This window comes from Peromyscus californicus, unplaced genomic scaffold, assembly GCF_007827085.1.
Source record: "Peromyscus californicus insignis strain IS unplaced genomic scaffold, ASM782708v3 Scaffold_8__1_contigs__length_139910024, whole genome shotgun sequence".
Classification (NCBI taxonomy): Eukaryota; Metazoa; Chordata; class Mammalia; order Rodentia; family Cricetidae; genus Peromyscus; species Peromyscus californicus.
Genome location: NW_026294606.1, coordinates 41,621,706 through 41,692,953, shown reverse-complemented (window position 1 = coordinate 41,692,953; position 71,248 = coordinate 41,621,706). Strand labels below are relative to the sequence as shown.

Genomic DNA, 71,248 nt, shown 5'->3' with positions numbered 1-71,248 from the left:
TAGTACAGTCAGCATCCAAGGCCAACCATCACATGCAGGGTGGCACCAAAAGACAATATACATTATACATTATATAATGGTGTGTGCCATTCTGTAGCTAAGAAGCTCTTGTTGTCATGCTGCACATAAGTAGTTTTCCTAACTTTGGAATTACACCTTTAATGAGGTACAGAGCCTCAGTCCTCAATATGGGAAAGCATCTATCTCATGAAAGCCTCCTGGTGGGCAGGAAGCCAAATGGGAAGTGGTCTGTTGCTCCGAATATCAACTTCTGTTCAGGGTAGGTTACTACAGGGCTTAAGCCATCTTGTGTGAAATGCCAGTCTGTGTGGCACATCAGGTAATGCTGGTTGCCAGGTAGCTATGATACATGTAGTCAGTTCCCCGTTAGGTGGACAAGAAAATGAAACCATAAATGAATCGGTTAGAGGGAAGAAAATTTACTTCTCACGCTCTCGTCCATCTTTGATTCCTTTTAACCTGTCCCAACACAGTCAGGTCACAGGATGGTTTTAAAGACACAATTTGTTTGGAAATAGAGAACTTTCATTTCTGAAAACAGGATAGAAACACTTTAGTCTTAAGCATTAAGTGCCTGGGTATTTTATATCAAAAGAAAAATAGAAGCAGTCAATTTTGTGAGTTAAACAGGAACTCTTCTAGAATCTGAGTCTACTTTGGGTGCTTGTAGAACAGTCGTTTATCTCAGCCTCAAACTGCTCCCCTTCTGCTCTGACCTAGAGAGACTACAAGCAACCTTGCTCAGCTCCATTACCAACAGAAAGAATTACAGAGAGAAGAGTGCAGAGCCAGCCAGCTGTGCTAATACACGCCTGTGATCCCAGCACCTGGGACGTGGAGGCAAGAGGAGCCGGAGTTTAAGACCATCCTTAGCTCAAAGAGAAGTTGAGGTCAGTCTGGGATATGAAATACATACCAAACATGTGGCAGTGTGATGCAAAATTCGAATGCTCTAATACTCACCTGCAGCACCAGGAGGGTTAATTTCATGTGTCCTCTGGGCCACAGATTTTGGTCAGACATCATTCTGAGTGTGCTTGTGAAGGTGGTTTTGGAGATTAACATTTGAATGGGTAATTCAGTAAATACACTGCCTGATCCCCACCCGGGGTCTCATCCAATCAGTTAAGGGCCTGAGAGAACAAAAAAGCTGACTCTCCCTAGAAAAGTGATACCATTCTTGCCAATGTCTTGAGCCTGACACTGGCTGTCTTAGACCTTGGATGCTAACTGGACATTGTTGTTCTTGAGTCTGGAGCCATGTGGCTTTTGAACTGAAACCTACACCTTTGGTCTCCCTCCAGATTACAGAAAGCAGGTCCATAATCACACAACCCAATTCCTTAAAGATATGCCCCCTCCAACACACACATACATTGTATTGATTTTCTGCAGGAAAAATACATGTTCAGAGAGTTTAGAAACCATGCCATGTATTTTTACATTTAAGAACTCACACTATAAAAATGTGGTTTATTATTATTTATCATTTATTATTTTTAAATATTATCAAATTTAATAAATTAATTAAAATAAAACTAACCATTATTATGTTTAAATATTATTTATTTATTATTGAAACACAAACCACTTACATTAGGATTTGTCAATCATGTGTCTGTAGGTTTCTGAAAACCTTGATGTACCAAACTGTGGAAACTCATAAACACAGATCTAGATAAGTCTCTGAGGGAGTTAGATAATAACTCGATTCCTAGTTTTAAAAAAATGCATTTGGTGAGAGAGAATATATCACATAAGCAAAATCATCATGAAATCAAACTAGAAACGTTTGCTATATCCAAACTTCAGAATCTCAACATTGCTGCTCTAACTATGGAAACCTGCTGATGACAGAAATCAATTGAAAAATATAACTAGATATAGTAATGAGAGTATTTTTATCCTAAGAAGTGATAGACTTGTGGTTCTCAACCTGTGGGTCACAGCCCCCTTGGGGAATTACATGTCAGATATCTTGCATCTCAGATATTTACATTACAATTCGTAACAGTAGCAAAATTACAGTTAAGTATCAATGAAATAATTTTATGGTTGGGGGTTCACAACATGAGGAACTGTATTAAAGGGTCACAGCATTAGGAAGGCTGAGAACCACTGCGATAGACTAACAAAAGTTTGCAAGAAAGCAGGTGTCCTAAGACCTTTATAGAAGCAACTCCATTTGAAATATATGTAATAAACACTTTCACAGTACTGACTTCAATTGACAAGCCTGAAATTTCTACCATGATTAAAAACAAACAACCAAATGAACCAACCAACCAACCAACTGCTGATCTGCAGTGTCCAGGGGGAGTTACTGAGAGTGAGCATAAAGGGTAAGTACTCACCTGGGTAATTAAGTGGCATTGGTTACAAGTGATTTGGAATCAACATGTAAGAAAGCAAAACTTGCACTCACACTGGAGTTCTGGACTCCAAAGCAAAAAATTCTTTTTTTTTTTTTTTTTTTGGTTTTTCGAGACAGGGTTTCTCTGTGTAGCTTTGTGCCTTTCCTGGGACTCACTTGGTAGTCCAGGCTGGCCTCGAACTCACAGAGATCTGCCTGGCTCTGCCTCCCGAGTGCTGGGATTAAAGGTGTGTGCCACCACCACCCGGCGCAATTCTTATTTTAAAGATTTGTTTAAAGATTTGGTGTGAATTTACTGGCCTGATGAAGTATGGACTTAGCAGGGGTAGGTTTCGTGCAGTTTACTCTCAATATGTTGGAGGTGAATGATCTTTGAGAAAAGTAGAACATCAAACACCATGTTCCTGAAACTCTTTTAAAAAGATGTTTAGATTTATTTATGAGTGTTTTGCTCATATGTATGTCTGTGTACCGTGTGCTTAGTAGTGCCCTCAATGATCAGAAGAGGGTGTTGGATTCCCTGGAAATGGGTTATGGATAGCTTCAAGACACCGTGTGGGTACTGAGTATTGAACTTGGATCCTCCACAAAAACAAGTGCTCTATTGTAATATGTTCTTATTTTTTTGTTTTGTTTGTTTTTTGTCTTTATTTTTATTTATTTATTTTTGAGACAGGGTTTCTCTGTGTAGCCCTGTCTTTCCTGGAACTTGCTCTGTAGATCAGAACTCAGAAATCTACCTGCCTCTGCCTCCCAAGTGCTGGGATTAAGCCTGGCTACTGAAATATTCTTAAGTAAAAGACAGAGCCAAGCTAGAGAATGTTCACATAGTTAATTCCCCGGCAGTACTGTAGGACAGGCAGATGTCTGATTCTAGTTCTTCCTTGGGAAGCTAGTCATACAAGAACACAGCAGATGACCAATGTCACTGCTCATGTAGTGTGGTTTGTGGAATCCCTCTCCCTGTAGGAAGCAGTGTGGAACAGAGCACTGAGGAGACCAAATGCTGTTTATCCAGCAGTGACGCTCCTGCGAACTCTCGCTCCACACATACTGGATCTTGTGAGTAGCCCTGCTGCACCACATGCACTTTTGAACTTTCCCCAGCCCTGAGGGGCTTTGCTTGCCTCTGTCTCTTGGTAACATAACCCACTGCCTTAGCACAGTCGAGCCTGTGGGTATGACATAAGGAGAGGAGGCCGGAGCTCTGGGTTAGGTCCCAGATAACCACCAAAGTGAGAATCAAGAGGCTAAGCCTTAGACATTGATCACTTTATTCTGAAACTGCTTTTCACACTACATGAGTAGGAAAGGAGTTTTGTTTGTTTGGTTTTTTCTCCCACTAGTAACAAAATGAACAGAAAAAAAATATTAGTGGAATTCCATGGGTGGCACATTCACAATGACTTAATGCTAAGGAAGCTGTTTAAGGCACTCTCACAGAATTCCAAATTAGGTAAAGAATTAAAGGATTCTAGCACAATAACCTCACCTTAACCCCTCCCCTGCCAAGTCAGGGTACTTGGCAAAAATCAAAAACAAAAACAAAGCAGTACTACATTGACTCAATCTAAAACATTTTTTTTAAAAGATATACAAATGGCCTTGGTGAAAATTTCCAGATAATAATGGGTTTTCAGAGCTATGTAGGAAATCTCACCAGTATATTTAATAAATGTTTATTAATTAGCACCTGTATACAAGGCACAAAGCAGGACGTAAGATTTCCAAGTCTGACCACTTATGAAGGGCTCATTAGCCTAACAAAGGGTCAGAGTAACGCCCCCAAAGCATAAGCATCCCTCAGGAGACCTGAGATGCAGGCCAAGGGAAGGCAATTTGCCAGTCAGGAAGCCCATTTGATTCCATGGGTGAGAACTCTTGCAGACAACTCTTTCTCATAACCGCCTATGAAATAAGATTTTTTGTTTTTCTCTAGTTACCTCCTAGCATGTAGAAGATAATGAGTCTCAGCCAGATCCCTAACATCTGAGGATGGGCATTATTAATAGAGCCCTAGCCTGTGACTTCTGCAGTCAATAGGGGCTCATGGGGCTTCAGTTCAATGAGAGTTGAACACCAACTTCGGAATGTACAGCAGGGGTGACTGTGACGGAAGTTTTCTTCCCTGTGTGTCTTCTCTGATGCTGAATGAGGTAGGAAGGTCGGGTGAAGCCTTTTCCACATGTTTTGCACTCAAAGGGTTTCTCACCAGTGTGCACTTTCTGGTGTTCAATAAGGCTTGTAATCCTACTGAAACTTCTCTCACAATCATTGCATTGATAAGACACAGGAGTTTCAATATTTTCCCAATGGCTTTCCACCCTACTCTGACTTTCCCAGTAAGGTTCTGGAACAAAAAAGTCTTTATCCCCAGTATGGGTCCTCTGATGTCTCAGGAGATGGGAGCTACGCCTAAAGGCTTTGGGACACATATTGCACTGGTATGGCTTCTCTCCAGTGTGGATTCTGTGATGTTCAAGGAGGCTGCAGCTCTGGGTGAAGGTTTTCCCACAGTCATCACACTCGTAGGGCTTCTCCCCAGTGTGGGTTCTCTGGTGCTTGATGAGGTCTGAGCTGTGACTGAAGGCCTTGCCACATTCTTCACACTCATATGGCTTCTCGCCAGTGTGAACTCGCTGATGAATGATGAGAGCTGAGCTTCCAATGAAGGCTTTGCCACACTCCTCACATTCATAGGGCTTCAATCCAGTGTGGATTCTTTTGTGTTTACTTAGGCCTGAACTCTGAGCAAAACTCTTTCCACATTCACGGCAATAGAACCGCCTGTTTCCGGTGGCACTTTTCTGTGTTGTCTGTGACTTGCCTTCCTGCTCACTGGCTTCTGCACCTGCAGGAATCTGAACAGTCTCTTCACCCAAGTAGCACAGTGTCTGCTCAGGCTTTTGTTCTGTGTAGTCCTCAGCTGGAGGTAAGTCCCTAATCTTAGTCTGCATCTCCTGATCTGAAACACAAATGCCAGCAACTGTTAATTAAGTGCTCCTGCATAGGAGCATGGTGATGAATGGAGACATGAACTACCAAGGTCTATATAGACACCAAGGTCAAGCATTTAAATGCAGAACTTAGGATGGGACAAAAAGGAGGGTAGCAGAAAAGCTAGGGAAACATGAAGACAGGAACGGGGCTGTTGGAAGAAGGGTATAACCAAGAGTGGAGGGAACAGAGGAAAAATAATGAGAACTAACGACTTCGGTGGATACACAGTGGAGGTGGATGGGAACCTCTAAGTTGTAATAATAGAAAGGCAACACAGACATAAACCTAAATACTGCATTTTCTCTATTGGAGAGAAGTGGAGCTGACCAAGCCTTTGGAGGCCAAAAAGTCATTAGTGAGTCATAGATCTTGGATACTGAGCTACAAGATTTGAAGCTACACTGCTGGATTTTGGCTTTGCTTAAGTGATTGTTTTTATGCCCCCCGTCCTTCCCTTTTGGAGTAAAGAATCATTTAACATGTTCTTAATTTTACAGGAACCAACAGTTAAAGAGACTGGATATTTTTTAAAGACTCTGAATTTTAAAGTGTTGAGATTTTTAAAAAGACAGAGATTTTTAAAAATTATACTGTTTTATATATTAACGTAAGATCTTGGGGATAAACAAGAAAGGGAAGGTTATGATTTAATAGTGATGTATTTGTATGTCAAGTTGACATGGGTCAACTAATTTGTGCTGGTTACTTTTTGTCAACTTGACACAAACTAGAGTCACATCTGAAAGGTTATCTCAATTGAGGAACCACCTCCATCAGACTGGTCTGTGGGCAAGGCTGTAGGACATTTTCTTGTTTAATCACTGATGTGGGAAGGCCCAGCACACTGGAGGGTACCATTCCCTGGGCGGGTAGTTCTTATTTAAAAGACAGCAAGGGAGTACGCCAGTTTGTGGCACTTCTCAGTGGTCCCTGCTTCTGTCCCTGCCCTGAGCTTCCTGCTCTCGTTTCTCTCAACTGTGTCACGGGAATAAACCCTTGATTCCTTCAAAGAGCCATAGTGTTTGGGTCATAGTGTATTTATGATAGCATATTGTATTTATTATCGAGAGAAAACAAACTAGAATAGATGCAAGAAGGTCTGAGCACAGGAAGTAACAGAAAACAAGGCAAGTGAAAAGATTTCTGCAGTGTCCACATTTGTCTGTGATAAAGACAAAGGGAGTTATGGTGAACTGTGCCCTGGCAGTGGCAGGCACACCAGAATAGAGCATCAGCTCTCTGAGACAAAACTGGAGCCACTAACATGCCACCAATGTGTTGTGTGACCTTTGACAAGTCAGATAACCTTCTGTGTCCTTGCCTCTAGGGCTAGGACCTATTATAGCTGGTCTCTAATGTTGCTTCTAATTCTCACACTGTGACCCCATGACCCATTTCTTGTGGAGAGACTCCTCAGCTTTTTCACTAGTCATGGATGGGAATAGGAAGGGGAAGGGAAGATTTTCTTTCCAGTTCATTGAAGCTATGGTCTCATACATGCTAGGCAAGTGTTCTGCCTCTGAGATACACAGCCCCAGTACTCAATCTTTATACAGCATCTCCTCTGAGCCAGAACAACACTAGGATGGGATCTACTTTATCCCACTCATCTTGACTACAACACTCAGGGGGTGTGCTACTTGGTTTTTGTTAACTTGACACAAACCTGGACATATCTGGAAAGAAGGGATCTTAATTGAGATGATCCCTCTAGAAGACTGGTCTGTAAGTGAGTCTGTGGGGCATTTTCTTGATGAATTAGAAATGTGGGAAGGCCTAGCTCAGGGCAGTGCCTCTCCTGAGCAGGTTGTCCTGGAGTATACAAGAAAACAGGCTGAATAAGCCATGAAAAGCAAGCCAGTAAGCAGCACCCTGCTGTGGCTTCTGTTTCTACCTCCAGGTTTCGGCTTTGAGTTAATGTCCTGACTCTGATGCTGGACTCTGATGTGGAACTGTAAGCTGAAATAAACCCTTTCTTCCCCAAGCTGCTTTTAGTCACTGTGTTTTGTCACAGAAATAGAAATCCTAACTGACAGAAGACAAAGAATCAAGATTACAAGCATTAAGGAGCTAGTCAATAATAGGCTTTCAAAGTGTGTCTATAATTTCAAACATAATGGGCTCAACAGCTTCTAACAGCCTAACAGGGGAAGTAGGTTCTATTATAGAAAAGACAGCAAGAAGCCTGAGAAGAAATTAGTACCCATCAGTCTTACCTAGGGAAACCAGGCTGCCGGAGTTCTCCTGCATTTCGTCTTTGTAGAGGTTCATCTGACATGGATCCTGCTCTGTCCATCTGGGGGAAAGGGCTGGGGCTACATCTTCCATTTTCAGCAACCCCTAAAAGAATAAAAGTCCACCAAAGAAATGGAACAGGGAATGTCTGGGTTGCAAGCTCACAGGCTCACTCATTCCACCCCCAAATGGCAAAACCTCAAACATGCTACGGGAAGTTTAACAGTAAACAGATCTTGGGATGATAAGGAAATTCACATCCCCACCAGGAACTGGGTGGAGAATGGAGGATAGGGACAGGGATGGAGTGGGAAGAAAGAACACTAGGAGTAAAGGATGTTGAGGAGGGGAACAGCTCTAGCTCACCTGCAACTCTGAAGTGAGCCTGGGAGCTGTCACTCCATCTTCTCCACAGTGGCCCCCCTGGGTGACTACAACAAAGACCTCTAGGTGAGACTCACACTAGCAGCCAGCCTCCTCACATTGTAGAACCCAGGTTTAAAAACTTGACTAATAAATTTATGCAAATACAAGTTTATAAAATATTTTCCTTTCCAAAATACCTGATTGCCACCGGATCCAAAGCTGTTCTCTGAAGGTACACAAAAGCTCTCGGAACCCTGACTATGGCTCATTGAGAAAGCAACTTGATTAACATGTGTGAGGTCCTGGATTTCATCACATGCACCATCACAAAAAGAAAAAAGACATAAAGCTTAGTAATACTGACCTCTGACTTCTGAGGACAGGGATCCCAAAGACTCCTGCTTAAGTAGAGGCTCCATGGGCTCCATCTGGCTACTTTCTGAGCCCTGAGCTGATGTCAACAGTACCGCCTTGGAACAAAGGAGTTCCTGCCCATCGTCATCATCTGGAACCTAGAAGTCATTCATTTATTTGTATTTTCCATCTATTTATTAGACATTTTCAAAGTACTTTCAGCTTGACAGTGTCTCCAAATTCTCAAATTGGTTCTCATTTAATACAAACAACTTCATGAGGGTACAGCTTATCCAGAATCATTCAGCTAACTGACAAAACTAAGACGGCAGATGAGGCAATGTTTCCACAGTCCATTCAACGCTTTCTGTCATACGCATGTGGACTTATGACCCATTTAGGAAAATGGTGATAGAAATGCATTACATGCTAACGTCTTATCAGAACACTGAGGGTGCTGTTTCTAGTTTAGTCTACACAGTGTGGGAAACCACACAGTACGGTGTGGCATGTACTGTCCTATGCAGGTTTGCGTCTAGATCATCAAGTTAGTTTCCAAGTTCCGTTCTCTTCCACTGCTCAGCATTCCCACAGCTTTTACACAGAATGAAGGTCAGAGACTGTGGTGACTTTTCACTGTTACAAAACTTGGGCAATAATTCCAAGTCCAGAAATTTGGCTTTGGTCACTGGTTAGAAAGCCATGTGTCCCCTGAATATGAAAACACTAAGGGAAGCAGAGAGGAAACTGTCTCCTAAAATAGGCCAGAAGGTAGAGGTTAAAGTCAGCCCATTTTCTACCAGGAGTCCATGAATTTGGATAGGAAAAACCTTCCTAGATGCTAAGAAAACTGTGGACTTTCCCTCCACTGTCAACGAGAACAACAAAGCAAGGTGGCAGAAGCTCCGCAGCACTGAAGATGCGGTCACGTTGACAAGCCAAGAAAACTCCTACAAAGTCGTCTGTGCCTAGCATCGCTTGCTCCACCCTGTCCTTGGGTCTTACTCAGCACAGGAGCTAAGAAGTGCATAGCTAACCTGTCACCACTCTGCTCAACACATTCTACCCGAGCTTCACTGGGACTGCGTTCTTCCCAATCCTTTCCTTTGTGCTCTTAACTATTCTGAGGGGTCCAGGTCACTTCGCTGGTTGCCTCAGGTTCCCAGTTCAGACCGAGACTTCTCGGGCTCTAAGCAATGCCTCCCTCGGATCTTGCTTGAGGTTTCTGGAAGGCACAGAGCATAGGGCTCAGACCCTAAACCTGTTCCTTCTACCTGTGGAGGTGTCTCGTCCAGCTGCCTCTCCAAGTACTCCAGCAGCGCCACCACCTCCTCCCCGCTGTCGGGGTGCTGCTCGCGCACCCAGGCCTGCAGCTCCCCTGGCAGGATGGTCAGGAACTGCTCCAGCACCAGCAGCTCCAGGATCTGCTCCTTGCTGTGCATATCTGGCCGCAGCCACTGTCTGCAGAGCTCCCGGAGCCGGCTCAGCGCCTGCCGGGGCCCAGCGGCCTCGGGGTAGCGGAAAGCGCGGAAGCGCTGGCGGGAGCGGTCGGGCCCAGGGCTGCCCAGCCAACTGGCCTCCTCTGCCAAGGGGGAGGCCTCTTCCTGTTCCACCTTTATGACCAGTAACTCCATCTGGTCCTCTGCAGAGTGCGAGTCCAGGGTTGTGCTTTCCCTTGATTCTCTAGCCATCCCGGGCCAAGTCGTTCTTCCGTTTCACTGTAGCTCTGAGTTGTATTTCTGCAAAAGACTACTGAGAGGTGGGATGACTATGAGCCACTTGTAGCTGCAAATGCTCCCCTCCTCCTATGCCCAGGACCCCGGGGAAGCTGCCATGGAACAACTGAGGAGATCCTTTTGTTCAAACGCCTCTGTAGCTTTTCATTCTGTACCATTTCGGGGGACTTAGAATCAACTACGAATATCCGTGAGGGTGTTCTGGAGAGGCTAAACTTAAGTCAGAAGATCCACCGTGACCGTGGGTGGCCTCATTCCACGGGCTCCGGTCCCACACAGAAAGGAGAGCGCCCGTGGAACAGCAGCATTCATCTCTGCTGCCCGACTACAGTCAGAACGCGAGTCGCTGCCGCCATGTTGAACTGCGCGGTCAAACTGCCAACCAAGAGAAGCCCTTGCTAGGCTTGCTCCTGTTGAGGGCTTTGTCATGGCAGCGACAAAGTACCCGACATGACTAGACCCGAGAAGAGAGGCCGCTGCTGTGACACACTTGACCGTGTGTTTCTTATCTATGGACTGGTTTATGGAGAGGAAGGCCAGAGTTTGGAGCTGTAGGCTAATGCCCTAGATGGATGGAAGTAAAGTTTAGTAGGCCATTCTGGTAAGATTTGGTAATTCCAGAATGCCAGAAACATGTAAGCAGTGGAAGCCTAGCTGATGGGGTTTCAGAGTGGAATACAGACCTTTTCAGGAACGGGAATAGAATCTGTTTACATTTACATCCTGGCAAAGAATCTGGCTGCATTCAGTCCATGTCATGAGAACTTAAGACTGCATTAAAAATATATCAGACTAATTTATTTGGCAGAAAAAATTTACAAACAGGAGAGGATTTAGGCCATGGCATGACTAGTATTCACTGCTCTTATTCAAATCAATAAGCAGAGAAACCAAACATATTTGAAAAATGTGGTTTCTTCCGGAAAGGAGTGTGTTCTAGTGTAATGAAATAATGGTGTAGACAGGCAGAGCTTCTGTAATTGTCACACACATCATAATTGAAAGATAAATCCTGTTTTCTACATCTGGAAAATAGGGAAAGCTCTCTGAGAGCAAGACCCCATCCATCCACTCCATTCCAAATCCTAACTTGTGAAATTCATTTAAAAGGGAGAACCTAAACTGAGAACATCACAAGAGTTTACTGAGTCAAAATGGCTGCCTTATGGATATATGCTGTCCCCCTCCCCCACTAGCCTTAGAGGCACAGGGAGACCACTACAACAATGGTATAAAGGAATCAAGCTACATTTCAAGCAAGCAATACTTGAAAGAATCATCTACGTAGTACTGGTTTTGCAAGCATGAAAGGTATAAAAGGGGGTCACGGAGGCTTGCACAATTCCAGAAAGACCCTCCGACGAGGCTGTGAGGTGGTCAGACTTCCCGTAAGAAGACCATTGCATGAAGCTGGGGATTTAGAGCCTAAATGGCAATAGAGATTCCAAAATACAGGAGATGCCAGGATCATGGGCCATCTGCTGAGAAAAGCCAAGGCACAGAGTAGAGCTGGAACAGAGAGGTCACATGTGCTGTAGACATTAGAGTGGAGAGCTAGAGCTGCCCATAGCTGTTAAGCCCATGATCCCATCAGGAGCCCCAGACGTGTAGGACTTGGTGTTTTCCTCCTGAGTTTCAGTCTTGCTTTAGTCCAATCTCTCCCTGCCATGCTCCCATTCCTCATGTTTGGAATAGGAATGTTTACTGTGTACCAGTGTACATTAGAAGCATACTACTTGTATTATTTTACAGGAGCTCGCAGTTAAGAGATTGCCTGAGTTGCAGAGAAGACTCTGCACTTACATAGTGTTGGGACTGCTAAATACTATATGAACATTTGGAGACAGACAAAAACACATTTTACATTATGAGATGAATGTGACTATAGGGGCCAGGGTTAATACGTTATGATCTAAGTGATGTCTTAATGATCACAAGTTAATCTTGATAACGTGACAGGGTTTAGAATCACTTAGACTCTGTGAGGGCATTTTTAGAGAGCTTTAACTAAGGTAAGAAAACTCACTGTGTATATAGGTAGTACCATTCCATGGGCTAAGTAAGGTCCTAGACCTAATAAAAAGTACAAAGTAGAGCTTCCTGATTACAGACATAATGTGACCAGCCACCCCAGCCTTCTGCCTCTGACTTCCCCTCTATGGTAGACAGTATCTTCAAATAACCCTTCTTTAAGTTATATTGTTAGGTACTTTGCCAGAGTAATTAGGAAATCTGAACCCTACAATAAGCTTTCCAAAGGACATTCTGTAAATGGATCTGAACACCTCATACCTCTGAAGAGAGAAATTGAGAGCGGACCTGTAATTCTCACAGTGGGGAGCTAGAGACTCCAGGATCCCTAGATTTGATGGCTAACTCTTGCCTAATTGGTGAGCTCTAGGTTCAGTGAGAGACCTGTCTCAGAAACATAGATAAATAAAAATAAAGGTGGAGAGCAATAGAGGAAGACATTCAATACTGATCTCTGGCTTCCATGTGTACACATGTGTACCAGTATATAAAACGCACACACATTTGAACATAAACATACAACACACACACACATACTGTAAACTTCAAAACTAAAAAACATGCTGACTCATCTCCGTGTTCTAAACTTACAGGAAACTTAGAAACCAGAGGAGGTAGTCGACTGGTTAAGAAGGTAAGGACAAAGGCTGCCTCCACAGCACACAGGCAGGCATGCTTGTTTCCCATGGTTGGACAACAGACAGCAGATGGATGAGCGGATGTGCTGGAGATATCTGACCCATGCAGAATGAGTAAAAAAAAGGTACCCCTCCTTTTCCTTCACTGTGGAATCTCAAAAGCTGTGTTAAATGAGCATTCAGTGGCTGTCCAATGTGCCTCACAAGGGAGCTGAAGTGGGCATAACCTATGCCAAAGAAGGTTGCCTGAGTATCCCACCTGAGTTAGAACATGGGCAGTGAAATAAGACACTTATGGAAGCCCTTCTTCCACCACTATCAGCTGCATGACTTGGAAATGCCACATATTAACCAGTCTCAGTTTTTCACAGCTTCTCAGAACTGAGACCTGGGCTTCCTAAAAGGGATGGAAGACCTGATTCCTTGGAATCAGAAGGATTGAGATTTTAAGCTAGAACTGCCTGCAAAGTTCTCTGAGTACACCGAGATGTCAGTGCACTCCTCTTTACCCATTGGAAGAAGGAGATCAGAATGAATAAGGCTGGGAGAGTTACTAAGGGAAAAGATATTTCCAAGTCTGTGCCCATTTGAATTTCTCATTCCAACTTCCTACAGTTCAAGGGACAGCACAGATGACAGATGGAAGTTAAGTAACCTTGACTTAATTGTGCTTTTTTCTTTTGGTTTTATAAGGCAGAGTCTCACCCCAGTCCAGGATGGCCTTGAGTTTACCACATAGCCCAAGCTGTCTTGAACTCATGGCAATCTTTCTGACTCCACTTCCCAAGAGCTGAGATTACTGGTGTGAACCATCACACCTGGATGAATATTACATAAACTGTTAGAAAATACTTCCTCCTTATTAGCTGTCACAAGAGATCTGGGATACTCCTAATTTTTTTCTCAAGTAAGCAGACCTAAATTTAATCACAACTCTAGATCCAAGAACTCAAGTACAGGTAAAAAAAAAAAAAAAAAAAAAAAAAAGTAAAGCTATGCTACATAAGAGAATCACTGGGAAGCTTTTAAAGCCTCCTGACAGTTGGGAAGCCAAGGTCAACTGGACAAGCTGCTGGGGTGGGCCACAGGCCTCCGTATTTGACAACCTACTGGTGTGATCCAAAGTGCAGCCAAGTGCGAGAACTAAGAAGCTAAAGATAAAGGGTTGTTTTTAAGTATCAGTAGAATAAAGCAATTGATGCGAGAATAATGAAAATGCACATTCTCCCATAAATAAATGGAGTTTTAAACAGGAAGCAAAGGGAAGGCAAGACTATTGTAGATCACAAGAGACAGCAATTCAATACACACCATGCAGTTTAAACAACATCCCCAGACTGTAAAAAGACATCTGTGGGTCAATCAGGAAAACATGAACACAGGATTAAAGAGCTGCCGTCAATTCTGTTTATTGTGACAGTGCGGCTAAATTAAAGTTCCTATCTCAGCACTGACATGCTTGCAGATAAATGTTAGGATGTCTTGGCCTCCAGTTTGCTGTAAAATGAATGAAAGAAAGAAAAGAAGGGAGGAAGAGGAGGGGAAGGGAGGTAGGGAAGGACAGATGGGGAGAGAGGAAAGTGAAGGAGAGGGAGAGGCAGGAAAACCACACGTGAAAATGACTCAAAATGACTGCTGCTGATGGGCTGACTACTGCAGTTGAGTTGAAGTTTTTCTCTGACCTGCATTTAAACCTTTCCCAATATAATCTTAAATATTACACAAAATCCTGTCTTTTCTTTCCTAAATACAGTCCAAAGCATTTCAGTGGGGTCAAGGGAGGTAAGGGTAAACCCGAGATTAAAGGGGGTGGGTGTAGGGAGGAAAATGAACATTGGTATATTCTTAAAAGTCATTTTCAACCACTCATGTTTCATCACTTGTCCTACCTGGAGTCTCAGCCCAACTGGGCAGCATACAAGGGTAAAGAATCAGGACTGCGTTTGTCAAATAAGCAAACCAAAGACATGGTCTTTAGTCTTTTGTTAAGTTACAAATAGAAAAAAGAATGCTACAGGGATCCCTGTAGGTCCTGAGAATGTTAAAAACTCCAAATTCTCCAAGAAAAAGGAGGCAGATGAAAGGATTATCAAAGATTGCAAGAGATGTCAATTCAAGGACAATGGTAAACTATATATGGTCAATATTAGCCTTGAAAACCTGTAAAAAGAACAAAGGATGTTAGTGTGACTCAGTGTCAGATCTACATATCTCTAAATCTACCACCAATCTACCTATCTACCTATCAATCATATCTATCATCCATCCATGCGATCCTTATGCAGGTGAGGATTCTTGCTGAGGGTCAGAAAGCTGGCAGGTCGAAGCACCAAGCAAAACAGCAATGTCAGCTCACACCAGGGTCCTTATGCTTCTTCACTGTTAAGATACCTCTTGCTGCTCCTCCTGTTTCTCAAGCTCCTCCTCCCCCTAAAAAAAGGTATCCCCAAGATTTTAAAACTCTGTGAGTCCGAGCACCACAACACACTACACAAACCACTTTTAATTTTTCCTTTAGGACAGGCTCTTCTCCAGAACGTTTTATTTTCCCTCCTAAAATACAGAAATTATCCATTACAAAGAGAACTGGTAAACAGCACTAAAATTCAAAAGACAACAGCCAGTACCAGGGCTAGCCACTGAAGAGAAAGTGCTGTCCTAGTTAGAAACAGCAACAGTAATAATAAAAGCATCTTTACACTGTGCAGATTACCCCGTGCCTGGTACTATTTTAAGCACCTTGCACAAATGAAGCCATTTACTCCTCACGACAATCCAGTAAGTTAGGCGATATCGTTATCCCCTAAAATAGCAAAACACAGAAAGGTTAAGGGATTGGGAGAAAGTCACAAAGTAGCAGAGGCCAGAATCCACTAGGCAACCCGACTCCAAAGTTCTGGCTCTTTTCCAGTACCCCAGAATAAAGACCTTGGAACTGACCTTGTCTCCAGGAAAAGCAAAACTGTGCCGTCTCCCATTTTCAAAGCTTAAGTATGTGACCCAAGAATCCCATCTCCAAAGGCCCTGAGACTGACCAGACACCCGGAACCGGCCCGAGGCGAGGCGCCGGAGGCCCTGTCGGGCGCTCGGCCCAGGTGGCCACCGAGTTTGTTTTCCCGGCGCCGCTAGGCCGCGGAGGAAGGTGTTCTGTCCCACCCTCACCACCCACAAGCAGCCGGGCCCGCGGTAGGACCGTAGCGAGACGAGACCCAAACCCACCCGCGATCGCAGCACCGCGCAGCACCCCGCAGTCACAAAAGTGTCCGAAAGTCCGACCCTGGGGGGCGGGGCACGGGGCACTTCCGGCCTCTCTAGGCAACAGCGACACTCTATGGTTCGCCTTCCCCTCTTCTCCCTCCTGTTCGTGGTTGCTTCCGGAAAAAAAAAATTGAAAAAAAAAAAAAAAATATATATTTTTTAACTGAAGTAGAATTACATCACTTTCTCTCCTCCCTTTCCTCCCTCCAGTTCTTTCCAAGTAACCCTCCCATCCCCTCCCACTCTCAAGTTGATAGCCTTTTATTATTGTTACATTCATAAATGTGTATAGGTATGTGCATGCACACATTATAAATAATACATTATATTATTATATAGTAATTATTTAATATTATACACACACATTATATATATATAAACTCAACCTGCTAAGTCGGTTTTTTTGTTGTGTGTGTATATATGATTTCAAGGCTGACCATTCTGTATTGGACAATCAATAAGGGGGCTCATCTCTGGGATAGACTAATTCTCCACTTCCCAGCAGTCAATAATTGCCTGTGGTTCTTTGGTTAGGGGTGGCACCCTGTGAAATTTTACCCCCCTTGAAAGTTAACATGTCTATTGTTCCCGTCTTGTGTATGCAGCCATTCCTAGGAGGAACTGTTTCACAGCTGACTTCGGGTACTCTGGCTCTTAACAGTCTCTTTTTGGCTTCTCTTCCTCCATGTCCTCTGAGCCATAGATGCAGGAGCTGCGATGTAGATGTATCTGTTGATCTCTGCATTGTGTCCCGCTGCGTTTCCCTGTGATGATCTCTGTTGTAAAGAGAGGTGTCTTTGATGAGGGGCGGTAGCTACATTTATCTAAGAAAGATGGCTCTAGCACCAACAGACTTTCAAAACAGGATTTTCCCAAGGACAACTACGGGAAGATAGGAAAATAATGACTCCTTGTACAGCCTGACATCTCTGTAAATAGAAAAAAGTAAAAAGAAAATATTTGCTTGTATCATCACAAAGAAGTCCTTAAGGAAATGCATCAGAAAATTATGCAAATGTTTAGAAACTGGAGGAAAAGGGGACATAAAGATGAGGGGAATGTGGTTTTTTTTTAATTTTACAACTAGTTGCATTTTCTGATTAAAATATTAATTATAAATACATAACATTTTTAAGGACCATTCTGAATGACTTTTATATTAAATCCAAGATAATATAATCTTCAAATTGTCATAATTAGCAAATTTAGGTTTAAGATACTAAACTTAAAAAATTGATAATTACATTTTTCATAACCAACCCAAATAAGAAAACATCACCTTAAAAAGGCAACCATTAAGCCGGGCGGTGGTGGCGCACGCCTTTAATCCCAGCACTCGGGAGGCAGAGCCAGGCGGATCTCTGTGAGTTCGAGGCCAGCCTGGGCTACCAAGTGAGTTCCAGGAAAGGCGCAAAGCTACACAGAGAAACCCTGTCTCGAAAAACCAAAAAAAAAAAAAAAAAAAAAAAAAAAAAAAAAAAAAAAAAAAGGCAACCATTACAGTAGCAAGAAAATATAAATGGAAATGTAAGACTTTATTTATTAAGGATAGATAGTTAAGAGCCAGCTATGTGGGCTCATATCCCAGCACATGAGAAGCTCAGGAAGGAGAATCACTTCAAGTAACAGGTTCAAGTTCCACGCCAGCTTGCTCCACATTGTGAGTCCTGGATTAGTGTGAGATCCATCCTCATAAAACAAAACAACCCAACTCATGATCATGCAAGCAACCATAATTAAACTCAGCGGGTCACACACACACAAAGACATCAAGGTAGAGAGGTCTTGGGAAGAAGGATTTCAGTGGGAGATGATTTCAGTGAGGAAGGGGGAGGGTGATAAGAGGTGAAGATGATCAAAACTCACTATATGTGCATGAAATTGTCCTATAATAATAGAATTTTAAACCATAAAAGTATATACCTAATGAAAGATACCCCTACCAAATAATGAAAGATAATATACCATATCTGTGTATTTGAGAATTCAACATCACTAGGGTGTTATTCTTTCCTAAGTTAATACAGAAATTCTATGCAGAGTGCTTGCTTCAGCACCATATCCTAAAATTAGACAGATACACAGATTATTATGGCCACTGTACAAGGATGACATGCAAATTCATGAAGTATTCCATATTCTTTAAAAAAAAATCAATCCAGAGTCAATCGAAATCCCAATCCTGTGTATTCAATTGGTCTACTTTAAATTCTTATGGAATGAGAGTCATGAATATGCAATTAAATTCTTGAGCAAATGGAAGTAATGCAAAACTTGCTTTGCCTGAAATAAAGACTGGTTTAAAATGCAAAGGAGTTCCAACACTGTAATACAGACACCACTAGAGACAAGGAGAGCTGTGGAGCAGCACTGAGCATGGGGGAACAAACACGTATGTGCAGATGTTCAACACACGGCAAAAGTGGCATTCTAACTCACTGGAGAAGAAGGAGCCACTTGGCAAATAGATGACATTTCGGTAGCTAAGGGAAGGAAAAAAAATATAATTGGGTTTTACTTAACATGTCACACAAAGATCAATTCCACAGTAAAGTAAGAAAAAAAAACTTTCATTTTTTTAAAAAACATATAGAATTGCTTCTTTATGAACTCTAAGCAGGGTTTCTCTTAAACTAAATGTAGTGGTGTGAAGGAGATGACCTCCACAAGTGCCTGCATTTGAATACCTGGTGGATGTTGGGGGAGGATTAGGAGGTTTGACCTTCCAGGGGAGAGTATGTCACTGGGGCTGGGCTTTGAGGGTCAAAAGATTCCTGTCCTTTTGAGTTAGCTCTCTCTCTGCTTCCTGTGAATGGAGATGTGGATGCAGATGTAAGTATTCACCTGAGGCTCTGGCACCTGTTGCCATGTTCCCCATGATGGTGATGGACTGTTATCTTTCTAGAGCTGTAAGCTCCAAATAAACTTTTTCTTCTGTAAGTTGCCTTGGTCATGGTGTCTATCATAGCAATAGAGAAGTAATTGAGACACTGGACAAAATACAAATTAAAGAAAAAAAAAGTCTTACCTCATTAGAAATTAGAACTATGTATATAGAAATAGAAATGCCAGAGGCTAGTAGGAAAAACAGTTGAAAGACTGGGAGAATCTATTTGGGACACACAGTATTAAGAAAAGAGCATTACATTGAATATATAATGAATATATGCACATAAATATAAAAATCATAGCCAAATGGGGAAAATGGATAAGATAAGAAAAATGGGTATGTTCAGGCTATTCACAGAGTAGAAAATTTTGAATGGTTATATTGCTGCATCTAGAACCTGAATAGGCAAACCAGGCCTGGTACTTCCTACTTAGAGATGAATGTACATGATACAGTGATTGCTTTGCTTTGGAAAAGATGGTCTGGTATGTCCCAGATGACATACCTCAGGTCTTAACTTAGGTGGGTGGCACCCGTGTCTTCATTGGAAATATCTCTGCCCTATAGCAAATATATTTTTATCAGGGCTTTCAGTATATCACATTTTGCTCGCATTTTCTGAGGGATTTATCATCAATAGTAAGAACAAACACAACACATTTAAATTGTCCTGTAGGCTGTCTCTGACTCTGTTAGCTGCTTTTATGACCCTTTCCTCCAAGTGGGTTGCCTCATCCAGCCTTAATAGGAGAGGAGGTGCCTAGTCTTACTACAACTTGATATGCCATGGCTGGCTGATGTGCATGGGAGGCTTGCCATTTTCTGAAGAGGAAGGAGGAGGAGTGGGGGGGGGGTGCTGGGAGAGGAATGGGGGGAGAGGAGGGAGGGAGGGATGGGAATAGGGAGGGTGGAAGGGTGGGAGGGTGGGAGGGGAAAATGTGATAGGGCCTGGAAAAAATTAATTATTAATAAAAACATTGTCCTGTTACTCCAGGTCCTTCTCACTATAATATGAGGCATAGAAGAGGAGCTGTCTTAGTCACTGTTCTATTGCTGTACAGAGAGAGACACCGTGTCCACAGCAACTGTTATAAAAGAAAAAAAATTCATTGGGGCTTGCTTACAGGTTCAGAGGCAGGAAGCATGGCAACATGCAGGTGGACATGGTGCTGGAGAAGTAACTGAGAGTTCCACATCCAGATCAGCAGGAAGCAGGAAGAGGAAGACACTGGGACTGGCTTGGGCCTTTGAAACCTTACAGCCCACGCCCAGTGACATACTTCCTCCAACAAAGCCCTTCCTACTCCAGCAAGTAGTGCTTGATGAAGTCCCTGATGAAGAAGCATTCAAATCTATGAGCCTATGTTAGCCATTCTTATTCAAACCACCACAGGAACTCTGGGAAACAGAAACTAAATTTTGCCCATCTTTTGCAAATATGAGTTTCTTATTCACCTTTCCAAAAGAGATAGGAGAATGCAATGGCAAATTCAACAACTGCATATTATATATGTGAGGTCCTACTAGTCTGTTTTTTTAGAAAACATACCCCATCTGGCATTACAGCTTTGACTGGGGCAACTGCTTTGTTTGGTTTGCAGTTCTTAACTATCATCCCCTAGGATCTGTCTGGTTTTGAGAGGATAGGCAGCTGAGGAAAAGCAGGGGGGACGAGGGATGATGAGGACAACTTTGCATCCCCAATTAACATTCCCATTGGTGAATATTCATTACACAGGACGTTGGATTGTATAAGGACATTTCTCATACAACTATATACTGTACTTTGAGTATAGCCCTCCACAAGTCCCTTTCCCCCCTCCCTGCATCTGCATTTAATATTGTTCCTCTAGACCAATGGTTCTCAACCTTCCTAATGCTGTGGTGACCCTTTAATACAGTTCCTCATGTTGTGGTGATCCCCTAATCATAAAATTATTTTCATTGCTACTTCCTAACTGTAATTTTGCTACTGTTATGAATCATAATGTAAATATCTGTGTTTTCCGATGGTCTTAGGCGACCCCTGTGAAAGGGTCATTCGACCCCTAAAGGGGTTGCAATCCACACGTTGAGAACCGCTGCTATAGAATTTTGCTTCTACTTTTGTGTCATAAGCACATACATGATTTTATATATTTATATGAAATCTAGGAACTACAAATGAAAGCATGCAATATTTGTCTTTCTGAAACTGAATTAATTTGCTTAGTATGATTATCACCAGTTGTATCCATTTTTCTGTAAATGATATAACTTTGTTCTTTATGATTAAAAAAATTCTGTTGTGCATATATATTACATGTTTAACATACTTCTCTTTTGAATAGATGCCCAGGTTGGTTCTAGAACTTGACTATTATGAATAGTGATGTAATAAACATTGATATGCAATTATCTTTGTGTTATATTGAGCTGGAGTCATTTGGATAATAGAATGGTATAACTGGGTCATATGGTACATCTGTGTATAACTTTCTGGAGAACCTCCATACTGGTTTCCATAGTGGCTGGACTGGTTTTCATTTCCACCAGCAGTGATTAAGGTCTGTTTTTTTCAGCATCCTCACCAGTATTTGTTGTTGTTGTTTTTTCTTAATGTCATTCTGACTGGAGTAAAATGGAATCTCATTCTAGTTTTAATTTGTATTTTCTGATGTCTAGCAAGGTTGAGTTTTCATTTGTTTATTGGACATTTCTATTTCACTTGTTAAAAACTGTTGATTTCACTAGCTTATTTATTGATTGGGTTGTTAGATGTAGTTTCTCGAATTCTTTGCATATTCTCGATATTAATCTTGTCAATGATATAGCTAATGAAGATTTTTCTCCCATTCTGTAGGCTGTCTTTTTACTCATTTAAATTCCTTTGCTGTAAAGACACATTTTAATTTCTTTAGACACCATTTGTGAATTGTTGGCATTTATACCTGGAAGACCGGAGTCACCTTCAGAAATTCGTTGCTATGAAGCATTTCTCTTACTTTTCCCTCTAAGTTTCAGAGTTTCAGGCCTTCCAATAAGGTCTTTGGTTCATTTAGGGTTGGTTTTTGTACAAGACCATCAATAAGGATCTGTTTTTATTCTCTTACATATGGATATTCCGTGTTGAGATTACATGAACATCAGGCTGAAGCAAAATGTTGAAAACAGTCTTTAGGGAGAAATAGTGAGCACCTGAAGGGTAAAACCCAGTGTAAATGACTTCTTCCTTTTTATTTTCACTTTTTTTTATGTGTATGAGTATTTTGCCTGCATGTATGTCTGTTCATCATGTGAATGCCTGGCACTGGAGAAAGCCAGAAGAGGGTGTTGGAGCTCCTGCAACTGGAGTTAAGGGTGGCTGAGAGCTGCCATGTAGGTGCTGAGAACCAAACCTAGGGCTTTGGCAAGAGGAGTAAATGATAACTATTGAGCCATCTCTCTATCACCTATTTCTGGAAATTTCTAAAAAAAATAGTTAATATACAGAGGCTGAAGACATAGTTCAGTAGGTAGAGTTCATCCTTAACATGTGCAGAGCCCTGGATTCAGTCCCCAACACCACCTAAACAGAGCATAGTGGCACATGTCAGTAATCCCAGCACTTGGGAGATAGAGGCAGGAATTCAAGGTCATCTTTGGCTACATATTGAGTCTGAGGCCAGCCTAGGATATCAAAAGGAATTTCATATATAAAGAAGAGGTCCAAGGGCATAAAGTCAAAGAAATACTGAAAAAATATTGTAGATGTGTGTCATGATTTTTATAATAAAACTATTGATTTCCTGATTTTGCTTGTGATGTCTGCAAAGTTTAAAACATATGACATGGTTTTTCCACTCTGCATTTGGTACTGATGTTTATAATTTTGATTTATTTTCCATACATATGATCTTCCAAATAGCATTTTATTTATTTATTTTATTTTGTATTATAACATACATGAGAATGAGGGACTTGTGTTTGTGATTATTATATACAGCCCAAGAACAAATCTTTAGCATAATAGTATATTGAAAAGACTTTGAATAACTAATAAAACTTAAAAATAAATTAATGGCATAAACTTGTAATTCCCACATTTGGGAGGCAGAAGCAGGAGGATCAGGAGTTCAAGGCCATCCTAGGGTGAACAGTGGGTTTGAGGTCAGACTATATGAGACTCTGTTTCAAAAATGAAAATACATCAGTTTAAGCTTTTGCCATATTATCTGTTCCCTCTTTCTGTTGTTACTACCCTGATCCCACTCGCATTATTTTCATTGAGGATTCTATTGCAGTCTCTTTACTGATCTCCCTGCTCATATTCTTACTTCCTTAGAGTCTGTCTCCTACAAAACTGCTGCAATGACATTTCTAGGGGCAAATTTAATCATATTGCCCAGATTCCTCTGTTAGGGATACAGGGAAAGTAAGTGTTGGTGCTCTTTGTCACAGATTCTACCTTCTAGTCATGCAGACTGCTCAACTCTTTGGATGCATCAAGTATCTCAACATACTGTGGTAGATAAAAACGACTTAACTTCCCCAAACAATGCTTAAGACTTTGAAGTATTGTTAAATCACTACCAATACTGCAAAAGCACCATTAAAATTCAACAACAGGGCTTTATTATTACCACTTCTTTTAATAATTTTTTCTTTAAGTAAGCGGAGATTTTCAAAGTTGGGACTATTTGACTCACTAATTATATATATAAAAAAAGTGTTTTCACAATTTAAATTAATTTTCATTAATTAAAGCTGTAGCTGCCCTGAGCAAGGACTATTAGCCACAGCCAGCAGGACTGATCTAACACCAAATCCACCTGCTTTACGCTCTGCAAAGGTGCCTTAAGGAAACTACACTCCAACTTTAGCTGCTTGCTGTGAAAACGTAATTCCAGTTCAGAAGGCACTATTCAGCTGTAACCTTTTAGTTAATGCAGCAAATTTTTAAGCTTCACACGCTTTGGTGAACTCTGGTAGCCATTTTCACCCAGGCAGAGGGCAAGCGCTTTCTCTGGTGATCCAAAAAAGGACCATCCTGTTATTGGTGCAAACAGTTCTTGCATCAAAACACCATTACATCGTTCTGGCTATAAAGCAGGCCGTTCAGCTTCCTGTTTCTGTCAGCCAGGAAATATCCCCTCATACACTTTCATGGGATTATCTGTTTGTAGGGCCCTGCTTGCCCTGTTGTCCACGTGACTGCAGACTTAGGACCATGACTGAAGACTTTCAGGTGCCATTTCAGGATCCGGGATAAGAAATGGCAAAGGCTGGCCATAAGTATTTCTATTACTCTCACATGTGTGGCTTCAACCTTGATGGGGGATGAGTATCATCAAGTTTTAGACGGAACCTATTTAAATGATTACCATACCTATTTGCAGAGTTGAGCAGGGACTGATGTATAGACATACGAAATGAAGGCAGAGATGGCAGGCTTTTACCGTGGATTAAGTGACCTCGTGAGTCCAGTGAGGACTACTTTTCAGCAAGGCGGTTTCTACGCTACCTGCTAGGCACACACGGAATTTACTCCTCTGATCGACTTACAAATATTTATTCTAATTCATTTCGAATGCAAGTCAGTCCTCCACAGTTACTTGCCTACACACTCTTCTAGAGTTTGAGATTCCAAGAAGAGAAATACAGAAGAATTTAGGAGAAAAAAAAAACAAAAACAAACAAACAAAACCCCAAAGAGGAACAAGTTTGTTTTCGTTCGCCGCCTCTCTTCACACTGTCAACTGGAGTCCAGGCTGGGGACAGATTCGCCTCAGGAACTAAAGGGTAAGAGATACAGGTGGGGAACCAGCAGTCCCTTCCGGTCCTCTTTTTGTTTCCGTGCCCACAGCAGCGCCCCTTCGATGTCAGCCTCCGACAGTGGGGCTGCGATCTGAGGCCCAAGCCTGGTAGCTGCGGGTCACCGCGGCGTGAAAGTCTTGTAATTCCCAGAGAAAAGCCGCTTTTAGAAAGGGAAGGAAGGCTTACTCGGCGCCTGGCCTCAGGACCAATGACGCACTTCCCGTCTTTGTGGCGGTCAGCTGCTCCGGAGCTGGGACGATGAGTCTGGGCTGCTTTGCCGAATCTCAGGCTTCCAGGAGATTTAAAGCCCTTATTTGGAAAGGGATGAAGGAACAGTTTCTCCTGCGCCATTCGACCCTGATTCGGGGCTCAGAGACTGGGGTAAATCCGGAGTAGTCTGGATCTTCCCTGCTCAAACCCAGTCCCGAGGTCCCTGAGACAGATAGAGGCGTTAATTGATTGTGCTAGGAGTGGAATCCAGGCCATCCTCTTATCATAGGCAAGCACCCTGCCGCCGAGCTCCAGCTCTCTTAATTTTGTTTTATGATGTTGGGTATTGAAGCCAGGGACACGCTAAGCACCATTCTAGCGGCGAGACAATTCTACCGGTGAGCTAGACCTCTAGCCATACATACCATCACTCTTATTTCATAAATGTTAACACGAGGTAGCGTTTGTTTCTTATACTTTTCTTTGCTGTACAATAAACTGCAAGTATCACGACATGTCATCCCCCAGTATTTTTTTAAAAAGATTTATTCATTTTTATGTATGTGTTTGAATGTTTCATCTGAACGTGTGCATGGGCAGTGTGTGCTGCCTGATGCCCACGGAGGCCAGAAGAAGGTGTAAGGTACCCTGAGTACCGTATTAGAGTTAGGGACATTTTGTAAGCTGCCACATGGATACTGAGAACAGGGTTCTCTGCAAGAACCGTTGAGCCATAGTGGATTCCGAAGGACATTTTCCCACATCACCATATTATTAGCGGACACAATTAAGAGCAGAAGCATTCCCTAATACTATTTAACACCCAGTTTACACGCAAATTCCCTCTGCCCCCAACAGTCATCCCAAAGATTTCTTTTGCAATTGATTTGTTCCAACTAGAATGCAATTGTAGGCCACTTGGTGTATGTGGTTTTAAAATCTCTTTTAGTTATAACCCTACCCCTCCCCTCCATTCTTCCCAATCCATCGTCTTGTTGAAGAGACTCCACTGGCTCTCCTGTAAATTATCCGCTTACAGATTTGCTTGAGTCTTTGTGGTATTTGAGCTATTCCTCTTTCCTTGTAACTGTGACCCAGTATCCTTTGGGAATTACGTTGCAACACAGGTGGTTGACGTTACTGTTTTTCTGTTATTGCTAAGCATACCAAAGTTAATGAATAAAAAGTTCTTATACTTTCTCTCATGTTTTTAGTTCACTGGAGGAGGAAAATGTGAACACATCAAACTGCAATGTTTCACTGCCTGACACACAGTAGGCACTTAGTAAATACTTATGAAATGACTTCTTTGTGGATTACAGGTAATCTGTAGAAACTGAATATTAAATTTAGGAAGGACACTTGTAGTTCTTACGGGAATATACCTTGAATACACCTTCTAAATTCCAGCCTTTCTTTCAGTGTATTATAACCGTATCCAGGAACTATAAGCTAGTTCCAGATCCACTGACATCTGTTGGAGGAGGCAACTGCATTGCCAATGTTACCCTGTTTCTCCTTTCAGCTGTATCTGCTTTTCAAAATTCCTGTACTGCACATGGCCACGTCTCCCCTAAGTGGAAGTCTTTCTAGATTAAGTGCAATAGCCTCCATTCTTACCTTCGTCCAACCATCCTTCAAACCATCCTTCAGGCTTCTGTTCTTGATTTTGTTCTCATTTTTTCCACTCAGTACAGAACTTCTCAAGACACAATCCAGTTTTGTCACTTTCCTTCTGGAAAGCCTTTAGATCAATGGTTCTTTGGCAAACCTATCTATCTATCTCCGAGAATATGTACATTATGATTCATAACAGTAGCAAAATTACAGTTCTGAAATAGCAACGAAAATAATGTTATGGTTGGGGGTCACCACAGTACGAGGAACTGAATTAAAGGGTCACAGCATTAGGAAGGCTGAGAACCACTGCTTTAGAGTTTCCTGATCATTTATAAAGTTTAAGCTCCTATGTTCTTAGTGTGTCTTGCCAGTCTAATGCTTTGCCACTTTCTTCTGACTTGGCTGTAGACATTCCAGCCTCCTGTCGTTCCTTTGGCCTGTGGCAAGGCCTTTGAACAGTTTCCAGTGCTCTTCCTATCTTCAGCCCAAATGTGTAGTTCACTCCTTTTGCACTGAAGGATTCCACTTAAATGATACCCAGCTCCCCACCCCCTGCAGTTTTCCACAAGGGTCTAAAATGTTTAGCTTTTTATTTCAGTATACTGAATCTGGTATGCATGTGTTTGTGTGCACACACTCTGGTGCTCCAGTGAACCAGAGGACCACTTTTAGGAGCTGGCTATTTCTCAGTATCTAATTCAGTTGTGAGGCGTGCTGGCAGACACTTCTGTTAGTGACATCTGCTGGCCCTCTAATGAATCTTTTTACCTCCTATAACACCCACTTTTTCACTCCATTTTATAACTAAGTCACCTGCCTGTCCTTAGAGACGTGATGTGTACCCTGAAATGCTTCTGTTCATGTCAGTTGTCTGGTCCATGACAGTGGCTCCACCTCTTTTGCCTTTTTCTGGCCAGGCAATTCTGATTATTTGAAACTAATCCTAATGTACTTGCTTCTAATCCATATTTTTTTCAACATTTCCTGTCTGGTGAGAATTTTTTAGCTCCTCTTTTTGTCCTTCATTACTTCTACCTGAAGCGACCATATATTACCAGATATTTCAATCACTACACTTTGAGCCCCTCCCCTCTCTCCTTGGAATACATAATTTATTCCAAATCCTAACAATAATCAAGAAAAAGGATAAAGATATACAAACTGTGCAGTGATAAGTATACCCATTTTCCTCTTTTGTTCCACAGTTACACTGCATCCTCACGTCTGTATTTCTGTAACCTGTTGCTATGACAGTGTGGTGGAATAAATGGCACTGGGTCTTGGGGCACAAGGATGGGTAGGACATATTTTTATGTCTGCTGTCAGTTGCAGAGTGGACACATAATTCTACAGGTCTTAAGTTAGGCCTACCCAGTGTTTATCAGCCTCTCCATTTTTAGCTCATCTAGAGTCTATCATTTTTGGTGGGGTGACTTAACTCTTCTTACGTCTTATATCATCTGAAGACTTGCCTAGGCATAACCTTAGGACGATGTGAGAGGGGAAAAAGCAAACCAAGCCCCAGTCACTCAAGTGCTTTTCAAGTCTCTGGCTTGCCAATACCACATGAGCCGATAGCCACATGGTTGAGCTCAGAGTCACAATTCAGGGTTGGAGGGTGTTACAAATACAGGGCTAGAGGGAAGGATGGAGACTTGAGACCATTAATATGCATTTTATCTTATGCTTTCTCCAAACATATATAAGTAATGATTATATATACTTTAAAAGTGGCCAGACATGGTGGCATAAGCCTTTAATTCCAGCATTTGAGAGGCAGAGGCAGCCAGGACTCGATACGTAGATGAGGTTGGCCTTCAAATCTCAAAGATCTGGCTGCCTCTGCCTCTCAAATGCTGAGATTAAAGGCTTGTGCCACCATGTCTGGCCACTTTTTACTAATATAAATTCTATTCATTGTTTTTATTTATTGTATGTTTCTCATAACTTTTATTTACCATTGATATATAATATTCTGTTGTCAAGTTAAAGTTCCTTAAGAAGATTGAATCAAAGAGTCTTCAATCATAATTTTTCTTTCAATTCACAGTGCTATGAGCCCTCTAAATGAATTCCAGAATAGTTTCAACAGCAGGACAGGATGTACTTAAGATTGTGAAGGTAGAGGAAGGTCCTCTCTGGGACCAAGAAAGTTATCTTCCAGGGAACAGCTTTTCTGGCCAAGAGACTCCTGGGCCTCGGAGAGCTCTGAGCTGGCTACATGAGCTCTGCAGACAGTGGCTGCAGCCTGAGGCCCACACCAAAGAACAGATCCTGGAGCTGCTGGTGCTGGAGCCATTCCTGGCCATCCTGCCTGAGGAGCCGCAAGGCCTAGGTGCTGTGGGATGGTCTGTATGTCAAATGTGTTGCTGATTGGTCAATCAGTTGTCACTGATTGGCCTGTGGCCAGGCAGGAAGTAAAGGCAGGACAAGGAGGAGAATAGAGCTGGGAAGTGGAAGGCTGAGTCAGGGAGACACTGCCAGCCGCCATCAGGACAAGGAAGATGTAAAGTACCGGTAAGCCACAAGCCACGTGGCAAGGTATAGATTAATAGAAATGGATTAATTTAAGCTGTAAGAACAGTTAGCAAGAAGCCTGCCACGGCCATACAGTTTGAAACCAATATAAGTCTCTGTGTTTACTTGATTGGGTTTGAGTGGTTGTGGGACTGGTGGGTGAGAGAGATTTGTCCTGACTGTGGGCCAGGCAGGAAAACTCTACCTACAAATGGCGTCCAACGTGGTGGCAAGAGTTTCCACCTAAAAACTGAGAAAAGATTCTAAAACGGAGCTAAAAACAGCTTCCTAATTGTCTCTCTCAAATGAGCGGCAGCTGCCGGTTTGAGCTACTTGTGGGTTCCTAGCATGTGCACTCGACCTACAGTATGGCGGGAATGAGGCCTCTGCAAGTGGCACATTAAGCTGCATGATGGATTTAGCCTTTGCTAGTACAAAACAAAAAAAGAGGTTTCTGGGCTACACACTGCTTGGATAAAAGCATAGACCCATGATAGCTCCCAGAGCTGGCGAAAAACTACAGTACCGCCGCCATGTTGGGAAGCTGAGGTGGGCGGAGCCAGCAGCCACAGCTGCTGCAGCTTAAAGCAATAGATTCACAATAAGACAGATTCAGATGTAATAGTTTAAAATGTGTGTAAAATATACATAGGCTTGAAAGAGACAAAAAAGGTGATATATACAGTATAGAAACAAATACATAGTTTTAAAAAATAAAGTCTTTAAAGAGACAGTAAAATTAATATAAAAAAATAAGCCACGTAAAGATGGCTACCACACAGAGAATCTGGATTATGTTCTCTTTGACATTCATAACTAAAGAAAAACATTTGATTACAAAAGCTGTTGAGTTATGCCAAAATGTATATTTTAAAGGTACCTTGACTTCAAAATTTGGATGTAAGGATATGTTGCTTTGGAAAGGAGGCTCTGCTTTTGTTTCCACAGAAAGCAAGAGACTATGGATTTGTTCCAGATTAAGATACATCAGGTTTGACCAGCCAAGACCCCCTGAAAGGTCTCTGATGACACCATGGCCCAGATGATCCAACATCCAAAATGGTTTCAGGCAACAGGCTCAGACAATACACTCTCATAGACTATTCCATAATCCTAAATATTCTTTGTGTCCCCATAAGATACAGCGCCCCCCTCCAGCAGGAAGTAGTAAGAGAAGCTACGCCCAAATTCCCAAATATACCAAGCTGACTTTGGAGATGTATAAAGGTTAAAACCTTCCTTTTTAAGAAAAGAAAAGGGGAAGTGCTGTGGGATGGTCTGTATGTCAAATGTGTTGCTGATTGGTCAATAAATAAATCACTGATTGGCCCGTGGCCAGGCAGGAAGGATAGGCGGGACAAGGAGGAGAATAGAGCTGGGAAGTGGAAAGCTGGGTGAGGGAGACACTGCCAGCCGCCATCAGGACAAGGAAGATGTAAAGTACCGGTAAGCCACAAGCCACGTGGCAAGGTATAGATTAATAGAAATGGATTAATTTAAGCTGTAAGAACAGTTAGCAAGAAGCCTGCCACGGCCATACAGTTTGAAACCAATATAAGTCTCTGTGTTTACTTGGTCGGGTTTGAGTGGCTTGGGACTGGCGGGTGAGAGAGATTTGTCCTGACTGTGGACCAGGCAGGAAAACTCTAGCTACACCTAGGTGCAACAGCAGAGCCCAAACAGCGGGGAGGAGACAGTGGCTATGCTTGAAGATCTGGAGCAAGAGCTTAGTGAGCTTGGAAACTCACTAAGGTGGGATGAGGAGGACTGGGGTTCGAGACACTGAATACTGAACAAAGAGCGAAGCTCCGTTGCCTATGGCTACAAGTCTGAGTTCTCTGCTTCTGTGTGAACAATCACCCCCTAAATATTTTTCCTTTCCTTTTCTTATCTCTTCTTTTCTTTTCCTCTCATTTCCTTTTTCCTTTCCCTTCCTCCCCTCCCCTCCCCATTCCTCTTTCCAAAACAGGGTTTCTCTGTGTAGCCCTGGCTGTCCTGGAACTCACTCTATAGTCCAGACTGGCCTCCAACTCACAGATTCTCTTGCCTCTGCCTCCCAAATGCTGGGATTAAAGGTGTGTGCCTCCACTGCCCCGTGACCCCTAGATCTTAATAGCTTATAAAAAAAACAACAGTGTTGTTTGTGAATTGGGAATCTGGCTGCTGCTTAAGAGGATCTCCTGAGTTTTTCAATGAAGATGTCAGTCAAGACTAGTATAGCCATCTGATAGCTTAACTAAGGCTGACAGACCCCTTTTGGAACAACCCAGGTGTGGTTGTTAGTAACTTCAGTTGCTCTCTGTCTGCCGACAGGAAGTTTTAGGTCTTTGCCACCTTGACTCATCCCAGGTGTTCCACATAGAGAATGACCCACAATAGCCTTTCAGTTTCGAATGAGAGAGTTTATTAAATACAGAGCAAGCAAAAGTAAAAGAACAAAATGACAAGCAACAGATAAACAGTCAAGTCAGACGCATCATCCAGCAGAAATGGCCCGGGAAGCATCAGTCAGGGGCTCTAGCCTTTATTTTTTTAAAAAAATACTACTGTGCATGTGTACACAGTGTGGTGTGGAAGTCAGAGGACAGTGTTTTGGGAGTTGGTTCTTTCTTTGGTCTTGTTAAGGTGTGGTCCCTCTTGCTGCTTCTGCTCTTCTGTGTACTCCACGCTAGCTGGCCTGCAACCTTCTGGACAATCCCATGTCCAGTTTCCATAGACAGCATTAGGAGTGCAGGTGAGCCACTGTATCTAACTCCGTGGATTCTGTCGATCAAACCCGAGCTATCAGGCTTGCTTCCCAAGTGCCTTTACCCACTGAGACCCCTTGAAGCTCACAATCCATTCTTTTGAAGAATCTGCCATAGTTCTCAGGAGGTCACTCCATGTATTTTGTCCAGGGCTCTCCCTGCTCACCAGGGGTGTGAAGGGAGTAGCTTGAGTCATCTTCACATGCATCAGTTGCCCAGCTCCCCCAGTTATATATTTTTTAATCACTTGGTTGATTGGATTTCTTGTCTCATTCACTATGAGAGTCATAGTAACTTGTTTATTGACAAGAGCAGCAGCTTTAATAATCCTGATCCACATCCTTGCCGTGAAGTTACCAGCCGCACCAGTGAACACTTCATGCTTCATAGATTCCTTAACATTTTGCACACAGTCTTTAAGGAGTACCATGGGAGATTAGATGAGAGCCAAGAGTTATCAGTCAGGTCTTTGGCCCTGGTACCTGTGGAAGTAACCGTCTTATTAAATAAGAAACACAGAGTCAATGCAAAGATGAAAGCCCAAGAGGTCAGAGCTAAGAGCCTTACCCTTCACTGCTGGGGCTGTCCTCTTCAGCCAAGAGACCTCTCTGAAAGAGACCTACTTCCTGTCTGTTTGTCTTTATATAGACTTTCTGTTCTGCCTTCTCATTGGTTGTAAACCCAAACACATGACTGCCTTGTCACTGCCTGTCTGTACAGACCTCCAGGTCTTCTATGGTTGGTATTGAGATTAAAGGCGTGTGTCTCTATGCTGGCTGTATCCTTGAACACACAGAGATCTACCTAGCTCTGCCTCCCAAGTGCTGGGATTAAAGGTGTGCACCACCAACGCCCAGCTTTTGCTATGGCTCTAATAGCTCTGACTCCCAGGCAACTTTATTTATTAACATACAAATCACATTTTAGTACAAATAAAATATCACCATAGGTACCCCCTCACAGAGCCAATTTCAAAATGAACTTTTCTTGCAGTGATGATGTTCCCCTTCCTTTCCTCTGCTTATGACTCAGGTTTCTTGGCAACATTACCAGACAGCTCTACAAGTCGACCATCTCCTTTTCTGATCAAACTTTTTACTGTCTTATTCAATCTTGCTCCTCAAGAGCTTTCCCACCTGGCTAAAAAGATCGTATTATTTCTCCCAGTAGCCATTGGCAAAGCCTCGGCCACATGGTGTAGCTTCAAACCTTCCCGTTTGTTGGACCACTACTGCTCACTAAGATTAGTCCGCTAGGCTCATTCCTGAGCCAATGCACACCAGGAGAGGTATTCCTATCTGGGGATTTCCTCAGCAACATTGGACCATTTACTCCTTAGAAACAGTAATGGCATTTTGCAGGTTCTTACAACTTTCCCAATTATATTCCTCATGGAGAATGATCGAGCATGGTTTCCAAATGAGTGAGCTTATTAAACATAAGCAAGCAAAAGAGCACAAAACGGCAAGCAGCAGATATAGAACATCAGGAAAAGACTAGAAAGGACTTGGAGGCCCAGTCATACACAGTCAGTTGGAGCCTCTGATCACCAAAGAAGGTCCCAGGCAGAAGTTCTTCCTGTGGTGAGACTTCCCACCACTGGCATAAAAAAAAAAAAATCACATGCATTTATTTGTTTTTTAAAATTTTATTTTAGATTTATTTCATTTTATTGAGTGTTTTGCCTACATGTGTACGCCTATCGTCCACAGAGGTGAGAAGAGGGTGTAACATCCCCTGGAACTGGGGTGATTGTGAGTTAGGAAGCAGAGCAGGCTCTCAAGGACAGGGTAGTTTTACTCTGGGCTGTTTTATTGTTCTCTTTCCCTCCTGCCTCAGGGCCGGGGGTGGACAGTCTGTCTGTCTCCAGACAAGCGGTCTCGAAGGATACTTCTAGACCAACATGCTTGGGCCTGAAGTGGAGGAGCCAAGCCCTCCTCCAAAACCAGCTTTTTAGTGAGCTCAAACAGCATGTGGCAATTTACTAACATAAAATATATTTAATAAGGCATACTACAATAGAATTGCTTGTTCTCACGACATTTCAGCTAGTTTTCTCCAATGGAGAGAAAGGGAAAAACCACAAAGCTTTTTTAAAAACTATTATTATATAGAAGTTAGATACCATCACTTCTGCCATATTTCAGTAGAAAGGAGCCATCAAATACAGCACGCACTCAAGGAGAGAGAAATCAGATTCCTGCACACCCCGACCCCCTTTGTGTTCCTTCTGGCACTGAGGATTGAACCCATAGCCTTGCACAAGCTAAGCAAGTGCATTTCAACTGAGCTCTATCCTCACCCCCTTTTAAATTACATATTGTGAGATAAAGTCTCACCAAACTCTCCAGGTTGCTTTGAACTTGCAATCCTCCTCGGCCCTCTGTGTAATTTGGACTTCAGGCCTGTGCCGCCAAGCCCAGCTGGATTTCCCTGTTTAAAGGGCAATCAATCAATCAAATAACTTGACCTGTTTAAAGTGACCACATCTTATTGGTTCACTTTTTTCTTTCTTTTCTGCTCTTGCGGGATATAGAATTTGGTCCTTCCATTAAACCATCCTTCTACAGATGTTTCATATGGTTCCGCATATTCTCTTGCATGAATCATTAGCTTGGGCTCTCATAGCTCTCTTATAAACCCACTATTTGCTAGGTCAGAAGCAAGAACATTCTGAAGTGCCCTCAGATGATGTAGTGCTTTTGAAGGTCAAGCAGGAATCAACAGTCAACCATTCCACAGTGACACATCTCAAATGTGAACCTTCTGGCCTCCACCAGTTACAAGAATAAGGCACATGTCCTCCATTCAAAGGGAGCTCTGGTGGCTCTGAAAAGGGTTAAGATTGTGATTCTAGGGCCAAATTACAGGGGTTGGAATTAAGCATCGCAATTAAATAGCTTTTGACAGTAGACAAGTTAGGTAAACTTCCTGTGCCTTCAGTTTATGTGTGTCTGACCTGGAAACATCGAAGTACCTCAAGTAAAGAGTTAACTGAAGATTTAACAAGTTAACATGTGTGGAACACCTAGAATAGTGCCTTTCCTGTGGTGAATATTCTGTAGCATCTGCCATTGCATAGCCTCTCTGTGAGTCTTGCTTTTTCTCCAGCCTGAATTTCAGCTGTGGAAATGTGGTCACTCTGATAGCCCTGTTTAAGTCATCCTTACATTATGTAAACTTATCCACACTCTAGGAATGTATTTATTTTTGTTCTGGTTATTGTTCCAGGTAGTGAACCTATACTTGTAAACCAGGGGTTGACAGCAAAGCAAGAAGTCTTAAAAGAATCAGGACATTTTGGGGACAGCAGACTCCAAAGAGATGCTCTTCTGGATTCTAAGTACAGAGAAACGTGTAAATACAAGAGGATGGAAAGGCTGCATCAACACCCTGCTGAAGAAAGACAATAGAGGTGCAATGAGTGTGGGAAAAGCTTCACTCAGAGCTCAAGCCTCATTCAACACCAGAGAATCCATACTGGGGAGAAGCCAGATGAATGTAAAAGGCCTTCAACCAGAAATCAGGCCTGAATGAACATCAGCGGAGCCGCACTGGAGAGAAACCTTATCAATGTAAGGAGTATGGAAAAGTCTTCAGTACCTGCAGTGATCTCATTAGACATGGAAGAATCCACACAGGGGAAAAGCCCAATGAATGTGAAGCATGCGTTATCTGCCTTATCTCACGCCTTGTCCAACAGCAGCAGATACACACTGGAGGGAAGCGCTATCAGTGTAACGAGTGTGGCAAAGCCTGCCTTCCTTCAGAATTCGGGACTTTTCAGCATCTTTGTATCCACACTGGTGAGAAACCTTATCAGTGTAGTCAGTGCAATAAAAGCTTTAGTAGCCGGACACGCCTTATGAATCCCAGAGAAGCCACACTGGAGAGAGCCTTTACAAATGTGAGAAGTGTGGGCAAGGCTCCAGTCATCACTGGAGCCTCATTAGGCATTTTAGAACACGTACAGTTGCTGAATTGGACTCATCCTGTGGACTTGTAGTCCTTTTATGTGAGGGGGTTCAGTAAAGAAACTGCCAACATGACTGCTCCATGATATGGTTAAGATTTTTATTGTAGAAATGGGAGAGAGAGCAGCCAGAGGCACCTGGAAGAGTCCCGAGCAGAGAGAGAAAGAAGTAGACTGAACACAGCCAGCAGACTGGACTGGCCAGGGCTGTCTGTGAGAGAGGAGAGAATGGCAGGAGACACAGACTAGAGAGAGCACGGTGAGAACAGCTGGATTCTAAGAATATGGGGAGTAGCTAGGGGAAGGAAAGCCTGTGAGCTGAAGGGGGTTCAGGGTAGAGGAGGTAAGAAGGGCTGGAATGCTAGCCTGGACTTTGAAATGTATAACCGTTACTTGTGATACTGAGGGAGTCAGGTGGCAGCACGGGCTTTGATATGTTGATAGGCACCACAGGCAGCCATATGCCCCTTCTGCCACAGGTAAGGGAAATGACTCCTTGTGGCAGGTGGGAACTGGTTTCACAAGTTCCTGAGGAATGCTGGTTTTTATCTAACCACTTGAACTCCTGTAGCTCATTTCTGGATATTGTAGACTACCTCTGGGACCTAACAGTCGTCTAAATGGGGCCATCTTGGAAAATAAGATGTTCATCTGGTCTATTCTGTTCTTAGCAAAATGAATAGCTGTCTAAGAACCAGTTACTGGTGTCTTCTGGATCCTCCAGTCAGCTTTCTTATCCTCTATTTTTTGGTTAATCCCTAGTGATTTCTCTTAAAGCAAGCAAATCTGGAAATACATTTGAATAGAAAAGCTGTTCTTGAATAATATTAAATATTGAACAACTCTGTAAGTATTTGTGTGCACTTTGTAAAGATTGGGTGAGTTAAAAAATAATATAAAGTTGGGTATTTTTCTGTAAGATATAAATGGACTTAATGCTTTGGGGAGTAAGAGTTACCCACATTTACACAGGAAGTCATTACTATGGTCTCCCTTAACAATGTGATGGGTGCAGTTTGAGGGTGGACAGTTGGAGACTGAGAGGGAGTGCAGGGATTCTGGAGCTAGCTGAAGCAAAAATGGAATGAAGATCTGGGAAATGGAGATGTGGAGAGTGGGAGACATAATCTTCAATCCAATCCAGGTATGGTTTTTTTCAGGAACTTTCATTTCACACCCACAAACCCATAGACTTACATTTTAAACACCCACATATCCCCCCCCACTTTTTTTTTTAGTTTGTAGTTTTTCATACAGGGTTTTTCTGTGTAACTGCCGTGGCTGTCCTGGAACTCTCTGTGTAGACCAGGCTGGCCTCGAACTCACATAGATCCACCTGCCTCTGCCTCCCGAGTGCTGGGATTAAAGGCCGGCACCACCACCGCCTGGCACATCCACAAAACTTTTCAGGACTCAAAAGTCATTTTATTTTTAACTCTGGAGCTGTAGACAGAGAAGGCCAGGATCCAGAGTGGGTCCCCATGCTGTGCATGGTGGTGGCTGCCTAGAGTCCCTGCACTCAGGAGGCTGAGCTGAGAGGATGGCTTAGTCCATGAGCACAAGACCAGCCTGGGCAACACTGCCACCCCATCTCAAAAACCATGAAAGACTAAAACAGTGCTTTCATATAGATAAGATTCTTATTAAAATGAGCAGGGTGGGGTCAGTGAGGTAGCTCAGTCAGTAAAAGGCTTTTGCCACCACGCCTGGTGATCTGAGTTCAACCCCGGAGAGCGACAAGGTTAATGAAGAGACCTGACCCCACAAAGCTGTCCTTTGACCTCCACATATATGCCATAGTGTACATGCCAATACACACACATTATGTATGTACACACTAATCATTTTAATATTTTTTCAATGGAAAAAAAACAAAGAAAATTTGTGAAGTGATGTGTTTGCTTACTTTTATGTAAAGAATTAAACCTTGGCTGAATGTTTGATGCTGTAGGACACAATATGTTCAACATTTTCTAAAGTTGTAATTATTTATGTGCATACGTGTGTGCCTTAGTGCATGTGCACCCTGTCCCTGCAAGTGGCCTCTGAGGTGAGAAGAGGGAATCGGATCCCCTGGAGCTGGAGTCACAGGTGGTTGTGAGCCACCTGACTTGGGTCCTGGGAACTGAGCCCAGGTGCTCTGGAGTAAGTAGTATCAAGTGTTCTGAACTGCTGAGCCATTTTTCCAGCACCATCTTCAACAGTTTTTTAGAGTTGATTGATAGTTTGAATTTTTATTTATTTAACATGCATATGTGTCTAAGAATGTGTGTACATGTGGAGATCAGAGGACAAATTTCACGTGTGGCATTAGATTATTATGAAAATATCTCTTATGTCTAAAGAGACTGGAACTTTTGGTGGACCTCATGGCTGAGTTAATAATACATGTTGAGGTCACTTAAGACTGATTTCCTGCTGTATATTCAATCTGTTTAACTTGCCTTTAAGAGAACAATGTAACAGCCAATCTTACTTGCCATGAATTTTCCATGTTATCACCTTCTACAACCTAAGCGCAGAGCTGTAATCTCAAGACATGTACTCTTCCATGGCCCTGACTCAGAAAACTCCCTCTCTCTCTCTCTCTGTATGCATATATATGTATATATGTCTTTGTGTTATAATAATCATGTTCTGAAAACAACAAGATGGAAGCAACTTTATAAAATAAATACCTTCTATAAATGCTGAAAAAACATGGATATTCCTTGATGATGACAGTTATATTTGCCTTTCTGAGTGCTTCTGGGTTAGTTGAAGTGAGTCAAGTATAATCCCTCATAAAACTTCACTAAAGATTTCTGTAAAGTATCCTTCATTCCTTCCCATGTGATGCTCTATGATCTCTTCAATAAATACAGAGCAAAAGCCCTTGGTTAGGGAGAGATCTATAAGGAAGACAACATTGAGGCAGGGACAGATTCAGACTCCTACGACAGACTAGACATTCAGTCATCAAGCAGGCATGGGGACACAGATTCAGACCCAAACAACAGAGCCCAGATAGGCCAGTACATACAGACAAGTTCAGAATATACAGATAAGTTATAGAGAGGTAGAAGGCATAGGGTGAGAAGTAGCAAATTCAAATTTGGGCTCATTCTTGGACAAATTACTTCAGAAGGAAGTTTCAGGTTTCTCTAGTGTGACATGGGCATATGCCGATGGTTCTGACCTCATCATTAATGTGTTTAACTGTCATGTTTGGATGCCTCTTGTGAGAATCTCTAGTTCATTTAATCTATGCATTCAGAAGTTGTTCTCTCCTTCTGCCTTGTAGAGTCTAGGGACTGAACTCATGTTTTCAGGCTAATTTGACAAGTGCCTTTACCCACTAAACCATTGATTTTTTTTTTTTTTTTCCTTCGAGACAGGATTCCTCTGTGTTGTTTTGGTGCCTGTCCTGGATTTCACTCTGTAGACTAGGCTGGTCTCAAACTCACAGATATTTGCCTGGCTCTGCCTCCCAAATGCTGGGATTAAAGGCGTGTGCCACCAACACCCGGCTAACCTATTGATTTTTAAAAAGGATCGTATTTTATTTTATTTATATGAGAATTTGGCATGGATGTATGTATGTATGTGCACCACATCTGTGCCTCACGCCTGCCGAGGTCAGAAGAGGGCATCATATATCCTGGAATTGAAGTTATAGATGGTTTTGAACCATCATATGGGTGATAGGAACCAAACCCAGGTCCTCTTCAACAAGTGCTCTGAACTTCTGAACCATCTCTCCAGCTCCCTCACTGAACTATTTTGCTGGCTCATGTAGTTTGATTTTATAATTGTCAATGCGGAGAACACTGTTTCACACAATACAAAATGGCAGAAGTGTATCTAGGATCCCTGGGGAAATCACTGAAATTTATGTTCTAATCCCGAGTGAAAATTAATTTAAAGGTTTTAAAAAAGAAACTCAAATCAATAACTCAAACAGCAGCTTTTAAAACCAAATATTCTATGTAGATGGAAGTTTCTGTCCTGCCTATTCGGTCCCAAATAAACACACAGAGGCTTATATCAATTATAAACTGTTTGGCCTATTGCTCAGGCTTATAACTAACTAGCTCTTATGCTTAAATTAACCCATAATTCTTGTCTATGTTTAGCCACATGGCTTGGTACCTTTTCTCAGTCCAACAGTCTCATCTTATTTCCTCTGCCTCTGCCTGGCAATTAGAATTCTCCTAATCTGGTCACCCCACCTATACTTCTTGCCTGGCTACTGGCCAATCAGTGTTTTATTAAACCAATACAAGTGACAAATCTTTACAGTGTACAAGAGCATTATCCCGCAGCAATTCTATAATACAATATAATATAATCTAAAGATACATAAATTTGATACTTACATGTTGAGGAATGATAGTAGGAAAATATTAAATCTTTGTATTCTATAATTAAGCCAATAGGGTTTTTTCTTTTTAATTACATTTCTTTATTTGTGTTTATGTGAATATGTGGGTGAATGAATGTCACAGCATGTATGTGGAGGTCAGAGAATAACTTGGTGGAAGTTGATTAATTCCTGTGAATATGTGGAACCCAGGCATCAAACCTAAGTCATCAGGTTTAGCAACAAGTATCTTTACCCGCTAAGCTTGGCTTCTCTTACATCCAACCTACTATACTTGCTGGGGACAGATGCGAGTTGTATTTCCACTGTGTATATGAATGGGAGTTTCTTAAAAACAAACAAAAAACCTAATTTTTATTTCTAATCCAGATAGCATCACAAATACACCCTTAATCCACTTTATTTTCTAAGGCCCAAAGTTTTGTATATTTGAAAAATAGTTCTTTAGATTATAACCAGGTTTGCCCTCCTTTTTTTTCACTAGCATATAAAGAACTAGGTTCTATTACAGCATTTTTCTTTTTTCAAATAAATTTTGTTTGGGTTGTTTTTCTTCTGTCCCTTCTCTCACAACCCACTCCCAGAAGCCTTCTTTTTCCTTTCATAAGTGAAAGTGCTTTTGCCCTCCTCCCCAAACTTCCTCAACATCTCTTGCTCCCTGCTCCTGGACTCCCATCTAGTTACAGCTGGGTAAAATTCCATAGTGTACATATGCTGAGTTTTGTTATCCATTTTCTGTTGATGGACATCTAGGCCGGTTCCATTTCCTTGCTAAAAAGTATGGAACGCTTCACAAATTTGAGTGTCATCCTTGCAGAAGGGCCATGCTAATCTTCTGTGCATTGTTATGATTTTCATATATGTGCTGCCAATGTGAACATAGCCATTGTGTTTCTATAAGAGCAGAACGCTTTATATGTACAGTAAAAACACCTCAATGTATAACATAGAGTATTTTCAAATCTGAGCTGAGGCATTTTAGGCAATGTTTATTGGTATTACATATGCACAATGGAATATTCATGAATTACTTCCAACCCTGAAGACCTGAGTTTGATTCCTAGAACCCATATGGAGAGAATGGACCCCCTTTTACCCTGAGTTCCACATATACACCATGTGTTTACCCACACACATTCACACAAATAAATGTAATAAAAAGAATTAAGTTGACTATTTGAAAAAATAAACATACAGCTATTTTTTTGGATAAGCCAAATTTTTCAATTAAGTTACAATGAAGTTTAAGTACCCTGAATAGTACATAGCACTTAATTTCATGTCCCGTGTGGCTGTAGAAGACATATTTTGGAAGTTTATTTTCTTGTAATGGGCAAATACTAAATAAAAATAGCCACATTGTAAGGCACTGTTCACACGGCATAGTGAACACAGTGTGGACAGAAGTATCCTATGTGTTTAGTGCAGGGGCACAACAAGGTAAACCACAACCACCCTTTGTCAGCTAGGCAGGAACTTTTGGAATGCATGTGCAGCAGTACTATCTTTGGATATCCAGTCCCCAAATAATGACATGGGAACTTATTTATTAATAGTGAAAGTTTGGCCTTTAGCTTAGGCTTGTTCAACTAGCTCTTATAACTTAAATTAACCCATTTATATTAATCTACATTCTGCTATATGGCATTACCTCTCCTCCATCTTGTGCCTCCTGTTTCCTTTTCATGTCTGGCTCTTGACTCTGCCTTTCTTCTTCCCAGAGTCCTCTCTGTCCCTGGAAGTTCCACCTAACCTCTCCCTGCCTAGCTATTGGCTATTCAGCTCTTTAGTAAACCAATCACAGTGACACATCTTCACACAGTGTAAAGAAATATTCTGAAACATGGATGAATGTATTATTATACATGGCTTAAATTTGCCTCTCAAGAGGACTGCAAAGATGGCTCAGTGATTAAGAGTACTGGCTACTCTGTCAGAAGGCCTGGATTCAATTCTTAGCACCCACATGGCAGCTCATAACCACCTGTAAATCCAATTCCAGAGGATCCAACACCCTCTTCTAACCTCCATGAGTACCAGGTACTCATATGGTACATAGACATATGTTGAAAAAAAAGACTCATGCACTTAAAATAATAATAATGGCAAACTAAAAAAAAAAAATGATGATTTGAATGAGAATGGTCCCCAATAGGCTCATATGCGTGAATACCTGGTCCGCAGTTGGTAGAACTGTTTGGGAAGGATTAGGTGTAGCTTTGTTGGAAGAGGTGTGTCATTGAGGACTGACTTTGAAGTTTCAAAGCCCAGACCATTCCTAATTGGCACTTTGCCTTGCACTTGTGGATAAAGGTTTAAACTCTCAGCTACTGCTCAGTGCCATGCCTGCCAGCCATGCTCCCCATGATAATGGTCATGAACTGTGAACTTCTGAAACTGTAACCCCCAGTAAACACATTGTTTTATAAGTTGTCCCAGCAATTGAAAAGTAACTAAGGTATCATTCTATCACAGATGCATACATAATAAAACAAATATTGAAGAAAATTGTCTGAAACACAGAAATGATGTAGAATCTTTGTCTTTAGCCTAAGCCACCCCTATGAGACTTCAGCACTATGGAGTCATAGTTCCAAATGTCTCCCCCGGATAAATAATCACTGATGACCTCAATCCAGACTCATTCATCTTGTGGGACTTTGACATGAGCTTTTTGCCAGTAGCCTCCTGCTTTCTTTCTTCTCAAGATAACTATTGCTACTCAACTTGCTTCACGACCTTTCTCATTTTGACTTCTTCCAACTCATAGTCATAACATTTCCTTCAGTATTTAAAGATACAGTTTCACACTTCCATCCCTGTACTCCAATTTCATGACTGGCCCTGTCTCAACTACACATGGTGTGATACAGCTGAGATATTTAGTCCCTCACACCTATGTCTTGTTTAGAACATTCTTCCCTCATGAGCAGTATATCTATTTTGGATTATGGATTCAGTGCCATTCTATAGAGTGTGATATTGCCTGCATTTTCAAAATGTCAGTGTCCAAAGAAAACTGACAATGGGGAAATGGGTTTTGCTCTTTTAGAAAATAACTTAATGAGTAAGTGATTGCACGCATCTGACACAAAATTAGGCATATAACACAAATTCAACACTCACAAAACACCTTTTTAACATATTTGCTGTAACAATCTATGATTTAAAAAAATACCAAGTACTTAGTTGCACCACTTCCATTACATTTGCTTTGGTAGAGTAATCTAATTATATTTTTTTTTGTATCTTGTTATTATGTATTTTATCTGCCCTAATCAGACAGATTAACATCATGTCCCAAGTAAAAGTGTGCAACATATCTCCAGAAACCCAGGAGGTCTAAAGGAGAGCTAGGGTTACAGATACTGTGTAGCTACCATGCATTGTTCATGGCTGCATCGATCATGTAACTAACCAAACCTGAGTACCATTTCTTACTTCTTTTTTTTTTGGTTTTTCGAGACAGGGTTTCTCTGTGCAGCTTTGCGCCTTTCCTGGGACTCACTTGGTAGCCCAGGCTGGCCTTGAACTCACAGAGATCCGCCTGGCTCTGCCTCCCAAGTGCTGGGATTAAAGGCGTGCGCCACCACCGCCCGGTCATTTCTTACTTCTTAATCCCACCCTATATTTGGAAATACTTTGATCCATTTTAGCCACACCTTTCCCGAATTCCTCATACAATTTCACTATGGATGGTTGGCTTACCTGAAGGAGCTCTTCCTCACCAGCAACACAGTTTACTTCACTGACTGGTTCTATGCCTACAGCATTCGAACACGGACTAATAAAGCCATCACCAAGTCAACGGCATAAAATTATCTCATCATTTTCTTCCACCCTGAAATCAAAATACTCCTGTTCATCTTTTTCATGTGTTCTACATTCATGAGCGGGCATTTTTCAGTCCTGTTTTCACGAACTGATCCTGCAGCCTTCGCTCCCTTCTTCTTCAAAGCTGACATCAGTTGAACACTTGTAAAGAAGGTATCGAAACACAGGTGATAGGGATAGTGACCTTTCTGCAAAAGATCATCAGCAAAGCTCATTATTAGATTCCCACCTAGCCCAAGGTCCAGCTCCTCATCTGTTTCCGCAGCTGAGTCTTCTTGGTAGGGCTCAAACCAAACTAGATAGCCTTGTGTGTTTGGACCACACCAAATTTTTTTTTTTTTTTTTTTTTTTTTTTTTTTTTTTTTTTTTTTTGGTTTTTCGAGACAGGGTTTCTCTGTGTAGCTTTGCGCCTCTCCTGGAACTCACTTGGTAGTCCAGGCTGGCCTCGAACTCACAGAGATCCGCCTGGCTCTGCCTCCCGAGTGCTGGGATTAAAGGCATGCGCCACCACCGCCGCCCGGCGTACCACACCAAATTTTATAGCCAATTCTAAGAGGCTTTCCATTCAGAAATTCGTCACTATCAAAGCATTCACACATTGACCTGCCAAAACAATAGTATTCTTCTAGGGGGGCGTACAGGAGGAAATTCTTATTCATTTGCTTTATTAGAGGCCTCAATTTTGAAAACTTATCTTTTTGATCTAGGTGGCTATTATCAGCCAAATGCAGGTATGAGAAAATCAATTCAAATCTGTCCCTTTTAATTGCATTTCTAACCAGGGTCTGATCAGCATCAGAGATTTCCCAATACATTCCCCTCCTGGGATGCCTTGCGAGTCCACTCCAGAGCAGGACACCAAACACATACCGCATTTCCTGCACTGTGACTTCCAAGCTGACATTTCTCTGAGAAGCATAATTATTGGTTTCATTGACAATCAAGTTAAACGTTTCATCATCAAAAAATAATTTAAAGAGCTCTACTGGGTTCAACTTCTCACTCTTGAGATTCCAAAGTCCAGAATCCAGTGCTGACCAGCTTGGAAAGTTGGGCTTAATGTCTCTTTTAGTCCAATTCTTCTCGGGGACAGTGGACACCTTTAGCTTCTTTCTCTGAGGCTGTACCTCAGGCTCATTGTCTTCCTCTGCCTCTGAGTCATCAGAAAATGCAGGCCCTAAAGCAGCTCACTCACTCGAGATTTGTCTTTTTCCCTCCCTTTCCGAGTGATGTCTCCAGCTGCATACTGCAAGGATGCGATGTGCATCCTGGCCCAGGAGTCTCGGGGTGGGTGGCAGTTCCTGAGAGTGTTCAACCTTGAGACTGTCTTTTCCGTAGGGAAAGTAGTACAACCAGGAATGTGGGGCGCACAAGCCTGAGAAAGAAAATAAAACAAAAGAACCCAAATCTCTTTCTCCACACATGACAAAGACAAAGTAGAATCGTTTTTCTGGGCGGATCTACTTTCTATTCCTTGTTTCCCAGGGAAGACTTGCTACACTTGGCATTCTGACCTCTCCCCACCTTTCACTCACTCCTGTGCCATAACTAACTGCTGAATCTGAGAAGCTGGCCCACTGAGCAGAGTATGCCCCTACCCCTCCCCCCTCCCCCACTCCCTCTGCCCCCTCGGTCCTGTAGGAGCAGGATGCAGACCTTCCAAGTTGCTTTGGGCACCTATTGTGCTGGTAGGCCTCTACAGGAGGCACTCTTCTACCATTAAGGGCCTGGTTAGCTCTGCCTCCAACCTCCTTATCCGGGCTAGCTTCTCGTAGCAGTAACTTGAGATTTCTAGAACCATTGGTCCCACTCCTGTGTCCCTGTTTTCTCTTTACTTGGACACGATCTTATGTCAATTCACTATTTACCAGGTCTCCTCACAACTCTTGGGATTTCTGAGCAAGGAAGGACTTAGCATCCCTTAGCTTTATATTCATCTTGGTAGATAAATTTCTCTGAGGAGAAACAAACAGAAACTCAGATTCACTGCACTTGAACGAATTTGTGTGGGATCTACAGGAAGCAAGCTAAACTGAAGATGAAAAGTATTATTTGACACAAGTAACATTACTCCTTCTGTTGTCTGAGTGGGCCACAGTGCTTGGTGAAAGTCAAAGGACACTTTGTGGAGTCCCTTCCTTTCCCCTTTCTGTGGGTTCTGGAGACTGAACTCAGGCCATCAGGCTTGTGTGGTGTACTCCTCACCTGCTACGGAGTCAGCTGCCATTTTATTTGCTATTGTATGACTTGGGAGAGGAAGTTCATGAGCCTCTGGGCAACCAGTGGCAGTCAGAAGACAACTTTGGGAGTTGGTTCTCTCCTTCCATCATGGGACCCTGAGATGAAACTCGGTCAGACCTGCACGGCAAGTACTCTTACCTACTCAGCCAGCTTGCTGGCTTTTTGTGTTAAGATTTTTATTTGACTTTTTAATTACATGTATATGTGTGTGTAATGTACATGTGAGCTCAGGTGCCCAAGGAGGCCAGGTGTGTCAGATCCCCTGGAGTTGGAGTTACAAGGACTTGTGAGCCACCCAGAGTGGGTGCTGGGAGCCAGACTTCCATCCTTTGAAAGAGCAGCAAGAACTCTTAACCACTGAATCATCTCTCTAGCCCCTTATTGCTCCTTTTTTTTTGAGACAGTCTCACTCTGTAGTCCAGGCTGGCCTGGAACTTACACGAAGCCTAGGCATTTTCCTGCCCAAGCCTCGTAAGTCCTGGGATTGTAGGCACGAGCAACCACACCCGGCTCGGTACATTCCTTTTGAGATGATGTTATGATTCTGTCATGACATTAAAGCCTTTCAGTGATGTACTCTAAACCCCAAGAGCCATGGTGCACTAAGGCCGATGTGGTGAGGTCAGGATCCAGGGGTGGGAAACGGGGAAGGGTGAGGTAAGGGAGAAAGGCAGGACGTAGGACTGGAAGAGGAATGTGGGGCTGCCAGAGGCTTCAACTCTGGAATCATATTAGGACTGATACATCAGACTAGCAACCTCCAAGTGTCTGTTACAGGAAACAAGAAAGCATTTTTATTCTTACAGGCACTGTGACTCAATGGTTTCAGGCATTTGATGCTGCATATACCCACAAGCAAAAGGGCAGATTCCCACACTCCAGGTGTAACTCTATGCTAAGTTAGTGGTGTCACATCTGTCCTGTAGTGGAACTCAGCTCAGTCCTCACTGGCTTAATTAAAAATTTCACTCCTTTTTCTTTTAGTTTCAAGATACTTCTATTTTAGGGGCTAAGGTAGGGCTTAGTGGTGGAGTGCACCCCAAGGCCCTGGGTTTACAACACAGCACAAGAAGGAGAAGGAGAAGAAGAGGAGGAGGAGGGGAGGGATGAGAGAGGGAAGAGAGAAAGAGTAGGGGTGGGGAGAGAGAGAGAGAGTTCTATATTAGCTCAGAATTAGCTTCTTGTTTCCCTAAAATGGACAGACGTTAGCATGGAGACTCTCCACACCCTGCCCCATGTGTGGTTAATTATCCCACCTTTCCTTCCGCTTCCCCACCTGCTCCCCCAAGTTGTTGAGAAGGTAATGGCTTCACTGGAAACCCACCATCTGCCTGGGATCGGATCTTCCCTTTCAGCTTTAGGGGTATCTACGTTACACTACGTTGCTCCCAACTAACACTTAGGAAGCACCTAATCCCATAAATCATTTCTCCTTATCAGACTTCCTTTTGATCCTTTTCTTGTTCAGGCCTCCTGATGGAGGTTGAAAATGCCCTGCTTGTCTACCCTAAGTTCCTCCCAGCTCTGACAGCTCCTTCTCCACTGTCAGGGCAGTTCCACTGTCATCTAAATTCTGTCTCTTGATTTCTACATTTACACTTCCATAAAAATAGAAAGGAAGGGTGATCAAGCCGGACAGAATAATGAGGAGATGCTGGAGGTAACTGTGCTGCCTTGAGCTTTTGCAGCTGTTCCATACTGACAGGACAGCCTTGCCCAGGCAGCTTATGATCACAGACGGGAGGCACCTGGGCTGCATTGTTCCAGGGCTGCAGACTTTGACTCCCTGCCTTTTCAGCTCCCATCCAATGTCTTCTTATGTCTGCAGGATCTGAACCACTCAGGACACAGACACTTACCTGTTGGGTATTCTTGAGTTCTTCCCACCTTGTACCATTTCTTCAGAAGTGTCCTGATCTAAAGTAACAAAATCGTTAGTTGCAATTTTTCTGCTAAAACAATACATTAACTAACAATTATTCCACAAATTATAATTAAATAATAATCATCCTATAAATTCAGAAAGAAATAAAAGAAAATAATCTCTAGGGTAATGAATAATTATTTACAATTAAAAGCGACCAAAAATATCAACACACATCTTAGGAGTGAACTTTTGCAGTCCTAGAAAATGTAGCACAGGGCCTGGGTGTGGTGGGGTACACCTTTAATTCTGGTGCTTGGGAAGCAGTGGACGGCAGATATCTGTGAGTCTGAGGACACTAGTCTACATAGTGAGTTCCAGGCCAGTCAAGGCTATGTAGTCAGACTGTATTTCAAAACAAACAAACAAACAAACAAATGAACAAAGAAATCCAAAAGAATATCCCCATCCAAAAAGAAGAAAACGTAGCATAGTCTGGGAAGATAAGAAGAAAGGCCAACTAGGGTACCAGAGCAGCTAGAGAGAGGTCCCAACAGGGCACAGCACATTTAAGGAAAATTAAACATGGAGAGTAGTGTTCCCAGTAAGGTGAAAGGGATCAGGCAGGGGCACTCACGGGGCTTCTTTGAAGTATGAAAGGATATCTGAAAGTACCAAGCTATGTGGAACCAGGATGGGAATGAAAAGGGTGCAGAGAAGTCACTGAGGTGGTGAGTGTATAGGCACACAGGGAGACTTAACAGTCAGGGCCATCAACAGGAGATGACATGACTGGGAAGGCTGTGAAACAGCAAGGGCTATGACAGGTCTGCAGGCAGAAGCCAGGAGGGAGGGCAAGAACCCACAGCATGTGTGGGCCCCCAATGGCCAAGGAGGTTGGGGTCAATGATGGGAAAGGAAAAGCACAAATGGAGCCAGCCGGAGCCCCTGTCCTGACTTATTACACCCATGGCCTCCTGCTGAGCTGAGTTCCCACAGAGCCTCCTCTGAGCCAGATGGGACCACTCCTCGGAGGCAAAGGCCTGGGCTGTTTCTTCCCCAGTTTTCACCAGCATCTAATAGAAAAAGAAAAAAGTGGATGAAGAGCTACAGATGGTGAGGTGGTTTGAATAGGAATGGCCCCCACAGGCTCACAGATTTGAATGCTGGTTCATCAGGGAGTGGCATTTCTTGAGAGGGATTAGGAGATGTGGCCTTGTTGGAGTAGGTGTGGCCTTGTTGGAAGAAGTGTGTCACTGGGGGTGGGCTTTAGGGCTTCAAAGGCCCTCATCAGTTCTAGTATGTCTCTCTTCCTGCTGCCTGCAGATCCAGATGTAGAACTTTCAACTCTTTCTCTAGTACCATGTCTGTCTGTATGCTGACGTGCTCCCTCCATGATAACCTCTGAAACTGCAAGCTAGCCCCAATGAAATGCTTTCTTTTATAAGAGTTGCCATGGCCATGGCGTCTCTTCACAGCAATAAAACAGTAACTAAGACAGAAGTTGGTACTAGAGAGTAAGGCATTGCTGTGACAGCTCTGACCATGCTACTTGGTAGAACGTGTTCTTTGGTACCTTGGATTAAGAAAGCAGTTGAATGCTTTAAGTGGGGCTTAATGGGACATTCTAGTAGGATCATGGGAGACAGTCATGATGAGAGCAATTTATATTATGATGGCCTAGCTCAAGAGGTTCCAAGAGGAGAGGATCTTAGTAAATGGCCTAGAGACAGTTCTTTTGATATCTTGGTGAATAATGTGGCTGCTTTCTGCCCTTGTCCAAAAAATCTGCCTGAGGCTAAATTGAAGAGTTTTGGATTAAAGGCATTGGCAGAGAGATTTCAAGTCAGGCTAGTACTGACTCTAATGTGTGGTGATTATAGTGATTATAGATATATTAGTGATTACAGATTTCATTATAGATCTTATGCAGATCTGTAACGAAAAGGAGAAAACTGAGCAAGGAAAAACACAGAATGTATAATTTGAGGAGAAAAGGAGCACTAGGAAGTATAATGGAGCTAAGTCCAGTACTCAAGGAGCTGAACAAGTTTAAAGAAAAACCTAATCTTAAATGGAATAAAGGGAGTGGTGGCCTCAGGGTAAAAGCCCATCCAACTAAGCTTCCAACTTGTGAAAAGGAATTAAAGAAAAGCTTAGGCAGTGAGAAGAACCATGACAGCAGAAAGCTGGTGAAGATGTATTTGAACAAACAGGCCAAGTCCCAGCTCCAGCAAGCAGAACAACTTGCCAGCTTTGGGCATGTGGTTCTGGCTTTAGAGTCAAGGCTACAAGAAGGGGTTTGGGGAGTCTCCCTCTCTGGCTAAGGAAAGCTGCAGAGGCTAGACATGTGTCAGGGGTATCCCTGCACAGAGGCCCAGAGGAGCCACTGTGTGAAGTTGTGAAGATGAGGCCTGGATTTCATTGGAGACCCCAACATGTTGGAGATGCCAGAGCTGTGGGATACCTGCCGAGGAGAGCTACAGACTGGGTGTGGAAATAGCCTGAGAGAGAAATGTGTTGCAGTCAACAGAGCTGAAAGAAGTTGGAGATCTGAAGAGCACTTTGACATCAGACATGGAGATGCAGAATTTGGCGCTTACCCTGTTGGTTTTCAGCCTTACTTTAGCCCAGTATTTCCTCACTATACCCTCTTTGTTCCCTTTTGGAATGGTAATGTATATTCTGTGCCATTGTATGTTGGAAGTGTGCGATCTACTTTTTTATTTTTATTTTCCAGGGGTTACAGTTAAGAGATTACCTGGAGTCTCAGAAGAGACTTTGAACTTTGGATTTGTGTGTGTGTGTGTGTGTGTGTGCGCGCACTTTGAGACAAAATTTCTCTCTGTATCTCTGGCTGTCCTGGGAATTGCTCTGTAGACCAGACTGGCCTCAAACTCAGAGATCCTTCCCTCTCTGCCTCCAGAGTGCTGGGATTAAAGGTGTGCACCACCACCACCACCACCAGGCTGAATTTTGTATTTTTAAATAGTGTTGAGACTGTTATAGACTATGAGGACTTTTGAAGTTGAACTGAATGCATTTTTTTTTTTTTTTTACATTATGATATAGCTAGAAGCCTTTGGGGGCCAACGAGTAGACTAAAGAGAATGGTTTGACTAAGAATGACCCCCATAGAATCACAAATTTGCATGCTTGGTCATCAGGGAGTGGCACTATTTGAGAGGAGTTAGGAAATATAGCCTCATTGGAGTAGGCGTGGCCTTGTTGGAGGAAGTGTCACTGGGGGTGGGCTGTAGGGTCTCAAAAGCCAAGGCAGTCCCAGGGTCTCTCTCTTCCTGCTGCCTGTAGATCTGGATGTGGAACTCTCAACTACATGCTGCATGCTGCTATGCTCCTTGCCATGATGACAATGGACTAAATCTCTGAAACTGTAAGCAAGTCCCAGTAAAATGCTTTCTTTTATAAGAGTTACAGTGGTCATAGTGTCTCTTTACAGCAATAGAACACTGACTAACAGATTCTGGTCTCTATATCTAGTGGCTGTTCTGTTCTCTGACCCCAGATAAGTTTATTAGGGTGCACAATATTTTGAGGAACATAATATCACCATATACTTATGTTCAGCACCTGCGCATTCCATTGCCATTCAGGGCTGAGCAAACACTGGGCATCTGACAATATGTAGGACAGCCCACACAGCAGTACAGCGCTGTCTCACATGGTGCAGGGCTTAGGAGTGCCCTGCCAGATCTACCCTGCACCAATACACATCTACTGCACCTGTGCATAAGATGTCTGAGATGGTTATGGAATAATACTAAAAACAAATAAATAAAATAACGTAAGAATGCTTCCGAGAAGAAAGCTTACACAGAATAAAGACACTGTCACAAACATGGACTTGACTTAACTTTGTTGAAGAGCACATCAAAGACATAACAAGGAGTTTTGAAGCTCCTTTGAATAGACTTGGATCTCTGTAAAAGTAGAGACCTTGCAAAATTTTCATTAATAAAAATTACTTAAAATATTTCAGAGCTATCTAATTTCAAAAATGTATATGCTATAGTAATTATTTTGGGGGTTGCTTATGGTTCATCTTTATTTGATACTGTCACCAAAAGTCTACCATGCAGCTTTTTATTAATCTCTCAACATTTTCTTTTATGTTCTGATCTATAGTCTTTTCCCATTTCCAGGAAAGGATACACTATCCAGTCTTTCACAGACTGGATATAGGCTCTGATAAGGAGGTCTAGTACATTTCAAGACTGGATGATTCCTGTTTACATCACCACTACCCCATTCCAAAGTGCACACAGACTTATTTTGATACAAAAAATTACTTCTCTGAAGATTATGATATAATCATATAATTTCTCTTGTCCCCTTCCTCTCTCTAAACCCTCTCATATACCCTTTCTTTCTCTCTTTCAAATTCATGGCCTATTTTCTCATTAATTGCTGTTACATGCACACACACACACACACACACACACACACACACACACACACATACACACACACACACACACACACACACACACACACACACACACACATTATTAATATTTTCTCATTGTCCTGGAGGCTGGAAGTCTAAAATCAAGGTATCAGCAAGTGCCAGCGGGTCATGTTCTCTTGGAAAGCCCTAGGGGAGGTTCTTCCTTGACTCTTTTCTTGGCTTCTGGATGTTACCAGTAATCCTTGTGTTTCTCTACTTGAAGAAGTGCCACATTATCTCAGCCTCTGTCATCGAAGGCATCTCCCTGTGTATTTCTGCCTTCACTGGCCTTAGCCTAAGGACATTAGTTATCGGGTTTAGGCCCACTCAACATAGAATGACCTCCCCTTAACTTCATTACATCTTCAAAGAGCTCATTTTCAAATCAGGCCATCTTCATAGGTACCTACAATTAGGACTTAACATACCTTCTGCGGGGACAAAAATTCAACTCACATGTTAGCTTTGCTTCAGCTAAATTTTTGTCTGTTTGGTCTTTTATAATTTGATTCAATATTAATTTTCTCTCGTGTGCACATACATCTCTGCCCTCCGACTTTCCTGGACTCTTCATATTATTTCTTCATAATTTATGATCATTGGTTTACACTGGTGCAAACATCTAATTACTTTGATGTTTTCTCAGGTATAATCACACTGAAGCCTGTATCCACATTATATTATTATTTTTATTATTATTATATTATATTACATTTACAGCAATTGGGTTTATATTTAAAGTATGTATAAGTAGGTTGTCTTTTTCAGACAGGTAAAGTAGTTGATAAGAACATGAGGTAGTAGGTCTAAGGTGATTAACAAGAAGTCACAGAAAAGCAGAGAAGACAGTACCGTAAAGACGGTGCCTTCAGAGACAAATGGAACAAAAGACTTACATGGGAAAGACGCAGCCCACCCTATGTGTCTCTGTCTCCATTTATGCCTCTTTCTCTCTATCTCTGAGACGGTATGACTATACAAACCATGCTGGCCTAGAACTTGCAGTAACCCTCCTGCCTCTGCAGCGACCTCTCCTTCCTCCCAAGTGCAGAAATTATAGATGTGTGACACCAAGTCTGGCTGAATAGAGTCTTATACCATCCTCTTTATTTCTACACCTTGAGATCTGAATGTGCCTCCAAAACATGGTACAAAATAAGGCCGAAGCCATCAGCAATAGGCTCTTGGATGACAAACACATGGTATGTGATTAGTTTGTGACAAAGTGAACGTCAAGGAACTGTACCACCCTAAAGGTTTTCAGGCTGAGGAGAGCGGGCCAAGAGAAGGACAACAAACAGGTCAAGGGGAGGAAAACTCACCAGTAAGCTCCCATAAACCTGGACAGCTGCTCACCTGGAGCCTAGGTGAGGTAGACCGGGGCACTGCTGCATTGCCTTTGGATCTTCCTTCTTGGGGATAGCCTACTCTCTGAGGAGCAAATCCTACAAAGAGAGGAGACAAGAGTCCTACATGAGACACTACTGCCTTGGGAAGTTCCCTTTGTTTGGACCCAGTCTCCTAAACCTCCTGTTTTAAAACATCTAAACTAAGATACAGATTTTATGAACTGAGATGAAAGTCACTCACATACACAATACAAATTAAAATCATAGGTAATAGAGAAAGGAGGAAGAAGCTGCTGGTACATGCTGTATTTGGGTAACATAGCTTATTATGGTTAATCCTCACACAAGACCTGTTCTCTTAGTATAAAACAGACATGATAGACAAAGGCCAAAGGTCGGGAGCCTTACATTTTAGAAGTACCTCTGAATCTGATGGCCTTGGGCAAATCGTTTAAGCTGAATTTTGGTTTTCCTAAGTATTAATTGAAGGTGTTGAGTAAGAAGATGTTAGAATGCTGAGCTGCTTCAGCAGCTAAGGGCTTGCCACCAAGCCTTGGGGCCTGAGTTTGATCCTCAGGATCTACATGGTGGAAGGACAGACTTGGTCCCCACAACCTGTCCTTTGACCTACCCACACTTGCTATGGCATATGCACAAACACCTCCCCCCACTACACATGCAAGATAATTAAGATGTTACAATTCTAACAGTTTGCAATTTTGTATAATTTTTAAAACTTGCTTTGCTATGAGAATTGCCAAAACCACAGAACTTGCTGTTGGTCAAAGACATAAACTTGTATTTACAGAAAGAGTTAGTAATGGATATTTAATGAACAGCATGGTAACTAACATGAATAAGAAATTGTATGCTTGAGTAGCCTATATTATTATTAATATATCAAGATAATGTCTCATTATGTTGCCCGGGCTGCTCTTGAAGTCCTGGGCTCTAGTTGGCCTTGGTGGAATATACCCATAAATCCAGCATTTGGGAGGTGGAGGCAGAAGAGAAAGAGTTCAAGGTCATTCATGACTACAGAGTGAATTTGAGGCTGGCATGGGCTACATGAGACCCTGCCTTACCCCACTCCCCCAAACACACAAAAGTGGGGATATAGCTCAGTCGGCAGAATTCTTGTCTAACATCTATAAAGCCCTAGGTTGGATTCCCAGCACAGTAGAAAACAGACAAAAAGGAGGGGTCAGGGAGATGTCTCAGTGGGTAAAGGTGCTTGCTGCTAAACGTGTGGACCTGAAGAGATTCCCAGACTCACATAATGGAAGGAGAAAATTGAATCCCACAGTTGTCTTCTGATCTTCAGACTCAGGCCATGGCTCCTGTGAGCACACAAATACACACATATATGGGGCGCACGTCTTTAATCCCAGCCCTTGGGAGGCAGAGGCAGGGGGATCTCTAGTTCAAGTCCATCCTGGTCTACATAGTGAGTTCCAAGGCAGCCACAGCTACATATTGAGACCCAGACTCAAAAACAAAACAAAACAAAACAAAACAAAGAAAACCCAAAACATCCCCCAACCAAAATGCACACTATACATTGATGTAGACATTTATTAAACATATCAGTGATTTGCTTTAAAAAAAAAAAACAAAACAAGAAAGAAATAAACTTGGGCTCAAGCAATCTTGCCTTAGCTGGAACTATGGGCATGTGTCACTATGATTAATTTCATACTCAAAATTTGTTAAGTAGATCTAAGATATTTTCGGTTTTAGATTTATTTGTGTGTGTGTGTGTGTGTGTGTGTGTGTGTGTGTGTGTGTGTGTGTGTGTGTGTGTGTGTGTGTTTATACACATGCATTCAGGCATGCATACTCAGGTCAGAGGACAACTTGCAAAAGTTGGTTCTTTCCTTCCATTATGTGGGTACTGGGGATCCAACTTAGGTTGTCAGGCTGAGGGGCATGCATGTTTACCTGAGCCATCTCTCAGCCCTTAAATACTTTAAACACACACACACACACACACACACACACACACACACACGGTGGGGGGCATGATATGATACTAAATTACTTTGTATCCAAAACCAAGAAAGAAGTCCTTGAGCTTAGAGACAATCAGTTCTCTTCTAAGAAAACCATGTATCTATCAGTGACCTCTTTCCAGTGTCCTCAGCAAACTCACCCTCCAGCACTCACCATTCACTTCTGGGGGGAGCTTTGGAGGTTCACATGCCAGAGGAGGGACCCCAGGCTGGAGGAACTGGAGGCTCTGAAATTCCAAAGAGGCACCTTGATATTCGGTCACCACTAGGTGCATGTCCTGTTCCTGAACATAGAAAGTGGCCTGGAGACAAAAGACTGACCTTGAAAAAGTATCCTGGGGGGAGCCAGAGACTCTCTCAAGGGAACACAGAACAAGCTCCATTTGCTCCTCCAGCAAGAAGAACTGAGACACATTCATTCAGCAAATTACACAGCAAACTCACTCAGACAGGCCCTCCTCAGTATCTGGGGACTCAGCAATCAAGGCAGGCAAGGCAGACAAAGGACCTGTCCCCAGAAACACACAATGAGCTATAGGCAAAAACGTAATGAGGACTAGGGTCTGTACACTATCTCAGAATATCTTCCACAAACTACAACATAACTACAAAGGGGGAAAACGATAATTCTCTAGAGAAGACATCTTGACGAGCACTCCCTTAACCTTGTGAGGAAAGGGCAAAATCATCCCTACGTGCCTGCGAAGAGTGACAGGAGAAGGCACTGCCCTCTGTGGAAGATATGGAGCAAAGTGGACAATGAGGTGATCACATTCAGATTGTAAAAGCATTTCCTTGATCTTCATAAATATATACTGAAGTACTTGGAGGTAAAGGGACATATTTACAATTAATTGACAGTTGGTTAAGGGTCTGCATAAATGTGCATGCAAAAATAATGAATTTGACTTGTAGGAAAATGGATGGGGTAGGTGGGGCATATCATGGAACTAGCGTTAGCAACAGCTTCCACTGTGTGAACAGGATACAAGCGCTCTAGGCTGTTTTTGTGGTCCCTCTGTAGTTAATTCAGAATAAAAGGTTAAGCACTAGCAAAACCACATTCCTCACCCCATTTCTCTCACACTAGCACTTTAGTTCATTACTTTCCCGCGTGCTGTCCTGAGTCTCCACGTTCCGAGGCTAGATTCTCCAGCAATGCCGCTGCCTCGGCCCCACTCTGCAGACCATACATCTGTACCCAGGCTTGGAGTTCTTTGGGCAGGATGGTCAGGAACTGCTCCAGCACCGGCAGCTCCAGGATCTGCTCCTTGCTGTGAGTCTCTGGCCTCAGCCACTGAGGGCAAAGTTCCCGAAGCTGGGCCAGAGCTTCCCGGGGCCCAGGGGCCTCCTGGTAACAGAACTGTCGGAATCTCAGGCGGTGAAGTTCCTGAGTATGAGTCCTGCCCGCCTGTGAGTTGCCTGGCTGCTCCCAGGTGGGATCCTCCACCTTCACTGTCACAAGGCTGTCTTCATTGTCAGCAGGGGAAGTCGACGAAGCTTCACACACGTCCGCCTCAGAAGGTGCCGCAAAGCTCATTTGGCTGAAGTCTGTGCTTCAGAAATGTACTGCTCAACGAACCTCTACAATCTAAAAATTGAACAGATAATTAAAGCCAAAAGTTTCAAAACCCTATGAAACATACTTTTATTTTTGTCTCCACTATGCTGTGCACATAGGGTTCCATGCACCAAAATCATATCCTGAACACTAAAGGAGTTGAGCCCAGAGGTAAGGGATATACCATGAGGAGAGAAAGGCTAACAATAAGAATGACTGCCCAGTCATGGTGGTGCATGCCTGAAATCCTAGCATGCAGGAGTAGAAGCTAGTGTGCTCTATTTAGCAAGTTCAAGGTCAGCCTGGGCTAAATATAGAGACTCCTCTCAGTGAAACTGAAAACAGCAAGACCTCCCAAACTAATAAACAGTAAGAATGTTTGAATGTATTACTCTTTTTTTTTTTTTTTTTTTTTTTTTTTTTTTTTTTTTGGTTTTTCGAGACAGGGTTTCTCTGTGTAGCTTTGCGCCTTTCCTGGAACTTGCTTTGGAGACCAGGCTGGCCTCGAACTCACAGAGATCCGCCTGGCTCTGCCTCCCGAGTGCTGGGATTAAAGGCGTGCGCCACCACCGCCCGGCAAGAATGTATTACTCTTAAGCTGGAGAGGAGGGATAAGTTGACACACGGAGAAACCAGAGAGCTGTGTTGGCAGAAACACAGTACCGTTTGAAGGTCATTTATCGATATGCATTGCACATTTCACTTTATTTGCAGATATGGTAATGTTCTTCCAAAGTTTCTGATCACCAAATGCCTTCTGGAGTGAGACCTTGCCAGGCATGCCTCCCATAATTCTTTCTCACATCTGTGCTGGCCTACAGCTTGAGTATGATGACACAGTAAAAGGAAGTGTCCCTCTAGCTCCTGAGACACTGCCCTAAGACAACCACACTGTGAGGAAACCCAAGCTAGTCATGTAGAGGTCACTTGGAGGCAGGGCTCCTAAGCTAAAGCCTACCTGGGCCTAGCGCCTAGATAGTTTATTGGCCAGCATAGCGACATGAGTAACTCCAAGCAGGACCAGCAGTAGAACTGGGCAGTCAACCCACAGAACCCCAAGAAACTGTTTTCATTCTTAGGGTTTGATTATTTTTTGACTAGAACAACAGACAGCTGACACAGCAGTTTCTTCAGTTCCCTCATCTCACTTTCTCCTTTGGTGACCTCAATTTCAGCATACCTCTTTCAAGGCCATGTGTATCCTTTATTGGCTCCAACTTGCCTTGACTCCAGACCCGCATCTTCCCGTGCTAGCAGGACGCCTCCAGCTTCCCGCCTGTCCTGCACCAACATTTCATCACATATCGAAAGGAAAACAGAGTCCCCTCACAGTGGTGTTCATTACGTATTTCTCCGTTTCTATCGACGTCAGCACTTCCCATGTGTTTAGGCTTAACACCAGGTCCCATATAATCATCGAGTTAGCTAATTATTTCTACAAAATGCTTCCTACAGCTATCCTTTCCTTCTGTTGCTTTAGTTACCATTTTCATCCACTATTACAATCATTTTGTTTCTTACTTCTGACCTCCCATCATTGGATTAATATTTCCTAAAGCACACTTTTGATCGTACTTCAACATGACTCCGGTGTTAGTGTGAAATACGTTTGTTATTTACTGCTTTCTTGCACACAACTCCTAAAATTCTTTGGGTGGGATAAGCTGTAAGTTAACCTGACGACCACTGAACAATTATTTAATTAATCATGCCTATATAATAAAGTCTCCATCTAAAACCAAACGGGTGGGATTTGTGGAGCTTCCAGACAGTTGGAGGTTGACCCCTCCACTGTAGATGTAACCAACCATCTTATTAAATAAGAAACACAGAGCCGATTCAGAGAAGAAAGCCAAGAGGTCAGAACTAAGAGCCTTACCCTTCCTGCTTCAGCCAAGAGAGCTCTCTGAAAGGGACCTACTTCCTGTGTGTATGTCTTTATATAGTCTTTCTGTTCTGCCTTCTCACTGGTTGTAAACCCAAACACATGACTGCCTCGTCATTGCCTGTCTGTAGAGACTTCCAGGTCTTCTATGGTTGGTATTGAGATTAAAGGGGTGTGTCTCCAATGCTGGCTGTATCCTTGAACACACAGAGATCTACCTAGCTCTGTCTACCAAGTGCTGGGATTAAAGGCGTGCGCCACCACCGCCATGCTCTTGCTATGGCTCTAATAGCTCTGACCCCTGGGCAACTTTATTTATTAACATACAATTGAAATCACATTTCAGTACAAATAAAATACCACCATACTCCATAGAGGGCATGGAAGCACCACACCCCTTAATCATATCCTAGGCAACACACGGGCATTTTCTGCTTCATCTGTATCCTTTGCAATATACTTTATAACACATCAGTAAGAACGGTTCCTGAGTTCTGTGAGAGCTCTGGGAGGGGTAGTAAAAACCCTGGTTTCCAGCCAGTGGGTCAGAAGCGTAGGTAAAATAAACTAGAGCTTACAACTGATGTTGAAAATGGGAACCAGTATTATGTCTTGTATACCTGAGCTTCTACATATAGGATCCATCTGTCTGCATTGAATTAGGGGACATCAATTGCTTGTTTGCTGGTGGGGACAAATCTCTATGACCTTTTGAGGTCAGAGGAGCGTTTCACACTGTTGTAGTGTGAGAGAGGAGTGAAAAATTGTTTCTTCCTGCAGACGGCCATTAAACACGGGGGTGGGATGGGGTGGGTAGGAGAGAGAGACTCCGCCTCCACCACCACCACCACCACCACCACCACCACCACCACCACCACCACCACCACCACCACCACCACCGAGTTTCAAACACTTTTCCTTGAACTAACTTCGAACTCCCAGAATCTGATTTTACCTGCGTCCTACTTTTAGTTTACCACCAATTATATTAAGCTCCCAATTCTTTTCCACTTGTAAAGTTAATCCTGGAATAAAAGAAGTTAGTTCCCACCTACAAGAAAACCATGGTCTTCCCAGTTCCTCATTCACCACACCCTGACATTTTCCCTCCCCGCTTTGAAGTGGGCCATCCTTCCAAGGTGAATTCTCACTGGCATGCGACCTACTCTGTACGTGCATCATCTTCCGAGGTCACCCTCAAACCTAATGTAGGGACGGGGAAAACTAAGCCACACAGGGGGCAGCGCGCCGGTAGGTGTATGCACTCTGTTCTCCAGCTTCTATTACAGCCATCCCTGGCCCTCGCAGTCCTCTGCAGAGACTCTTCAAACGCAGCACGTACCTGGTACCCAACAAAGACTGATGGACTTCTTGACGAATGTAATAGATGTGCCTGAGGTGCATTAGCCAGGGCTCTAGCGTGCCCAATCTACGCCAAGACATGTAAGCCAGCGCCTAGCGCCCAGCCGTTAAGTGTGTCTATTTGCTGCTCAAAGGTTTAGGGAAGGTGTGCAACGAGGATGTGCCGAGCTCATGAAAGGCTGCTCTGGGAGCCAGGAGGCCAGAGCGCCACAGCCTGGCGGTGCCTGCTGCTAGTGGGAGGCGGCGACGGTGCAGTTCAGCGGGTAGGGGTTCCACGGGATGAGGGACAGGGGGCACTTCCTGCAGATGGAGCGGGGCACCGAGGGGGCGCTTCCTGTAGACGGAGCTGGAGACCCAGAGGCAACTTCCGGCTGCCGCTGTGCGCCTCTGGAGCGCGGTCCCAGTCTCTGGTGCTCCGGTGGCGCCAGCCTCTCCTGGTGGTTCCAAATCGCCCAATCACGCGTACATTTACATAAATCATTTCAACCCCAAACCTGTGGGATGTGCCCGTGGGAGAACTCTTGCTTGACGTACTTACTGGGTTCAGTCCCCAGCACCCAAGAGAACAAGAGTTTCTTCCCCAGATTGGCATCCAGAGACAGCCACCAGTCGGCCTTTACCAGGCCCTGTGCGGGGAGCAGGATGAGTGAACAGGCACAAAGCCGCAAGGCGAGTAAATAAACAGAGTTTATATGGGTGACAAAAACCCAGGTAACATTAATTCAAGAATTATCCATATTCACATTTATTTCCTGCGTGGGTGTTCGAATTGCGGGTCGTGTGGAGGTCAGAGGACAACCTGGAGTCGGGGTTCTTCTTTTGTTATGTAGGTCCTAGGGATTGAACTCGGGTTGTCAGATACTCGCGGACCCATTTCCACAGCCTCCCTATGTTTTATAAATTTTCAGGACACCCCTTGAAACGTGTTGTTCACAGCAATATTAGCGTTTGAAGCACTTATGGAAATCACAATATAATTTTGCATTTTAGTTTTTTTTTTTCTAGGACTGTGGAATTTTTCCATAGCAGCCTCTTAAAAAATACTGTTTTGTATGCCTTCTCGTGAGCGTGCACATGTGGGTGTGGAGGCCAGATGCCCTGTAACTCTTCACCTTATTTTTCAGACAAGGTCTCTCACTGAATCTGGAGCTCCCTGATGCAGCTTCATAGGCTGGCCAGCAAGCTCCAGAAATCTCCACACCCCAGAGGGATTATAGCTGTGCACTACCATCTCTACCTTTCTACATGGGTTCTGGGAATCTGAACTCAGGTTCAAATGCTTGTGTGGCAGACATTTTACCAACTGAGCCTCTCCCAGCCCCATAAGCTTAGTTTATAGACATCACAACAACGGTATTCCACTGTATCAGCTACAATATATACTTACTATATCCTTACTAATGTAGGCTCAGGTTATATTCTTTATAAGTAATGCTATAGGAAACACCATTCAAGAATCTTCACATTCTTTTTAAAGCTTGAATTTTATTAAAAATGACTTTGAAACTTTAAACTCTTTATAGACTCTTCACAGTACTGTCAATAGTCCCATTTCCATAAGAAAGTATTCTTTATACTATCAATAAAATTATGTTTTCACAATGTTTTAAATATATTTGTTGTGTAAATACGACACACAAACTGACAAAAAGTAATATACATTTAAAATTTTGATAGTTCTCTAAGTTTTAAGGGCCATGCTGTTTAGGAGTAAAAGATGTTAATAGAAAAGCCAGAAAAAAGACTGTCACTTTCACACAACCAGTGATAAATGATTAATCAGCATGTAAACGGATGTTCAACAATAGACACAGAAAGCATGTTCTAAAATAGGCTCTATTTACTGAAGGATAGATAGCTTTCTTCTGAGGTTGAGGAATTACAAGTGTTATAAATACCTACATGCAGGTTTTTGTATGGATGTAAGAGTTAAACATCAAGGAGATTCATCAGATGCTCTTAAGACTTAACTTGGTGGTGCTGGGGACCTAAGCCAGGCCCACACACATGCTACACAAATGCCCTACCACTGAGATACATCCTTAGCATTTGTTTTCAGACAGGGTCTTAACATGTAGCTCAGGCTATATTTGAACTTGTGATCCCCCTGCTTCAGTCTCCTCTGCAACACAATGTCAGCTTCCAGGCTGTGTTTTGGTTGTATTATATCTATATTGTTATAGGGCTGGAGAGATGACTTAGCAGAACATACTGCTCTTCCAGGGGACCAGAGTTCAATTCCCAACACCCACAATGGGTAGCTCATTGCCTGAGACCTAACAACTCTGGCCTACTTGGATACCCGCCCCCCACCACATTATTTAAAAAAGATATATATCTTTAAAAATTACTAAAAAATACAATACAAACTTCTATCACAAATCTATCTTCTATCCCAAGTGCTGGGCATGATGAACACCTTTAATCCCAGCACTGGGTGGGTGGGGGGCTGAGGCAGAAGTAAAGATAAGCTAATTTAGAATTTATGAAGATAGGATGTAGACAACCAGTTACTTCCCTCTTTTTTTTTTTTTTTTTTTTTTGGTTTTTCGAGACAGGGTTTCTCTGTGTAGCTTTGGCGCCTTTCCTGGAACTCGCTCTGTAGACCAAGCTAGCCTTGAACTCACAGAGATCCGCCTGGCTCTACCTCCTGGGATTAAAGGCGTGTACCACCACCACCTGGAATATTTCTATTTGTTCATATTCTTTCTGTAGTGGTAAGCCATATAACTGCATTTATCTTCTATAAATGGGAGAACTGAGTGGGTGGAGATAACCAGTCTTCTATTTCACTCTGTATTTGGATATTAAAGGGACAGATACTACCCAAAGAGAAATGCCTGACCAAATATGTCATCATGGAGAAAGTCTAGACCAAATATCCAAGTAATTCAGAGTAATCAGGGCTTCAGATTTTAAATTTTTCCATAAGAACAAGACATCCTATATGCTTCCTCATTAAACTGAAAAGAATTCTTTTTAAAATTTTAACACGGAGCTAAGTGTTTATGCACTGGTCTCAGTATAGCCCTCAAATTATTTGGGAAAAGTACCCATGACCTCAACTTAATTTTCTTGTAAAGGCAGAAGAAAAAATAGGTTTCTTAGCTTATAAGCAGCAGGACTGACTTTGCATGAAGGCTTTTAGTGTTTCAAAGAGCTGCATCTACTGCTCTTACACATCTGGCCTCCCCACAGAAAACGGTGTTGCGCTTCTGGTCAGCTTGCTGCCAGTCAGATAGATCTAAGTGGAGGGAACAGGCCAGGGACTGGCAGGTGCGGTTCTGACATCTACCTTCCTTTTTATCCCTTCAGCCACAGTTTTAGCTCTGCACAAACAAGGCCTTTGCCTGCTTCCTTTGTCAAAGTTTTGGCCTAAGATACACACGCTAAGCAAATTTGGGGAAAGCTGCTCAACGTGGCCGACTTAACAGGAACCTCTTTTTAACCTTCTTCTGTCCACACTTTGCAAGACAGTTGCAACTTCAGCCATCACATGGCCTTAAAACCTGATGCATGGACTATGAGGACAGGGCTAAAAGGCCAGAGACTCAGACAGTAGTGACACCATGGATCAGTCTTTGACTGATTCCAGCTTTCTCTGTTGGACAAGAAGTGTATGAACCCAAGCTGGAATCACTACAGGGGTCCACTTTTCTTCCCAGAGTGGCATAACTTAAGAAGCCTTTTTCTCGGAGAACTATACCCTATGCTATTCCCAACCCAGAAGCAATTCTACCATTCTGGTGATGTGCCTGGGAAGACTCCTCCAAGCTCACTTTTCATCACTAGCAAGACAGTCAATGACACAATGACCATGATCATCTCTCCAAGATGATCTTAATGGTCAAAATTATTCCAAAATAAATATCATTTAAAATTTAATCATTGGTATAGAAGGGAAAAAGTCATTTTCCCCCATGGGACATTCATTAAAAAGTGTTTTTCAAATAGTCACTGTAATGGAACTAGAACTGCTAAGCAAGAAAGTTGCTGTTTAGATTAATTCAACACAGGTCACTCAAATGACTCAGTCTCCTGCATAGTTCATGTAAAACTTTGATTTATAACTTTAACAGTGTGACACTGTGGTTAAAATAGGTAGGAAATGTAAAATGATAGGAGCCAACCCAGGAGGGGCAGGCTCCATAGTTAAACAGCAAAAAAACCCTATCTTTGCTTTCTGAAGGGCACTCACTGATGGTTCATGTGTAAAGTGGATACAAGGTCAGTGTGTGGGTGAAACCAGTAGGAAAATATTTAGTTAACCTATGTTAGACTTTTGAGAACGTGCATTTCCAAGCATTATTAGATTTATTTTGGGCTTAATTTTTTTAACCATTTTTTATTTGTGTATGTGTGCATCTGTGTGAGTTTATGTGGACCATTTGTGTACAGGAGCCCAAGGAGGCCAGAAGAGGGCATCAGATCCCCTGGAACTGGAGTTACAGATGGTTGTGAACAGCTATGTAGGCGCTAGGAACTGCAAATGGATGGATCCTCTGCAAAGCAGGGAGTGTTAACTGCTGAGTCATCACTCCAGCCCCTTGGGATTTTGTTTTTTCGTGTGTGTGTGTGTGTGTGTGTGTGTGTGTGTGTGTGTGTGTGTGTGTGTGCGTGTGTGTGTGTGTGTGATGTTTGCATGTGTGGGGTAGACATGTGCGTGGGTGCATGTGCAATTGGATTAATATCAGGAGTCTTCCTTGATCATTCCACCAACTGCTCTCCAAATTCTCCCACCTGAATCCATGATTGTTGATAAAGCTAGTCTGGCTAATCCACTTGCCCTAAAGATTCCATTCTGCCTCCTGAGGGGTAGGACCACATTCAGGCCACTATACCCATTTGACTTATACCCATTTGACTTCTACATGGGGGCTGGGGATCCAAAATATTGTCCTTATACTTGCATAGCAACTGGTTTAACCACTGAACCATCCCCCCAACCCTCATTAGTTTTACTTTACAGGAGCCTGCTGCTATAGTACTTGCAAAAATAATCAGCTTGCTCTCATTCTATATAAATCTGTAGGCACTTGACTTGCTGATTTCAAAGATTTCATTCATACATGAGGCTATTACTTAGAAATAAATAATCATGTACTTATCACACTAAAAACTCTGAGAAGTCTTCTAGTGAAGAATTGTTTAACTCTGATCCCACCACCTAAAGTGAAATTATGATAGTCTCATTATGGCTTTAAACCAAAGGAGAGAAAAACAATGGAGGCAAATGGCTTCCAATTTGGCCCCCAAGAACTCTGATGCCAAGGTGACTTTTTAAAAAGCACTGTTTGCTTGTCAATGTAACATTCCAATATCTCAAACAGAGAACCTCGTCAAGCCAGTTTGCTCTTGTGGTGATGTCTCTGATGCTGAAAGAGACCTGACTTCTGCCTGAAGGCTTCTTTGCATTCACTACACTGGTAGGGTTTTTCTTCATTGTGGATTCTGACATGCTGGTCTAGGTGTGAGTTTAGACGGAAGGCTTTCTGACACACTTTACATTTGAAAGGTTTTTCTCCAGTGTGAATCCTGTGATGTCGAATAAGGTCGGAAGTCAAACTGAAGCCTTTCCCACACTCGTTACAATAATGTCTTTTGGCACGGCCGTGGATTCTCTGATGGTGGGTGAGGAGCAGGGCCTTACTAAAGGTTTTCCCACACTCCTTGCACTGACGGGGCTCCTCCTGACTGTGGATTTTTTGGTGTCGATTAAGATGAGAGCTTCTTCTGAAGTTCTTTCCACAATGGATACACAGATAGGGTCTTTCTCCAGTGTGGATTCTGAGATGCTCCAAAAGGCCTGCATTCTGGCTGAAGACTTTTCCACACTCTTTGCACTTGTAAGGCTTCTCACCAAGATGGATTTTCTGATGTCTGATGAGGTGTGAACTCCTCTGAAAGACTTTCCCACACTCATGACAGGGGTGACCTTTCTCTTTAGAGAGGACTTCCTGTTGCTCAGTAGGAACAGAACTCTGACACACTACAGATTCACGAGACTTTTCTCCTGTATGTGCCCTTTCGTGTTCAGTCAGGGCTGAGTGCTGGACAAGTCTCTCCTTAGTTTCCAAGCACTGGCTGCTAGTTTTCTCCTTGGGCATGGTTGGTTGCTTTTTGAAGTGCAAGTTCTCACTGCGGGACTCCATGGGTTTAGATGTTGTACAAGATGATTTGATTCTTCCACAATGGTCTGTCACTATAACAAGCTTCCCACTCCCATTCCTTGTTTCCTTACCTGAAACATTAAATATACATACATCACCACTTATTTAACTTTTCATGTTCAGGAAAAGGAATCTGCAAATAGGAAGAAATATTTAAGTCAAACCATGTGTACAAATTTAAAAGAATTAAAAGAAAAACTTTTATGTGTACGAGTGTCTTGCCTGCACGTGTACCACATGCATGCAGTGCCCATGAAGACCCTAAGAGGGCGCCCAGTTCCCTGGAACTGGAGTTACACAATGTTTCGAGTGGCCATGTGGGTGCTGGGAACTGAAACCAGGTCCTCTGCTAAAGCAGCCAGTGCTCTTAACAGCTGAGCCTTCTCTTTAGTCCCTACAAAGTTTAAAAAAATTGCTTGCTTATGATTATTTAAAATATATATGGGATGATTTATAAGAAATGGTGGTTTTGATTTTTGTTTTTTTCTTGAGGTAAGGTTTCAATATGCAGAATAACCTAGCCTAACATAAACCCTCTTCCCTTAGCCTCTCAAGTCTGGAGATTAGTCAGGTGTCAACATATCAAGCTTGACATCCAAGAAATTGTTAACCATGACTGCCTTGACGGAAGAATAGGGGTCGTGGTAGGAGGCAATTTATTTTAAATGTTCTAAATTTTATTATGTGATATACATCACACACACAGAAGCTACTAAGCATGACTGTACATTCTTGATCATGATTTGTCACATGGGGAACAAAAAAGCATAAAACTAGGTCACCCGAGGACCATCACATTAAAAAGGGATGGTACTTTGAAAAATGAAAATGTGTTGGCATAGTGACAATGTATCACTGAGTAGAATGTAATCTTAGAAAGGTAATTTAAGTCCTTCTCAATAAATCAACAAACAGCACCTGGGCCACAAGACCCTGAGAATAATGAATTTGCAAAAACATCATGCTGTTGAAATATGAAGCATCGCCCTCCAAGAGGGGACCAGAGGTTCCTTGACCTATTCATATGCTGCGAGTTTTTCTAAAATACTGAACAGAGAGGACAGCAGAGGCCAGCTTTAAAAATGAGAACAGCCAATCATCAATAGATACTGTTTACTCAAGGTTAGGGGCTGTAACAGATTCAGAGCACAATACAAAACCCTGCCCTTTAACTATGGAAAGACAAAGAGAAGGCAGGCAGAAACTATAATAATATAATGTAACAGAGAGCACATGTGGGACACTGACCAGATAGAGGAAGAATAAAGGGAGCAAGGAGGGGACTTGGAAAAGCAGGGAACAGAAGGGATGAGGCAGGGGAGACCCAGAAGAGAGAGAAACTAGAAGGAGAAAACAGGAAATGAAATGGGGCATGGAAGTACCTATGAGTGGGAGGCAGGGGACAACTTGTTATTGAACTTGGGGGGTGAGCTGCATCTCTCTGTTCCTCTTCCCAACATGGTCACAGTTTTCCATGTGAAAAAACAGAAGAGCATTATCCAATTCACTACGAGTTTTCAGGAAGGGGGAAACAATACATTCGTACTTAAGCAACAGAAAAGAACAAAAGGTAACTTAGTGGAAGTATCAAGAAGACACTTTGGAGATTTCAAGGCTAGCCTGGTCTACATAGCTGCAGTTGAGATCAACTGGGCTACAGAGGAAGACCCTATCTCCACAAAAGAAAAAAAGGACACTAAGTAGGGGGAGGGAGAGAGACAAGGGTTGAATCAGAGAAAAACATAAGGAACAGAACAGTAGCAAAGGAGAACCAAAAACAAAACAAAACAACAAAAAACCAAAACAACAAACAAACCAACAAACCAAACACCAGGCCGAGTCACCCCTCATCACTTCCACTTACAGTGATGTGCAAGAGATAAGAAGACATGAATAAGGAGACTTGTGTCTGAGCTTCTGTCTTTGCCTTGGGTAAGAAGAGAAGGTGGGTCCGGGTCCAGATTCACTTCTCCTTGGCATGCTGTTTATTTAAATTGTGGTTCATCTTTTAAATCTTGACTGTGGTACTGACTAAGTTTATTGTATATACAAAACAACTCACTGACTAGTGAGGCTACGGTGTGGACTGTATATATAAATTATTCCACAACAGATGTGATCAAATCAAAACACAAAAAGCTAAGAGTGCCAAGGCAGAGGGCACTGCATGGCCTACCCTAACTCAAATGCAAAAGAATTCCATTTAGTTCTTACCCTTGTTCTTCTCAGGCTTCCGCACCTCCCGCTCAGGCTTCTGCACCTCCTGCTCAGGCTTCTGCACCTCTCGCTCAGGCTTCTGCACCTCCTGCTCAGGCTTCTGCGCCTCACACTCAGGCTTCTGCACCTCCTGCTCAGGCTTCTGCACCTCACACTCAGGCTTCTGCACCTCCTGCTCAGGCTTCTGCACCTTACACTCAGGCTTCCACACCTCATGCTCAGGCTTCCGCACCTCACGCTCAGGCAGGACCAGCACAGTCTGTCTGTTTCCTTGGGTTGGGTCCTAGAGATAAGTACAGATAATTAGGAAACTGGTTTACAAGAAGCTATCTCAGTATTAGAAAGGAGAACAAAGAGGAACTTTACAGAGGCAGAGGAATGGAGAGCCTCCTCACACCAGGGGACGGAAGGGGGAGGTGAGGCTGAATGACCAGCAGTGAGCAGTGCCCTCCCACTGCTGTGCTCATGTCCACCTTTGTGACCTGGGGGCTCACTTCTTACTTTCCTGCAGAAGGACGCCTATACCCTTACCTTCTGCTGTCCTGCTTCTCCACGGTCTCGCTGCAAATCTTCCAGTATTCCCACCAGGTCCTCCCCAGTCTCTGGGTGGTGCTCGAGCACCTGGACCAGCAGATCTCTTGGCAGGATGGTCAGGAACTGCTCCAGCACCAGCAGCTCCAGGATCTGCTCCTTGCTGCGGGTCTCAGGCTGCAGCCACTGTCTGCAGAGCTCCCTGAGTCGGCGTAAAACCTCTCGAGGTCCAGTGCTCTCCTCATAGCGCAGCTGCCTGAACTGTTTGCTCAATGGCTCCTGCCCAAGGCCTTTTCTGTTTCCTTCAACTCTGAATCCCTGTTCCCAAGCACAGTAGTTTTAACAGTGGCTCAAATCACAGACTTGGATCTGCAACTATTATCTCTTTTGCGACCTTAAACTTTGAGTCAGATTTCTACTCAGCTCTGCAGATAATCATTTAAGGAGTGTCTCTCTGACAACTGGCAAACAAAGCTTGATAGCTCCTAATTTATCCAGCCTTGCTAGGACCCCCACTCCTCGGTTTTTCTTTTTGAAACAAGACCTCACTATGTAGCTCTCTGGCTGGCCTGGAATTTGGTATGTAAATCAGGCTGGCCTCACAGAAATCTACCTGCCACTGAGTGCTGGGATTAAAGTCCTAAATCACGATGCACAACTTCTAGTCCCCCTTTAAGGCTAATGTCACCAGATAAGAATAACTAAGTTATTTTCAAGAGACCAAGAACTTTGCAGATAGATCACCCATGATGGGATCCACAGGTACCAGCATTTGCTGCCTCAGCAGTAACGACTTCACTGGAGCTATCAGGACCTTACAGAACCAGCATGAAATAATGACTGATCCATTTGTCCAAGACAGATCGGCAAGGACTATCTATGTATGCTGTTTGCCCCCCTTCCTCTCAGCTTCTGTCCTTTTCCCATTTAATCCTCGAGTTCCTGTCAGGGCCCTAAGACAGGGCTTAGGACACTCTCTTCCTATTTCTTTACAATATGGACATGCTAAGTAATAAATTCCTTTCTTATTTCACTTCCACTCACCTCTCTCATTGGACTGAGTGGTAAGTCACTAAATTTAGTCTGTTAGGACCCCCAAGGTCAGCCCTCTGATTCCATGAACAGAAGTGATCCCCTCATTACCTGAAGCTCCTCCTTCAGACCCAGGGGAGCCAAAGAGTATGCACGCTTGCTAGGGTGGATCTGGGAAGAGGTATGTTTGGGAATAGAATATGATCAGAACATGTTGTTGAAAATCTCAAAGAACTTTAAAAAAAAAGAAGAATGCACACGGATACACACTCACCAAGGCCAGTGCCATCCCTTGCTGAATTCAGGCACTTTGTTTTGGAGAACTTTCTTGACCGTATCCTGAGGGACTCCTAAGAACACAAGAGTCACAGAAACTGCAGTGCTAGTAGTAATAACAGCGACAAGTGATCTTTCCTTAGGTTGTCTTCTCTAAAACACCTCTTTCTAAGTGTACATAAACAAAGTGAAAAAACTTTGATAGATTGCCACACAACCTAGCAATAGTAAGAAATCTGAAAAACCACCAGTTTTTGTTTGTTTGTTTTTCAAGACAATTTTCTCTGTGTAGCTTGAGGCTGTCCTGGAACTCCTCTATAGACCAGGCTGGCCTCGAA

The 71,248-nt window shown here is 42.9% G+C and overlaps 4 protein-coding genes and 2 non-coding genes across 12 annotated transcripts in view; 2 read left to right on the top strand and 4 right to left on the bottom strand.

The window, feature by feature from the left end:
* Positions 1-3,652: 3,652 nt before the first annotated feature.
* LOC128104743 (zinc finger protein with KRAB and SCAN domains 3) lies at positions 3,653-16,065 on the bottom strand. Of its 5 annotated transcripts, none has more exons than XM_052729762.1 (6): positions 15,975-16,065; positions 9,625-10,102; positions 8,361-8,508; positions 7,997-8,061; positions 7,612-7,735; positions 3,653-5,360 (listed from the first exon to the last, which is right to left on the bottom strand). In XM_052729762.1, the coding sequence occupies exons 2-6, from the start codon at positions 10,039-10,041 to the stop codon at positions 4,453-4,455; spliced, it is 1,662 nt and encodes a 553-aa protein (XP_052585722.1). In that variant the 5' UTR covers positions 10,042-10,102; positions 15,975-16,065; the 3' UTR covers positions 3,653-4,452. The 5 variants fall into 5 exon arrangements, with proteins under 5 accessions (XP_052585722.1, XP_052585723.1, XP_052585721.1 ...); XM_052729763.1 differs by having other exon boundaries at positions 9,625-10,099; positions 15,975-16,055; XM_052729761.1 differs by lacking the exon at positions 15,975-16,065 and adding an exon at positions 15,696-15,968.
* Positions 16,066-18,053: 1,988 nt separating this feature from the next.
* On the top strand, positions 18,054-18,156 carry LOC128104823 (U6 spliceosomal RNA). The gene has a single exon (XR_008216123.1). It is a non-coding gene; the product is annotated as a U6 spliceosomal RNA (small nuclear RNA).
* Positions 18,157-24,136: 5,980 nt separating this feature from the next.
* LOC128104515 (zinc finger and SCAN domain-containing protein 31-like) lies at positions 24,137-40,512 on the top strand. Its single transcript, XM_052729484.1, is given in 4 exon segments — positions 24,137-24,156; positions 24,548-24,663; positions 35,004-35,273; positions 35,276-40,512. Coding segments are annotated over 4 exon segments (909 nt in total). The 3' UTR covers positions 35,779-40,512.
* Positions 40,513-40,637: 125 nt separating this feature from the next.
* Positions 40,638-61,086, bottom strand: Pgbd1 (piggyBac transposable element derived 1). The gene is given in 6 exon segments (XM_052729772.1): positions 40,638-45,122; positions 45,125-45,317; positions 56,038-56,178; positions 56,991-57,467; positions 58,618-58,718; positions 60,665-61,086. Coding segments are annotated over 4 exon segments (1,449 nt in total). The 5' UTR covers positions 57,417-57,467; positions 58,618-58,718; positions 60,665-61,086; the 3' UTR covers positions 40,638-44,433.
* On the bottom strand, positions 40,883-40,987 carry LOC128104812 (U6 spliceosomal RNA). The gene has a single exon (XR_008216115.1). It is a non-coding gene; the product is annotated as a U6 spliceosomal RNA (small nuclear RNA).
* A 4,182-nt stretch (positions 61,087-65,268) lies between the features above and the next one.
* Positions 65,269-71,248, bottom strand: part of Zscan26 (zinc finger and SCAN domain containing 26) — a 10,511-nt gene continuing 4,531 nt past the window's right edge. For all 3 annotated transcript variants that reach the window (XM_052729766.1, XM_052729765.1, XM_052729767.1), the window contains exons 2-6: positions 70,909-70,984; positions 70,746-70,805; positions 69,603-69,920; positions 69,069-69,354; positions 65,269-66,925 (exon numbers count right to left, since the gene is read on the bottom strand). In XM_052729766.1, coding sequence (XP_052585726.1) covers positions 66,024-66,925; positions 69,069-69,354; positions 69,603-69,920; positions 70,746-70,805; positions 70,909-70,923 — 1,581 coding nt within the window. In that variant the 5' untranslated portion in view covers positions 70,924-70,984 and the 3' untranslated portion in view covers positions 65,269-66,023. The remainder of the gene's footprint in view (positions 66,926-69,068; positions 69,355-69,602; positions 69,921-70,745; positions 70,806-70,908; positions 70,985-71,248) is intronic.

Coding starts and splice junctions, on each gene's coding strand:
- LOC128104743 (XM_052729762.1), bottom strand. CDS start 10,041: ATGGCTAGAGAATCAAGGGAAAGCACAACCCTGGACTCGCACTCTGCA. Junction 8,509..9,624: donor TGGACGAGACACCTCCACAG/GTAGAAGGAACA, acceptor AATGACTTCTAG/GTTCCAGATGATGACGATGG. Junction 8,062..8,360: donor CCTGTCCTCAGAAGTCAGAG/GTCAGTATTACT, acceptor TCTTTGTTGTAG/TCACCCAGGGGGGCCACTGT.